Genomic DNA, 72,089 nt, shown 5'->3' with positions numbered 1-72,089 from the left:
AAAGAAATTGTTAGAAAGTGCTAGGGTGTAAAATATGTGTAATAATACCATCAAAATAAAGAACTTGAAATTCGGCCAGGATGGATTAAATGCAGCTTCATGCTTTTCGAATATCAAATCGTTATCTATTGGGGGCTTTATTAAAATAGGGAAAAATATTTGGTCATCGGTCTAAATTAATACAAGGAGCGTTAAGCAGCATATATGCATCGTCCGTTTTTTTACAACGTCAAAGTACCAAATATTACCAATTACCGTTACTATCATTATCCCAAATGATTCCATGCATATAACCCAAACTAAATAAGTACCATTTATTATTATCGTTTTTTTTAATCGCCGTTTTCCAACTCAACAACATTGAAAATTTATTGGAAATTTAGCCACATACGCTTTTACTCCGATTTGATACGATTTGTAGCCACAAGCCATAAAATCGTTTATTTAAAAAAATTCCTAAGCAAAGAATTATAATGGAATTTTCCCAAATGCATTGGTTGCAACAATGAAAAAGGGGGTTGGTGGTTGGGAAACAAAAATGCACCGCCAACATCGAGAGACATTTGTCAAAGCAAAGAAGAACTCATAATCATCAACATGGTGTTGGCGTGGGGGTGGTGTAGGCGAGTATACAGATTGCTACGACAGCAGCAATATCACTTCAACACCGCTATCATGATGACATACAATAGTTTTTTTTTTTTTAGAAATAAAATATATTAGGATTTTATGGGAATATTCTGCAACATAGAAGGAAAGAATGTTGGCCATACAGGGTTGCCAAATACATTATAACTTATTTCACAACGATTTATTTTGTCTAAATTGATTTTAATAAGCTTTTACTCCTGTGCTAAAATATTTTATTTATTTATTTTTTGTTATAATATATTCTAAGACGACAATAGAATTTTCGACATCTGGTATACTGTACTCTCTTTCGATCCCTCGTGACATATGCAGTGTGTATGGAGAAGTTGTCTTGTATGTGTATTGTACAAAAATTGTTCGCGAAGTACAAAAATGGCGACTTTGATTTTGAAGACACAACCCAAAAACTGAAAAAAATTTTCCCAATTCCAAATACATTTTGCCTTGATTCCGAGCCAAAGAAGCGAAGAAAATCAAACTTTAAATTTATGAAATAATAAGAAATTTTGGTTTACGCCAACAATGAAAAGTTTATCGAATTTCACTGAAGTAAAAATATCTGAAAAACGATACTAGAAGTTCTACTTTGTATAGATGAATCATGTCAATGAGCCCAAGTTATTTTAACCCATGCCACAGCAGGACCCATGTGGCCCAAGTTGTCAAAACGGCTTTATATGGAGACTCAATATGTGTATGAAGGCAAGCTAGACTAAATCATCCATCCCATGAAGTGTTGTCAGAATTTTTGTAACCTTGTTGCCAAATTAAATTTCCTAACACAATTCCCCAAACCGGCTGTAGAAAATCAATAATAACAAGTATATACGGCCGTAAGTTCGGCCAGGCCGAATCTTATGTACCCTCCACCATGGATTGCGTAGAAACTTCTACGAAAGAATGTCATCCACAATCGAAATACTTGGGTTGTGGTATCTTAAAACTTCTTAACATCGTTTTCTAAATTGTGAGTTAGTACATACGTGGCATATATTAGACAAAAAAGTTATGTATAGTCAAGTCTACAAATAATTACGAATCGATATGGACTTTTTGCACGGTACGTAGAGAGCCAGAATTGAAATATGGGGGTCGCTTATATGGGGGTTATATACAATTATGAACTTGATATGGACCAATTTTTGTGTGATTGGAAATCGAATTATCTGAGGGATATATATAACTATAGACCGATATGGACCTAGTTAGGCATGGTTGTTAACGACCATATACTAGCACAATGTACCAAATTTCAACTCACTCGGATGAAATTTGCTCCTCCAACAGGCTCCAAAACCAAATCTCGGGATCGGTTTATATGGGGCTATATATGATTATGGACTGATATGGACCACTTTTGGCATGGTTGTTAAATATCATATACTTGCACCACGTACCAATTTTCAACCAGATCGGATGAATTTTGCTTCTCCAAAAGGCACCGGAGGTCAAATCTGGGGTCGGTTTATATGGGAGCTGTATATAATTATGGGCTGATAGGAACCAATTCCTGCATGGTTGTTGGATACCATATACTAACATCACGTACCAAATTTCAACCGAATGGGAAGAATTTTGCTCTTCCAAGGGGCTCTGGAAGAGCAATGAGGACCAATTTTTGCATGGTTGTTAGAGACCATATGTTAACACCATGTACCAAATTTCAGCCGGATCGGATAAAATTTGCTTCTCTTAGAGGCCTCGCAAGCCAAATCGGGGGATCGGTTTATATGGGGGCTATATATAATTATGGACCGATATGGACCAATTTTTGCATGGTTATTATAGACCATATACTAACACCATGTACCAAATTTCAGCTGGATCGGATGAAATTTGCTTCTTTTAGAGGCCTCGCAAGCCAAATTTGGGGGTACGTTTATATGGGGGCTATACGTAAAAGTGGACCGATATGGCCCATTTGCAATACCATCCGACCTACATCAATAACAACTACTTGTGCCAAGTTTCAAGTCGATAGCTTGTTTCGTTCGGAAGTTAGCGTGATTTCAACAGACGGACGGACGGACGGACGGACATGCTCAGATCGACTCAGAATTTCACCACGACCCAGAATATATATACTTTATGGGGTCTTAGAGCGATATTTCGATGTGTTACAAACGGAATGACAAAGTTAATATACCCGCCATCCTATGGTGGAGAGTATAAAAATAGAATTGAAAAATGTCTAAAAATGTTTGTTATATCAGCTTGCGGGTCGGTATCAGATCAAGATTTTGAAACGCAAAAGCCTTTTCCAAACGATTGAGAAATACAAATGGGAGCAGTGTTTCCAGAATTAGGGAAATTCTATACATGTAGATTTGTTGTACTATTTAGCGTCTTGTAGGGACGTAGGGACTTTTTCACCCAACACAATTTCTAATAAGTTTTACATTTTGGTGGCTCTAATGAGGAAATTAGAAGCCGGCAAGGCTTGATCTTTAACAATGTATTGTAACAGTTACCAGTCGTGCCACAAAATAGTCTATCAAAATTTGAAGAAAATTTTACCACAAATGTATCAAAAATTTTAGTTCTATAGAAAATTTTGTCAAAATTGTATTTTTCAAAATTTTGTCTACATTTTATTTTTATAGAAAAAATTGTCTAAATTTTACTTCTATAGAAAATTTTGTCAAAATTGTATTTCTATAGGAAATTTTGTCAAAATTGTATATTTCAAAATTTTGTCTACATGTTATTTCTATAAAAAAAATTGTCTAAATTTTACTTCTGTAGAAAATTTTGTCAAAATTGTATTTCTATAGAAAAATTTATCGAAAGTTTATTTCTATAGAAAATTTTATCCACATATTATTTCAATAGAAACGTTTGTCAATATATTATTTCTGTAGAAAATTTTGTTTTGTTTTGTTTTGTATTTCTATTGAAAATGTTGTCAAAATTTTATATCTATAGAAAATTTTGCCAAAATTTTATTCCTATAGAAAATTTTGTCAATATATTATTTCTATAGAAAATTTTGTCACAATTTTATTTCTATAGAAAATTTTGTCAAAAATTTATTTCTATAGAAAATTTTGTCAAAATATTATTTATACAAAAAATTTCGTCAAAATATTACTTATATAGAAAATGTTGTCAACATTTTATTTATTTAGAAAATTTTGTCAAAATTTTATTTCTATAGAAAATTTTGTCAAAATTGTATTTCTATAGGAAATGTTGTCAAAATTTTATTTCTATAGAAAAACTTATCAAAAGTTTATTTCTATAGAAAATTTTGTCACAATTTTATATCTATAGAAAATTTTGTCAAAATTTTATTTCTATAGAAAATTTTGTTAAAATATTATTTCTAAAGAAAAACTTATCAAAAGTTTATTTCTATAGAAAATTTTATCACAATTTTATTTCTACAGAAAATTGTGTCAATATTTTATTTCTATAGACAATTTTATCACAATTTGATATATTAGAAAATTTTGTCAAAATTTTATTTCTATAGAAATTTTGTCAAAATTTTATTTCCATAGAAAATTTTGTCAAAATGTTATTCATATAGAAAATTTTGTCAACATGTTATTTCTTTAGAAAATTTTGTCAAAATTGTATTTCTATATGAAATGTTGTCAAAATTTTATTTCTATAGAAAAACTTATCAAAAGTTTATTTCTATAGAACATTTTGTCAACATATTATTTCTATAGAAAATTTTTTCACAATTTTATTTCTATAGAAAATTTTGTCAAAATTTTATTTCTATAGAAAATTTTGTCAAAATATTATTTCTATGGAACATTTTGTCAAAATTTTATTTCTATAGAAAATTTTGTCAAAATTTTATTTCTATAGAAACTTTTGTCAAAATTTTATTTCTATAGAAAATTTTGTCAAAATTTTATTTCTATAGAAAATTTTGTCAAAATTTTATTACTATAGAAAATTTTGTCAAAATATTATTTCTATAGAACATTTTGTCAAAATTTTAGTTTTATAGAAAATTTTGTCAAAATTTTAGTTTTATAGAAAATTTTGTCAAAATTTTATTTCTTTAGAAAAATTTATCAAAATTTTATTTCTATAGAAAATTTTGTCAAAATTTTAGTTCTATAGAAAATTTTGTCAAAAATTTTATTTCTATAGAAAATTTTTCAAAATTTTATTTCTATAGAAAATTTTGTCAAAATTTTATTTCTATAGAAATTTTTCTTAATATTATATTTCTATAGAAAATTTTGTCAAAATTTTATTTCGTTTTGTTTGTTATTGTTGGCTTCTCTTCAATCGTTATTGTTGTTTTTGATCTCAGCTTAAAGACATGCATTGACTAAACTACAAGTGTAGCTTAACCAACAGAGGAAAAGTATGCTTGTCAAATTTATTTGGGCAAAGCCCTATAGACTGCAAGATGGTTGGATGTACAGCTGTTTCGGAATTACCACATTCCTCATCAGCATCCTCTACTTGCAAAAAAACTATCAACCAATTATCAGAATAAATTCGGGTAATTCACTCAACCCAAAGTGAAATACACATGAACCTTCCGAAAAAGGGTTTAATAGTCGGCTACTGTCTAAACAAATTTGCAAGCATATCTCTTTTCCTTTGCCAAACTCAAATCATCGATTTGTATTTAGTTGGTTGAAGGACATAAAATGTTTGTAAATATAATATGCTTAGATGCAAACATATATTAATTTGGAAATAGCCTATAAACATATATGTGTTTAGAAAGAGAGACCTAGAGAGTATGCTGCAAGTAAAATAATGGAAGTAATCAATTGGAGCCTTAAAAATATATCCACACACATTTCATTAAAATTTTTTACTACCAGTGTATGCCTTAAGGTGAAACATAATATGTTTGTATAATACAAACAATATTTTGTTTGGACCACTCCTGAAAATATATATGCTTGAAGCAAAATGTGTTTGGGGTATATGTTACAGAAGCGATTTTTTTTTTTTGAGGGTGCAGTGAATAAGACAATATTAAGTTTGAAAAATTGTCAATATACACACAAAAAATATTTTTCTGATTCAATCACGAAATTAATTGATCCAATTAATTTTTTATGAAATGTCTTCAATCACAGAAATGATAGTATCAATTAAAAAATTAATTGACAGTCAATTAAAAAATTAATTGATCCAATTAAAAAATTAATTGATACTATTAATTTGTGTGATTGATTTTTATTTCAATTAAAAAGTTTGTGTATTCAATTAAATTTTTAATTGAATATTTTTTAAAACTCAATTAAGATTTTAATTGGAAAAATTTTCGTGAAAGTTTTTTCTGTGTAAACTAAAGCTTTGATTTCGGCTTTGTTCCTACATATGTGTTAACTTGATATTTTAATGCGAAAATTATAAAAAAGAAGTTCATCAACATTTTCACATCATTTTGTGCATATATATGACCAAAACAAAAGAAACAAAAACAAATTAGTGAAAATCACTGAGAGATAAACTCGTCATAACAGTCGTGAGAAACGAGTGAAATTGTATAAAATATGTATTCTAACCTTTTAGATCTCCTTATTGAATTTGCAAACCACTATTTACCATATTCACAATTGTAGAACAAGTATATACGGCCGTAAGTTCGGCCAGGCCGAATCTTATGTACCCTCCTCCATGGATTGCATAGAAACTTCTGCGAAAGACTGTCATCTACAATCGAATTACTTGCGTTGTGGTAACACTTACCGATGGCAAGGTATCTTAAAATTTCTCAACATCGTTTCCTAAATTGTGAGTTAGTCCATACGTGGTATATATTAGACAAAAAAGTTATGTATAGGTAAGTCTACAAATAATTACGAATCGATATGGACTTTTGCACGGTACGTGGAGAGCCAGAATTGAAATAAGGGGGTCGCTAATATGGGGGGTCGCTTATATGGGGGCTACTATTATGAACTTGATATGGACCAATTTTTGTGTGATTGGGGATCGATTTATCTTAGGGCTATATATAACTATAGACCGATATGGACCTAGTTAGGTATGGTTGTTAACGGCCATATGTACAAAATTCCAACTGACTCGGATGAAATTTGCTCCTCCAAGAGGCTACACAACCAAATCTCGGGCTCGGTTTATATGGGGGCTATATATGATTATACTAACACTACGTACCAAATTTCAACCCGATCGGATTAATTTTGCTTCTTCAAATGGCTCTAAAGCCAAATCTCGGGATGGGTTTATATGGGGCTATATATAATTATGGACTGATATGAACCAATTCCTTCATGGTTGTTGGATACCATATACTAACATCACGTACCAAATTTCAACCGAATCGGATGAATTTTGCTCTACCAAGGGGCTCCGGATGTCAAATCTGGGGATCGGTTTATATGGGGGCTATATATAATTATGGACCGATTTCGACCAATTTTTGCATGGGTGTTTGAGGCCATATATTACCACCACGTATCAAATTTCAACTGAATCAGATGAATTTTGGTCTTCCAAGAGGCTCCGAAAGCCAAATCGGGGGATCGGTTTATATGGGGGCTATATATAATTATGGACCGATGTGGACCAATTTTTGCATGGTTGTTAGAGACCATATACTAACACCATGTACCAAATTTCAGCCGGATCGGATGAAATTTGCTTCTCTTAGAAGGTCTGAATGCCAAATTTTGGGGGTCCGTTTATATGGGAGCTATACGTAAATGTGGACCGATATGACCCATTTGCAATACCATCCGACCTACATCAATAACAACTACTTGTGCTAAGTTTCAAGTCGATAGCTTGTTTCGTTCGGAAGTTAGCGTCATTTCAACAGACGGACGGACGGACATACTCAGATCGACTCAGAATTTCACCACGACCCAGAATATATATACTTTATGGGGTCTTAGAGCAATATTTCGATGTGTTACAAACGGAAATGTATAAAAATGTCTTAGCTATAGGTTAGGTTAGGTTAGGTTAGGTGGCAGCCCGATGTATCAGGCTCACTTAGACTATTCAGTCCATTTTGATATCACATTGGTGAACTTCTCTCTTATCACTGAGTGCTGCCCGATTCTATGTTGAGCTCAATGACAAGGGACCTCCTTTTTAAAGCCGAGTCCGAACGGCGTTCCACATTGCAGCATTAACATACTGAGGTGGGATAATCCACCGCTGAAAAACTTTTTTGGTGTTGGGTCTAAGCAGGAATCGAACCCACGACCTTGTATATGCAAGGGGGGCATGCTAACCATTGCACCACGGTGGCTCAGTGGTGTCTTAGCCATGCTGGGCCCCCCAAAATAAAATTCTGTGTCCGCGTCTATGCCAAATGCAGTCTTCAGCAACGTTTTAGCTCTCGACTCGGCCAACAAGAATGCGGAATATATTAAGTCGGAACGATTTCATCTTCACTTACAATTCTTTCCATCAAGAGAAGAAATGGTTTTATAGGCTACATTTCTTCCCTTGATGGTTTGGTAAAATGTCCAATAGCTCAAGATCTGTGATCCAAAAAAGGAAAAAATCGGTGAAACAAGTGATCATTTTGCGAGATTTTTTTAGCATGAAGTTGAAATTTTTCCGGCTTAATATCTTCAGCATTTTTGTTGGCCGAGTCAAGTTCACCAACATTGCTAAAGAAAGCGAAAAATCATAGCATTTTTCGAGCTGTGGCTAGATTGCTTGTAAATTCTACAAATTACTTTTCTCCTCTCATTGAGTACGGAATAAGCGTTATTTGTTTGGAGTCAAATAGTTGGATATTGTGTCACAGTGCTTGAATAACAAATCACTTTGCACTAACAAACTACCACACTGTGACTTTACTTGTAATATTCATCAAACTATTACCACACATCAAGAATTGGCAACCCTAAATACACAAAGCAATAAATTCATGATAAAATTACCCTCTTCTTAGCTCTCTCTGTCTCCCACTCATCATTCACTCCCTTGAGAGTGTAAGTGCTACACTTTTCTATCTAACGACATGGTTGTCATAATGTTTTTGTTGCTGTTGTTGTTGTTGTTTGAACTTTAATGAGATCCCTCCATTTTCAAAGAAGCCGTGACTTTAATTAAACACTTACTAATCCTTAGATTAAAAATTGACAACCTATTTTTCTTTATGTGTCAGTAGAGTTATAAAAGTGGAAAATATCCTAGATTTACTACATAACAAGTGAATATATGGGTGGAGAGAAGGCGTGTGTCTTACCATCAATAGATAATTTTTCTAAATACAAAGTTGTAGTTATTCACAAAATGTTGACAACTTTAGTGTTTTCACTTTGAGATGTCGTTTGTAAAATACAACAACAGGAACAAAACATCGTCTTGAGTAATTGCTTGAGAGTTTTGTTTAAGTGTTGTAAACTTTTCGAAAAGTGATTTATCGCGTATCACCATGTCATTCGTATAGCTCATCCATCATTTTCTCAACAAGCCAAAATCTATTGTTTGTTATTTGGCTTCTTGTCAGAATTGGATTAATGGAGATACATTTAAAGTAAACAGACGATGAAGCAAAAACAACTTTTTTATTTTTTTGTTGTCAATTGAAAGTTGCAAGAGATGTAATGAGATTGATAAAATATCAATAATTTACAAAGGCTTTTGCACAATTTTTTGTGATATAGAAAAACTAATTTATAAAGATAAATATTTATTTTTCTTATTTTTTTTTTTTTTTTGTTTTTTGTTATCAAAGATGATACACATAAAAATTGTGCTGACTTTGGTCTCTTATTTAAATATGAACATGAATACAGCTGATTACAAAATCCAACATACCTTCCAATATCCCCGTCAATTGCACTTCATATGTCATACACATGTTACCAAATAAATATATTATCATAATTTAACCACAATAATTAATAATGCAACCCATACACCCTCAAAAAAAATCGCTTCTTTAACATATGTTCCAAACATATTTTGCAGGAAGCACATATATTATTGCATACTGCCGAAACATTAATATGTTTGTTTTATGTGAACATATTATATGTTTGGAAGCATTTTGAGCCAAAAATGTTATATGCTTGGAAGAATTTTTCCCAAACACGATTGTGCTCATTCCCTAACATACTCGTAATTTTCACTTCCACGAAATTTTTTAGTTATTGGAACCTTTCTCTGTAATACAAATAATGTTGAAGAAAATATTCACTTTTATAAATTTTTTTAAATTTTACCTTTCGCCTGCACGGAGAATCGAACCGAGGACCATACAGTTTGTAAGCCAACACACTATCCACTGGGCTACGTAGCTGTTATAGTCACCAGTAGATAATTATCGTTTTAAGTTACATTTATATAGCATAGTTTGCAGCGCCCACGAGCCCATGCAAACATAACATTATTTAACAGAAACATACATTTGTTTGCCACGTGGAGCAGTGGTTAGCATGTCTGCCTTGCATGCAAAGGGTCGTGGGTTCAATCCCTGCTCCAACCGAACATTTTTTTTTGTTTTTTGTTTTTTTTTTTTTTTAATTTACATATTTATATTTATACTATATTAATTTTTTTTAAATGAAACTTCGAAATGTGTGTTATTAAAGATTTATAGTCAGTAACAGTGCTTGATATAAACGAAATTGACTGATTTTTGGATAAAATATTATTTTTTATTGCAAAAATAACAATCTTGTAATAAAAAACTGTTTTTGTACAAAACTTTAAAATTTGGAAGGAATTCAAAAACTAACAAAAGAAGAACGTGGAGTCGAGTATAAACATACATACATAATTTTATAATATAAACATAAATTTATTTAGGAGTGAACAGTTTTTTACTAGCATTTAACACCATCGCTCTAAAATTCCTTTTATTTTTCTTTAATAATTCATTTTAAAGAAAATAAACTTTTTAAATTGTTTTAGCTGTAAAAGTCGAACTTAATGCCCGCTTTTATATTTGATGGTGTCCGTCAACTCCTCGTGGACTACTTTTTAATAAAGTGAAACTAAACTTTGTTTTTTTACATTTTACTGTGTAATTTTTCACTATTTCCTCCTTATTTCATTTTACCGTCCCAACTCTAAAAAGAGTATAGTGCCCTTTCGTTATTTTTATGAAGACCCCTGATTTCTTTTAACGAACCAAGAAAAAAATAATGCCAAAATGATAAACAAAACACATGTCCACACATACATAAAATGCTGCTCTCAAGGCGAAAACATAAGCTGTTTGTTTTTCAAATGTCTATGCTCTTGGTTCAGAATGTATATTCTCTTTATTCAAATTAAATAATATTTAGACTTAAACATATCAAATTTTTGGCCTTATCATAAAACAGTTTTCCGAAACAACATACAAGCGGTTTCACAGAAATTGTTCTCTTTTGACTCTTTTGCTGTGTTATATTGATATCTTTCGTCAACTCTCCCGGTTTCCATCTCTATTTCTCTCTATACTCTCTCTGTCGCTTTGAATAAAATATCACAACATATGTATGTTTAGTTGAAATTTGTAAATTTATATATGTTTGTATTCACACATATGATTTTTATGAAACATTCATGCCCCAAACATAATATATTCTAACATATTAACATAGATGTCCCAAACATTTAGTGTTAGTTTAGGAAAATTACATGTTCGCACTTAAATATATTGTGGTTTAAAATCGTGCCCGAAACACATTTTGTTTATATAGGAACATATGAAAAACATATTTTTCTAACAGTGCAATATCCCCGTCAATTACACTTCATATGTCATACACATGTTACCAAATAAATATATTATCATAATTTAACCACAATAATTAATAATGCAACCCATAGTCATATCATCAGAGATTATTCACTTTAAACCAAAATTGTGTTATTATCCAACTCAACGGCATAATTATTTTATAATTTGTTTATGTTTGCATTAATTTTCAATGCATTTTATTGAAAACTTGATTTAATTTTGTAATTTGTATTAACATAAGTATACAAAAGCATATTAAACCACAGATAGACAAATGAACAAAAGAGGATAAGAATTTTTAAATTATGGGCCTCCATTCATTCAGGCCTTGACAATTAAATGTCGAAAAAAAGAATAAAATATTATTAAAGAAGAAAAAGTGTAATAAAGAACATCTCGAGGAGTAGTTGGAAAATATGCTGTCATATTACGATCATATCACAAACATTTTAATAGACTTTTCGATGCATCGTGTTCAATGGCTATTTTGGCTGAATGTGCTAAGGCATTCTGTTATGGTGCCAACAAATGCTCTAAAATATAGATCGGTTCACATGATGTGTTTCCCGGATACTACATCAGATTTTGGATTTATAAGAAAATTTTTGTTTGAATTTTAGAGCAGTCTTAAAAATCTCGTGTAGGCGACCAAAAAATTATGAAATAATGCCTTGATTTAAAATTTAAATTCTGCAGATTTTTATCTGAAATCTGAAAATTTAACGTCAAGTTTCGAGCAATTTGAATGATCGGTGAGACTTCTAACCCCTCAAGAAGTGAAATGGGGAAATCGGTCTATATGGAGGTTTTATCAACCCAGGAAAAAAACATGGAAGTTGTTCTAAAGGCACAACTTATGTTACTCTTGCAAAAATGTAATCCCAAAGATGCTAAAGGGTGATTCTTTTGAGGTTAGGATTTTCATGCATTAGTATTTGACAGATCACGTGGGATTTCAGACGTGGTGTCAAAGAGAAAGATGCTCAGTATGCTTTGACATTTCATCATGAATAGACTTACAACGTCGAATTTTCAGTGAATGGGCCCTAGAAAAGTTGGCAGAAAATCCGCTTTTTTATCGACAAATTTTGTTCAGCGATGAGGCTCATTTCTGGTTGAATGGCTACGTAAATAAGCAAAATTGCCGCATTTGGAGTGAAGAGCAACCAGAAGCCGTTCAAGAACTGCCCATGCATCCCGAAAAATGCACTGTTTGGTGTGGTTTGTACGCTGGTGGAATCATTGGACCGTATTTTTTCAAAGATGCTGTTGGACGCAACGTTACGGTGAATGGCGATCGCTATCGTTCGATGCTAAAAAACTTTTTGTTGCCAAAAATGGAAGAACTGAACTTGGTTGACATGTGGTTTCAACAAGATGGCGCTACATGCCACACAGCTCGCGATTCTATGGCCATTTTGAGGGAAAACTTCGGAGAACAATTCATCTCAAGAAATGGACCGGTAAGTTGGCCACCAAGATCATGCGATTTGACGCCTTTAGACTATTTTTTGTGGGGCTACGTCAAGTCTAAAGTCTACAGAAATAAGCCAGCAACTATTCCAGCTTTGGAAGACAACATTTCCGAAGAAATTCGGGCTATTCCGGCCGAAATGCTCGAAAAAGTTGCCCAAAATTGGACTTTCCGAATGGACCACCTAAGACGCAGCCGCGGTCAACATTTAAATGAAATTATCTTCAAAAAGTAAATGTCATGGACCAATCTAACGTTTCAAATAAAGAACCGATGAGATTTTGCAAATTTTATGCGTTTTTTTTTTTTTTTTAAATTATCAAGCTCTTAACAAATCACCCTTTATTTATACCCTTCACCACTACTGTGGTACAGGGTATAATAAGTTTGTGCATTTGTATGTAACGCCAAGAAGGAAAAGTGAGACCCATCGTTTAGTATACCGATCGTCTTAGAATTAAATTCTGAGTCGATTTAGCGATGTCCGTCTGTCTGTCTGTCTGTCAGTCCGTCTGTCTGTATATGTAATTTTGTGCACAAAGTACAGCTCGCAATTTAAGTCCGATCGTCCTCAAATTTGGCATCGGGCCGTTTCTTGGGACAGAGACAATCGCTATTGGTTTTGGGAAAAATCGGTTCAGATTTAGATATAGCTGCCATATATATTTATCACCGATCTGGTCATAATTGGCGAGTTTATCAACCGATGTTCTTCAAATTCAGTAGATCCGAATATTTTATGAGTCTCGAAAAACTTGCAAAATATCAGCCAAATCGGTTCAGATTTAGATATAGCTCCCATATATATATTTCGTCCGATTTAGACTCATATGACAACAGAGGCCAAAGTTTACTACCGATTTACGTGAAATTTTGCATAAAGAGTAGAATTGACATTCTACCAATTCTTGGTAAATTATATTGAAATCGATTCAGATTTAGATATAGCTCCCATATATATCTTTCGTCCGATTTGCACTTATATGGCCTCAAAAGCCAGAGTTTTGCCGTGATTTAGTTCAAATTTTGCACAAGGGGTACGTTTAGTAGTATCGTTAAGTGTGTCAAATTTTGTTAAAATCGGTTCAGATTTAGATATAGCTCACATATATATCTTTCGCCTGATTTGGACTTATATGGCCTCAAAAGCCAGAGTTTTGCCCTGACTTACTTCAAATTTTGCACAAGCGGTACTTTTAACGATACTATTGCATGTGCCAAATATGGTCAAAATCGATTCAGATTTAGATATAGCTCCCATATATATATTTCGTCCGATTTGAACTTATATGGCCTCAAAATCCAGGGTTTTGCCGTGATTTGCTTCAAATTTCGCACAAGGAGTACGTTTAGTAGTATAGGTAATTGTGGCAAATTTGGTTGAAATCGGTTCAGATTTAAATATGGCTCCCATATATATCTCCCGTCCGATGTGCACTCATGTGACTAGGGGAGCCAAAGTTATATTCCCATTTATGTGAAATTTCGCATAGATAGCAGAATTATTATTCTAACTATGCATGTCAAATTTAGTCTAAATTGGTTCAGATTGTATATAACTCCCATATATACGTACACCAGAGTTGGGGAAATATGGTAGACTGTTTCATATTTTAGACCCATTTTAAATGGGATTTTCCTCCAATTGACTGGATAGTTTCCTCAGAGAATACAAATATGGCCAAAATCTCACACTTTACACAAAATTCTGTGACGATTTCCCCATATCTTAGCCATATCCTACACACTGCCAAAATTTCCACAGAACGGATGAGCTTTAAATAAGGCTCCAAGTCGGCCGACTAGACCAAATAATATATCACAACCCACACTTGACCACATATCTTGGCGAGATCTAATCAATATCCTTGTAAAATCGCCACTGCTGAGTAGCAAAAATTGTAAATATTACTCTTAATGTCCTATATTTCGAATACATATGTATCGCCTGAAAAATCATAAATCTCTTTTGTACAATTGCATTAAAATTTCTCTCGCTTCATATTTCCCATATTTTTTACTAACATTGTGTTTCATCCCAGGGCGTTAGCCGATTTGAATTTTAATTCTAGAGTTTTTGTAGAAGTACAAAAAATTGTTTCCATTAAAAGTATTTGTATCTGGAAATGCAAACTTTTATATAGCTCCCAGCAAATTTTAAATAGTTGAGATGGTAACACAAATGTTTGTCTACATAGTGGTGAAGGGTATAATATAGTCGGCTCCGCCCGACTTTAGACTTTACTTACTTGTTTTATTTTTAACAATTTTTATAATTAGTTTTTTTCACATTTTTAATGTTAATATTTAAGTTAAGTATTAATAAAATGGTCTAAAACTATTCTAGATTAATATCTTAAAGAAAATCGGATAAAAATTTGGGTTTCTAGAAGCCCAAGGAGTCAAATCGACAGAACCATATCCGAAACAACTATTTTTATACCCTCCACCATAGGATGGGGGGTATAATAACTTTGTCATTCCGTTTGTAACACATCGAAATATTGCTCTAAGACCCTACAAAGTATATATATTTTGGGTCGTGGTGAAATTCTGAGTCGATCTGAGCATGTCCGTCCGTCCGTCCGTCTGTTGAAATCACGCAAACTTCCGAACGAAACAAGCTATCCACTTGAAACTTGGCACAAGTAGTTGTTATTGATGTAGGTCGGATGGTATTGCAAATGGGCCATATCGGTCCACTTTTACGTATAGCCCCCATATAAACGTACCCCCAAATTTGGCTTGCGAGGCCTCTAAAAGAAGCAAATTTCATCCGATCCAGCTGAAATTTGGTACATGGTGTTAGTATATGGTCTATAATAACCATGCAAAAATTGGTCCATATCGGTCCATAATTATATATAGCCCCCATATAAACCGATCCCCCGATTTGGCTTGCGAGGCCTCTAAGAGAAGCAAATTTTATCCGATCCGGCTGAAATTTGGTACATGGTGTTAACACATGGTCTCTAACAACCATGCAAAAATTGGTCCTCATTGCTCTTCCAGAGCCCCTTGGAAGAGCAAAATTCTTCCCATTCAGTTGAAATTTGGTACGTGATGTTAGTATATGGTATCCAACAACCATGCAGGAATTGGTTCCTATCAGCCCATAATTATATACAGCTCCCATATAAACCGACCCCAGATTTGACCTCCGGTGCCTTTTGGAGAAGCAAAATTCATCCGATCTGGTTGAAATTTGGTACGTGGTGCCAGTATATGATATTTAACAACCATGCCAAAAGTGGTCCATATCAGTCCATAATCATATATAGCCCCATATAAACCGATTCCGAGATTTGGTTTTGGAGCCTCTTGGAGGGGCAAATTTCATCCGAGTGAGTTGAAATTTGGTACATTGTGCTAGTATATGGTCATTAACAACCATGCCTAACTAGGTCCATATCGGTCTATAGTTATATATATCCCTCAGATAAATCGATTTCCAATCACACAAAAATTGGTCCATATCAAGTTCATAATTGTATATAACCCCCATATAAGCGACCCCCATATTTCAATTCTGGCTCTCTACGTACCGTGCAAAAAGTCCATATCGATTCGTAATTATTTGTAGACTTGACTATACATAACTTTTTTGTCTAATATATGCCACGTATGTACTAACTCACAATTTAGAAAACGATGTTAAGAAGTTTTAAGATACCACAACCCAAGTATTTCGATTGTGGATGACATTCTTTCGTAGAAGTTTCTACGCAATCCATGGTGGAGGGTACATAAGATTCGGCCTGGCCGAACTTACGGCCGTATATACTTGTTGATCCTAAAATACCACTAGATTTAAAATTTCAGGCAAATCTCTTAGAAACTATGGTTTCTAGGAGCCCTAAAACGTAAAATGGGAAATCGGCCTATATGGGGGCTATGCCAAAACATAGACCGACACGTAGCATATTCAGCACACATATTTGTGGTCCAAAAATTCTCCTACATTTCCAATTTCATGAAAATCGAAATATAGAAATTACGGTTTTTCGAATCCAAAGAACCCAAGTCGTGGAATCGGTTTATATGGGGGCTATATCAAAACCTGGAACGATAAAGTCCATTTTCGAACCAGACCTGCACGCCAACAAACCACGAATCTGTGCCAAATTTCAAGACAATAGTGTAATTATTAAAGGCTTTAGCTTGATTACAATACTGACAGACATGACATGATTATTTCGTTACAGAGATGCTCCCTGATCAAAATTATTTGTGGATTTTATATATTCAAAATCGATATTTCAACTGAACAACTTATGATACCCCACGCACCATTGTCTGTTAGTGGGTATACAAATAAAATGGGAAATTGGCGATTTTTTTTTTTTGGCACAACATCTAATCCTATGCCAAGGAGTAATTCCGACCTATGAAAAGCAAATGAAAATTCACTGGAGATGATCCAAATTTCCTGATGATAAGTTATAGATTTAAACTATTTTTTTGCTGGGGATTGATTGAAAAATGAGCCACAGGTTTGGCAATTTTATAACCTAAAAACCAGCCACCCTGTATGGTGGACCTATAACAACCCAGCAAAAAAGCGTAGCCAAAAACAGTAGTGAAAATGTTCTGTTTAGTTCCGAAAGTTGTGCAAAATTGGCGCGGAAGCGAATAATTTAACACTGGCTTGTCATAGCACGGATGTCCAACATTTCAACAGCCCCTTTTCGCCCCCTTTTTAGGTGTCATCCGAATTCAGTATTTTCGATGTGTATTAAAAACAAGTATATACAGTAGTAAGTTCGGCCGAGCCGAATCTTACATACCCACCACCATGAATCAAATATAATAGTTTCCGTTGAAAATTTCAGGGGGGTTTGATGACAGATATTTTCCCAGGCAGATCAGTTCAACCAGTACGCTTCCCACAGATAAATGTAAAGATTTTACCTATAAAGACTAGATCAGATTCTGAATTTATTAGAACCATTTTTTTGTTTGAGTTTTGGAGGAATCATAACCATTTCTTGTAAGTGTGCAAGAAAATGTTGAAATAACGCCTTGATTTGAAATCTAAAATCTGTGAATTTTCATCCCGGTACTCACCATTTTCGACACACGTCTTTATGGTCCTAGAATACCTCTAGATTTCAAACTTCAGGTAAATTGGATAAAAACTACAGATTCTAGAAGCCCAAGAAGTAAAATCATGAGATCGGTATATATAGGGGCTATATCAAAACATGGACCGATACTCACCATTTTCGGCACACCTCCTTAAGGTCCTAGAATATCTATAGAATTCCGATTTGAGGCAAATTGGGTAAAAATTACGGGTTCTATCGCTGTGGTCGGAAAAAATGTACGGTCATAGTTCGGTCCTCAAAGTAATGCCAGATGTGCCTAACGTAGTGGATTACACCCTGGCAAAACCACTTTTCGACAAAAAGTTTGAAACTCTAATTCCCAACAGTGAGGCGTGGTGTACACAGACCCCGGGGAATAAAAGATATATAGATTTCTATACTGATGGCTCCAAATTGAATGGACAAGTGGGGTTCGGAGTATATTCTAAAGATCTGGAAATTCGAATAGCGAAAAGATTACCTAATCACTGTAGTGTTTTTCAGGCTGAAATATTGGCAATAAGAGAGGTGGTGAATTGGCTGAGAAGTAATGTTCCAACAAATATTGGCATTAATATATACTCAGACAGTTAACCTGCAATAAAATCCTTGGACTCTGTGTTCCTTAACTCAAAAACGGCCATAGACTGCCGCAAATCTCTCAACGAGATGGCTGAGCAGTACAATATTCACCTAATATGGGTGCCTGGCCATAGGAACATACCGGGGAACTGTGAAGCAGATGTGTTAGCAAGGCTAGGAACTACCTTACATATTCCAGGGGAACTAGAATCTTTTGGTATGCCTCTGGCCACCTGCAAGCTCTTACTACGTGAGAAGGCTGTTATGATGGCCAATATTCGATGGGAAAATTGCAAGGGTTGTAACGACACCAAGCAATTATGGCCCCATTTAAACTTAAACCGCACACTAGATATGCTAGTGTTCTCAAGGCGTCAGATAGCACTCCTAATATCTGCTATAACGGGTCGCTGCCTGATAGGCGAATTTGCAAAAACTATAGGTGCGAAGTATAATGACTATTGTATAAGCTGTCATGAAGTGGAGAAAAAGGAATCAATTAAACACCTCTTGTGTGAGTGTCCTGCTTTTTGTGTAAGGCGTAAACGAATTTTAGGAGCATATAACTTTAGATTACTGGCTGACCTGGAAAACGTTAACTTAAGCAGTTTGTTAATGTTTTTGGAGCAATCTGGTTGGTTCCACAAAAGTAAATAATAGAGAAGGTTCAGTGGTTAAGACTAGAAGTGCCCATATGTAATAGGTACTTTTAGTTAAATGTGGTATCACAATGGACTGAATAGTCTAAGTGACCCTGAAATTTAATTGGGCTGCCACTTTAACCTAACCTAACCTACGGGTTCTAGAAGACCAAGAAGTAAAATCGGGAATTGGGAGCCACCGTGGTGCAATGGTTAGCATGCCCGCCTTGCATACACAAGGTCGTGGGTTCGATTCCTGCTACGACCGAACACCAAGAAATTTTTCAGCGGTGGATTATCCCACCTCAGTAATGCTGGTGACATTTCTGAGGGTTTCAAAGCTTATCTAAATGATTTCACTGGAATGTGGAACGCCGTTCGGACTCGGCTATAAAAAGGAGGTCCCTTGTCATTGAGCTTAACATGGAATCGGGCAGCACTCAGTGATAAGAGAGAAGTTCACCACTGTGGTATCACAATGGACTGAATAGTCTAAGTGAGCCTGATACATCGGGCTGCCACATAACCTAACCTAACCTAACCTAAAATCGGGAAATCGGTCTATATGGTGGCTATATCTAAACATGGACCGGTACTCACCATTTTCGGCACACGTCTTTAGGGTCCTAGAGTACCTCTATATTTCAAATTTCAGGTAAATTGGATTAAAACTACGGATTCTAGAAGCCCAAGAAGTAAAATCGGGAGATCGGTCTATATGGGGGCTTTTGAAAAACATAGACCGATACACCCCGATTTGGGCACACCTCTTTATGGTCGTAGAATACCTCTAGATTTCCAATTTCAGGCAAATCGGACAAAAAATACATAGTCTAGACGCCCAAGAAGCAAAATCGGGAAATCGGTCCATATGGGGGCTATACCAAAGATGGTCCTAAAATACCTCTACATTTCCAATTTCAGGTAAATTCGATAAAAACTACAGTTTTCATAAGCCCAAGACCCCAAATCGGGAGGTCGGTTTATATGGGGACTATATCAAAACTTGGACCGATATAGACCATCTTCAAACTTGACCTGCCTATTAACAAAAAACAAATCTGTGCCAATTTTCAGGACGATAGCGCCATTATTGAAGGCTGTAGCGTGATTACAACAGACAGACGGACATGCTTATATCATCTTAGAATTTCTCCCTGATCCAGAATATATACTTTATATAATCGGAAATCGATATTTCGATGTTGTAACACATCGGAATGAGAAACCGTCACCATTCTATGGTGGTGGGTATAAAAATTTGTGATATTTTGCCAAATAAAAACTTTTTATATTTTTTATGATTTTTAATGCATTCTAACGCTTGTCTGAAAATCAATTCTTCTAGAATGGATTGATAATTTTTTGACCAAATTAAAATAATTTCTACTATTTTATTACTTCTTACCCTGTTTACAACAAATTTAAAACAAAACAAAAAATTGCCCATTAAAAATATGAAAAAAGCGAGTTATAAAAATTGATTTAAAATAACTTCCAATTTGTTTTGCTGGGTTTCGGATAACAATCTAGGACAACTTCAACTTCTAAAAAAATAAAATTTCTAAATTTCTTATATACGGCCGTAAGTTCGGCCAGGCCGAATCTTATGTACCCTCCACCATGGATTGCGTAGAAACTTCTATGAAAGACTAACATCCACAATCGAATTACTTGGGTTGTGGTATCTTAAAACTTCTTAACATCGTTTTCTAAATTGTGAGTTATGCGCTTTACAGACTATCTGTTATTCCGGATAACAATGCTCGTGTCGAACATATCCCATATATTGTGCACATGATAAGTTAAGTCCGAAGGCATAATCGATACTGCTGCATGTTTATGGGATCGATAACACATTTACCGAGTATTTAGTCATCTCCGACAAGTCGTATCGTTGTAAAAATTGAATTAAAAGAACATCCAAATTTTGTTTGCTGGCTTTCGGATAACAATCAATGACAACTTCAACTTCCAAAAAAAGAAAATCTCTAAATCTCCAAAAAAAAAATCATGTAAAAAAATACCAAACCAGTTGTTCGCTCAATTTATTTTCAGTACCTACCTTCACTGCTTATTATCTCTGGGTCATCCTGTTGCTCATCAAATTAAAGTCATTGCCTTATATGTATATTTTTTTCTTGTATTGTATGTATCTTTAGAGGCCTCACTATATCTTAATCACTCTCATTTTACAACCACATCCAACAACTCCCTGTGAATTATAATTGTGTTGTTGAAATCCATTGCAGTTGTTAGCATAAAAATGCTTATGCGAATTTTGAAACGCTGAATAATTTGATGGTTGCAATCACATTTTAACTTCATTCGTATAATACACTTGAACGCTCCGTGGCAGCTCACTTATAAATATGTGTGTGAACATAGCCATATGCACTAAATTACAATTGCGAATTTTCAGATGACATTCACAAATTGCAAATGCTTTCATAAACATTTTCACAATTTGCAAAATGCAAAATATATACAATATTTGTTATTTTTGTACAACCATAATAATTTTGCGTGGGATTATAAAACCATATTTTAAAATTAACCTAGCAACGCGAACATATGAATAATGCATAAGCGTGTGTGTGTACGTGTGAGTGGCCTCTATATGCTAGAGTATCCATGCAAACAATTTGAGAGTGCAGTTTTATTATCTTTCGCATTTGATGTAATGACATTTTAGTTAAACTACAAAAAGTACTTGTTTGGTAGGCAAATGATTTTATGGACGGGGAATTTTACATGCCCGCAAAGAAAAACAGTCACCACATAAGTAGTTAAAATCTTGTTTTTGGATCAAGAGGTAGTGCAAAATAGGCCCAGAAGCGATGAATTTACTTATGACAAGCATAAAACATATGTCCACCATTTCAGATGTTATCCGAGTTCAGTGTTTAGGATGTGAATTAAAAAAAGTTTGTGATATTTTGCAAAATAAATAATTTTTTAATTATTTTATGATTTTTAATGCATTCTAATGCTTCTCTTAAACGTTTGACGTAAAATATTTTTAAAAATTCCCATTTATTTTAGATTGGCTTTATTATTTTTTCGAAAAAAATGTGCTTTTAAAGTTATGCCTTTGGAACAATTTCCAATTTTTTTTTTTTTGCTGGGATGATATAATACAAATTATTCAAACGTTATTCAATATTAATTTATTAGAAAAATATTACAAAAATTTTTTAAAACTCAATACTAATATTGGAGATTAAAATTGGAGACCGATGGTCAACAGAAGTTTTTGTTTCATCACTTGAAATAATCGAAAATATTTGCTGGGCTATTACATTCATATAGAATTGTTAACTTCGAACAAAGCATTTATTTCCACTATATGTGCTTTTGTATTTATGGTAGCATTTTACTTTGATATTATTTTAAAAATATGATTTGAATTTTTATTCGATTTTTTTTATTGCGGATGAAGGGTTTGTTTAGTTATGTTATGAAAACAGCCTGGTACATAAACAATCAGTTCACTGTGATACCACTTATCGGTCAGGTAAGTTAAGTTGTAAAGGGTGACATCAATTCTTGAATTTAAGTCCATTGTGATTCCTCGATGTAATTTTCTTTGGTAGTCTCCCCTAAAGTCGCTCGAGAACTTACATTTGAACGTCTTCTTTAATAGCTTAAAACATCCAACCCGAGGACGTGATGAAGGCGAGTATGTTCTTCAAGCTACTCTCCCACAGATTAGTGAGAGCCTGAAAGAAACAGAAGCCCAGTGTCTTTTTATATCCTCCACCATAGGATGGGCTATATTAAATTTGCCATTCCGTTTGTAACACATCGAAATATTGCTCTAAGACCCCATAAAGTATATATATTCTGGGTCGTGGTGAAATTCTGGGTCGATCTAAGCATGTCCGTCCGTCCGTCCGTCTGTTGAAATCACGCTAAGTTCCGAACGAAACAAGCTATCTCACTTGAAACTCGGCACAAGTAGTTGTTATTGATGTAGGTCGGATGGTATTGCAAATGGGCCACATCGGTTCACTTTTACGTATAGCCCCCATATAAACGGATCCCCAAATTTGGCTTGCGATTGCTCTAAGAGAAGCAAATTTCATCCGATCCGGCTGAAATTTGGTACATGGTGTTAGTATATGGTCTCTAACAACCGTGCAAAAATTGGCCCACGTCGGTCCATAATTCCATATAGCCGCCATATAAACCGATCACCAGATTTGACCTCCGGAGCCTCTTTGAAGACCAAAATTTATCTGATTCAGTTGAAATATGGTACGTGGTGTTAATATATGGCCTCAAACACCCATGCAAAAATTGGTCGAAATCGGTCAATAATTATATATAGGCCCCATATAAACCGATCCCCAGATTTGACCTCCGGAGCCCCTTGAAAGAGCAAAATTCGTTCGATTCGATTGAAATTTGGTACGTGGTCTCTAATAATCATGCAAAAATTAGTCCACATCGGTCCATAATTATATATAGCCCCATATAAACCGATCCCCAGATTTTACCTCCAGTGCCTTTTGGAGAAGCAAAATTTATCCGATCTGGTTGAAATTTGGTACGTGGTGGTAGTATATGATATTTAACAACCATGCCAAAAGTGGTCCATATCAGTCCATAATCATATATAGCCCCCATATAAACCGATCCCGAGATTTGGTTTTGGAGCCTCTTGGAGGAGCGAATTTCATCCGAGTCAGTTGAAATTTGGTACATTGTGCTAGTATATGGCCGTTAACAACCATGCCTAAGTAGGTCCATATCGGTCTATAGTTATAAAGGGTGATTCTTTTGAGGTTAGGATTTTCATGCATTAGTAGTTGACAGATCACGTGGGATTTCAGACATGGTGTCAAAGAGAAAGATGCTCAGTATGCTTTGACATTTCATCATGAATAGCCGAACGATCTGCCACAACGTCGAATTTTCAGTGAATGGGCCCTAGAAAAGTTGGCAGAAAATCCGCTTTTTTATCGACAAATTTTGTTCAGCGATGAGGCTCATTTCTGGTTGAATGGCTACGTAAATAAGCAAAATTGCCGCATTTGGAGTGAAGAGCAACCAGAAGCCGTTCAAGAACTGCCCATGCATCCCGAAAAATGCACTGTTTGGTGTGGTTTGTACGCTGGTGGAATCATTGGACCGTATTTTTTCAAAGATGCTGTTGGACGCAACGTTACGGTGAATGGCGATCGCTATCGTTCGATGCTAACAAACTTTTTGTTGCCAAAAATGGAAGAACTGAACTTGGTTGACATGTGGTTTCAACAAGATGGCGCTACATGCCACACAGCTCGCGATTCTATGGCCATTTTGAGGGAAAACTTCGGAGAACAATTCATCTCAAGAAATGGACCGGTAAGTTGGCCACCAAGATCATGCGATTTGACGCCTTTGGACTATTTTTTGTGGGGCTACGTCAAGTCTAAAGTCTACAGAAATAAGCCAGCAACTATTCCAGCTTTGGAAGACAACATTTCCGAAGAAATTCGGGCTATTCCGGCCGAAATGCTCGAAAAAGTTGCCCAAAATTGGACTTTCCGAATGGACCACCTAAGACGCAGCCGCGGTCAACATTTAAATGAAATTATCTTCAAAAAGTAAATGTCATGGACCAATCTAACGTTTCAAATAAAGAACCGATGAGATTTTGCAAATTTTATGCGTTTTTTTTAAAAAAAAAGTTATCAAGCTCTTAACAAATCACCCTTTATATAGACCTCCGATAAATCGATCCCCAATCACACAAAAATTGGTCCATATTAAGTTCATAATTCTATATAGCCCCCATATTTCAATTCTGGCTCCCTACGTACCGTGCAAAAGTCCATGTCGATACGTAATTAATTGTAGACTTACCTATACATAACTTTTTTGTCTAATATATACCACGTATGGACTAACTCACAATTTAGAAAACGATGTTAAGAAGTTTTAAGATACCGCAAGCTAAGTAATTCGATTGTGGATGACAGTCTTTCGTAGAAGTTTCTACGCAATCCATGGTGGAGGGTACATAAGATTCGGCCTGGCCGAACTTACGGCAGTATATACTTGTTTTGTTTTTTTTTTCTTGATTACTAGAGAGCCTAACCTGGCATCACGTTATGAAATTCAACCGAATCTGATAAAATTTGTTCCTCCATGACACTCAAGAGGTCATACATGGGGACTGGCGTCATGGTTGTAGCTTCTTTCGTTCAGAAGTGTGCTCGACTGCAACAGAATTTCACTATGACGTTGTGGGATTCGAGACCAATATTGTAATGCGTTACAAACAGAAAACACCCTATGGTAAAAAGTATAAAAACCAAGACTTTTTATTTAGAACCCTCCGAATCTTTAATGTGCTTTAGTGTGGTCCGTCAGGGTCCCTAGATTTTTCCCCTTCGAAAATTAGGTTGTATCAACAAAGATTTTCTTATAGTCGGATTTGGATACATTTGAGGTTATGTACGTATTAGAGATTGCATATTTCGAAGCACAAGACTGCATTTGCAAACTAAAAGCTATTGTATAAGCCATTATTAACCATTCCCAATAGCTGTCTCCACATCCATTGTAATCGATCAACCCATGGGCACCTTTAAATCTCAACATTTCAAAGTTGCACCATCAACTTATATGGTCATTATAAATCACACATCCATGGATGACTTTTGGTGAATTATCCATCTTTGTCTATGTAAGACTGTTGCATCGATATGTCAACATCACCGTGCATTACTCTTAATTATGGTCTTAATTATGTCATTTTACATTGATATAAGCCCCATTATCCTTATGGATGTGTACATGTTTTTCTGTGTGTGTGTAAAATTTTATTACACTCACTTTCTCTTAGTAGCGTCATTCTTAATTGATGTGGCATACTGATAAATAAACTCAAGATTTTCCTACTCCCACTTATCCTTTCTCAATAGTTACTATGCAATAACAAAAACATTGAAAAAAATATATATTGCACAATAGCTTATTCGCAATAGCTGAGTGATGCTATCGTGCAGTAAATCTCCAATAGAGTGAAGTAGACCATTCCCATCACCATAGTCGTCATCATTATTCAATCTATACATTTGAAAGAGCAAGAATGAGAGAGAGTGCGGAGAGAAAAGGAAGTAGTAAAAGAGGCATATGTAAAATCATTGAAACGTAACGGATTCAAAGTTTTCCATTATGCTTGAATGCTTTGACAAAGGGATCAAGATGTTAATTTATGGATGCCATAGAGAGAAGGGACGTCTGCAGGGGCTTAGAGGTAGTTAGGAAACACACATTGAACCAATTCTCTCATATTGGTGCTTATGCATGGATTCATGTTTGCTGGCATGTTGGCATTGACTGAAATATGTTGCAGTAGATAAAGTTACAATCGTCCACGTGAGTTGATGGCCTAGACTACTACCCCGTACTCACTAGAAAGAATCTCTTGTCAAGATGTGAATAGGACGAGTGCCTCTCTCTCAGTCACTCCCTATCTGTTGGTAATTTATGGAAGTACACTTGACATATGCGTTGCCTATTCTTTGTAACAAGAAATTTCACGTTCTATTTTCTTTGCAAAGATTTACCATATCTTTAAGAAAAATTGACAAGAACCCACCAGTACTTCTAAGGTAAATTTCCGCAATGGTCCATGAAACAGCAAATCTACCATCATCATCATTCAAGGAGAATTAGAAGCATAACAGGAAAGGTTGGTCAGTGAATTGTTAGGAAAATGTTGAAAGAAAGTCTTAATATAATCTGATTGGCTTTGAGTATAGCAGATGGTGGTATATTAGCATTGAAGAAAAAAATCTAGAAACAATACTATCGTAGATAAGAGAAAAGTTGTGTACCGTTAAGAGAAAGGTTGCCCATTTGTAGGGACGTAGGAAAATCCAGGTGAAATGTTAAGACTATCTATCGTTGATCAACTTTTGGAAATGAAGCTATTGAGCTAAAAAATATTCTCCAGATATAAAAGTTGAAGTTCGACCTTTCTACTAATCGACTTTTTGTAATCTTCAAATTCCACTAATCGATGTTTGTGTTTTAGAAAATCAAAGCAAACATTTTTGACTTAAAGAAAACGTCCTTAACTGAAATATTAATTTTTACATTTAAGATAAAATCTCTTCAAATATAGGCTAAGATTTTTTTGAAGATTTTGCATATGAATAACTTTTTTTTTTTTTTAAGTTAAAAGTTTTTTTTTTTTTTTTGAATTAAAAAAAAACATTTTTTATTTTGAAGTATTTATTATAATTTTGTTTTTTTTTTTTTTTTTCTGGCATTTATTTGTACTTAAGAGTTATTAATGAACCGCAAATAAAGAAAGAAAATGCGATAAATGAGATCTGTACCCTAATTTTAATTTTATTAATCCTAGATTTAAAGCTAGATTGGCACCTACAAAATTTCGGAATCAATACCAAAATCCTTAATGGAAGGTCGAAATCCTTATTTCCAAGTAAATATTTTTTTGAGTGTGTGTCACATACCCTGTAGTCTACTCTTACAAACTAATCGCCAGTTTATCAAATGGTTATAAATAGTGGTGGTAAGATAAACGCTTATTATCTAATACAATGTTGACAAAATTTTGCATTGAAATAAAATTTTGACAAAATTTTCTAAAGAAATAAAATTTTGACAAAATTTTCTATAGAAATAAAATTTTGACAAAATTTTCTTTTGAAATACATTTTTGAAAAAATTTTCTATAGAAATAAAATTTTGGCAAAATTTTATATAGAAATAAAATTTTGCAAATAGGCATAAATTTTGACAAAACTTTCTATGGAAATAAAATTTTGACACAATTTTCGGATTCAATAACAAAATCCTTAATGGAAGGTCGAAATCCTTATTTCCAAGTAAACATTTTTTTGAGTGTGTGTCACATACCCTGTAGTCTATTCTTACAAACTAATCGCCAGTTTATCAAATGGTTATAAATAGGGGTAATAAGATACAAGCGTCTTATCTAATACAATTTTGACAAAATTTTCAATAGAAATAAAATTTAGACAAAATTTTGCATAGAAATAAAAGTTTGACAAAATTTCCAATAGAAATAAAATTTTGACAAAATTTTCAATTGAAATAAATTTTTGAAAAAATTTTCTATAGAAACAAAATTTTGGCAAAATTTTCTATAGAAATAAAATTTTGACACAATTTTCTATAGAAATAAAATTTTGACAAAAATTTCTATAGGATTAAATTTTTTACAAAATTTGCTATAGAAATAAAATTTTGACAAAATTTTGTATCGAAATAAAATTTTGACAAAATTTTCTAAAGAAATAAAATTTTGACCAAATTTTCTAAAGAAATAAAATTTTGACAAAATTTTCTATAGAAATAAAATGTTGACAAAATTTTCTATAGAAATAAACTGTTGACAAAATTTTCTATAGAAATAAAATGTTGACAAAATTTTCTATAGAAATAAAATTTTGACAAAATTTTCTATAGAAATAAAATTTTGACAAAATTTTCTATAGAAATAAAATTTTGACAAAATTTTCTATAGAAATAAAATTTTGACAAAAATTTGCTAAAGAAATAAAATTTTGACAAAATTTGCTATATAAATAAAATTTTGACAAAATTTGCTATAGAAATAAAATTTTGATAAAATTTTCTAAAGAAATAAAATTTTGACAAAATTACTATAGAAATAAAATTTTGACAAAATTTGCTATAGAAATAAAATTTTGATAAAATTTTCTAAAGAAATAAAATTTTGACAAAATTTTCTAAAGAAACAAAATGTTGACAAAATTTTCTAAAGAAATAAAATTTTGACAAAATTTTGCATAGAAATAAAATTTTGACAAAATTTTCTAAAGAAATAAAATTTTGAAAAAATTTTCTAAAGAAATAAAATTTTGAAAAAATTTTCTAAAGAAATAAAATTTTGACAAAATTTTCTATAGAAATAAAGTTTTTACAAAATTTTCTATAGAAATAAAATTTTGACAAAAATTTCTATAGGATTGAATTTTTTACAAAATTTGCTAAAGAAATAAAATTTTGACAAAATTTTGTATAGAAATAAAATTTTGACAAAATTTTCTATAGAAATAAAATTTTGACAAAAATTTCTATAGGATTGAATTTTTTACAAAATTTGCTATAGAAATAAAATTTTGACAAAATTTTGTATAGAAATAAAATTTTGACAAAAATTTCTATAGGATTGAATTTTTTACAAAATTTGCTGTAGAAATAAAATTTTGACAAAATTTTGTATAGAATTAAAATTTTGACAAAATTTGCTATAGAAATAAAATTTTGACAAAATTTTCTAAGAAATAAAATTTTGACAAAATTTTCTATAGAAATACAATTTTGACAAAATTTGGCATAGAAATAAAATTTTGACAAAATTTTCTAAAGAAATAAAGTTTTGACAAAATTTTCTAAAGAAATAAAATTTTGACAAAATTTTATAAAGACATACAATTTTTACAAAAATTTCTATAGGATTGAATTTTTTACAAAATTTGCTACAGAAATAAAATTTTGACAAAATTTTCTCAAGAAATAAAATTTTGACAAAATTTTCTATAGAAATAAAATTTTGACAAAATTTTCTATAGAAATAAAATTTTGACAAAACTTTCTATAGAAATAAAATTTTGACAAAAATTTCTATAGAATTGAATTTTTTACAAAATTTGCTATAGAAATAAAATTTTGACAAAAATTTTTATAGGATTGAATTTTTTACAAAATTTTCTACAGAAATAAAATTTTGACAAAATTTTCTAAAGAAATAAAATTTTGCCAAAATTTTCTAAAGAAATAAAATTTCGACAAAATTTTCTAAAGAAATAAAATTTTGACAAAAATTTTTATAGGATTGAATTTTTTACAAAATTTGCTGTAGAAATAAAATTTTGACAAAATTTTTTATAGACATAAAATTTTGACAAAATTTAGCATAGAAACAAAATTTTGACAAAATTTTCTGAAGAAATATAATTTTTACAAAATTTGGCATAGAAATAAAATTTTGACAAAATTTGGCATAGAAATAAAATTTTGACAAAATTTTCTAAAGAAATAAAATTTTGACAAAATTTTCTATAGAAATAAAATTTTGACAAAATTTTCTATAGAAATAAAATTTTGACACAATATTCGGAATCAATACCAAAATCCTGAATGGAAGGTCGAAATCTTTATTTCCAAGTAAACATTTTTTTGAGTGTGTGTCACATACCCTGTAGTCTACTCTTACAAACAAATAATGGTGGTAAGATACACGCGTCTTATCTAATACATGGTTAAGTGGTTAAATATAGTATAAAACCAATTTATTTGGAATTAAATCCTTCCACTCTACTATCAAAAATGGATAATATGAAATTCATACTCCAGCCAATGCAAAAAAAAAAAAAACAAAATAACACTCACTCACAAATCTCTTTATTTTATTTTGTGGGTGTAGTAGCACAATTTAATTTGATTCTTATTTTGTTTGCGTTCCTAGATTTGCATAAATTGAATTGAATTAAGGTTTTTTTTGTTAGATTTTTTTCACATCTCCACTGTTACCTTATACTTCTTGCAAAGCTGTGGAAAAAAGGACTTCAACAGATTATGGAAGTTATGCAAATAATTTGTTTCAGTTTTTTTCTGGGTTTTCTATTCTTTCTTATGTTATTGCTGATATTGTTTTTTGTTTTGAGAAAAAGGATTGCTGTTTTTCTTCATAGATTATATTACCCATATAAAATAAATTAAAGGAAAAATTTCTGATAAAAATTGGAAAGGTTTATTAAGAAGTTTATTGAAATTGTTGCCTTAAAATTGCCAATAGCCAAGTTTTTACAAATACGTTGGAAATTTATTAGAAAAAACTCCAAATATTTAAATTCTTCATAAACAATTTTATAAAGTTGTGAAGCTAACTTAAAAATTAAGATTATTATTAATTTCTTAATCAAATGGTATATAATATAGTTTTTATGAAAGTTGTAAAATATAAACAAATCAAATCAAAAGTAAGGCTAAAGGCTAAATTTGGGGCGGCGACTATCCTACTCTAATATTAACCCTATAAAAACCAATAACTAACCTTATAAATGAAATTTTGATTTTTTTTTCGTCAAATGCAAAAAATCTCGGAAGTGAAATCTCAATGTAAAACATTTGTTAACTGTAAATAAATTCGAAATAATATCAAATTTTAGAAACATTTTCGAATTCGCCACCTATGCCACTAATTAAGACCATCAAACGTTCGACAAAGCCCCAATACGAGCACGAAAGTGGCTTTGCGGTATTTTTGCCAATTCTCAAATGAAGCGCCATCTAGAGATGAACGATACTGCCAACCTTACTCTCCAAAATAGCTCTATCGCAAAAGTCCAACGGATATAGATCAGGAGATTTTGGTGGCCATAATGCAGTAGAAAGGAAGCCCATTTTGGTTGATGGGTAGTGAGAGCGATAGTCCTGTTGGAGTGTCCATGTCTCCGTATGGCCAGGGATTTAAAATTGTCTTGAGCCCTTGAGCACGGCTGCCATAGTTAGTAAAACCCTACCAAATAGGGTAGACTTTTTTACTTTTAGTAGATTGATGGAATTCTTTATGTTTTGGTAGATTTTGCAAAATATTACTCTCCAACTAAGAGGTACCTCATTAATTTTCTATAGAAATAAGATTTTAACAACATGTTCTATAGGAATAAAATGTTGACAAAATTTTCTATAGCAATAAAATTTTGACAAAATTTCCTACAGAAATACAATGTTGACAAAATTTTCTATAGAAGTAAAATTTTGTCAAAATTTTCTACAGAAATACAATTTTGACAAAATTTTCTATAGAAATAAAATTTTGACAAAATTTCCTACAGAAATAGAATGTTGACAAAATTTTCTATAGACGTAAAATTTTGTCAAAATTTTCTACAGAAATACAATTTTGACAAAATTTTCTATAGAAATAAAATTTTGACAAAATTTCCTACAGAAATACAATGTTGACAAAATTTTCTATAAAAGTAAAATTTTGTCAAAATTTTCTACAGAAATACAATTTTGACAAAATTTTCTATAGAAATACAATTTTGACAAAATTTTCTATATAAATAAAATGTAGACAACATTTCCCATAGTAATAACATGTAGACAAAATTTTCTATAGAAATAAAATTTTGACAAAAATTTCTATAGGAATAAAATTTTGACAAAATTTTCTATAGAAATAAAATATTGACAAATTTTCTATAGAAATGAAATTTTAACAAAATTTTCTATAGAAATTAAATGTTGATAAAATTTTCTATAGAAATAAATTTTTAATAAAAAAAAATTCTATAGAACTAAAATTTTGACAAAAATTTCTATAGAAATAAAATATTTACAAATTTTCTATAGAAATAAAATTTTAACAAAATTTTCTATAGAAATTAAATTTTGATAAAATTTTATATAGAAATGAAATTTTGATAAAAAAAAGCTTCTATAGAAATAAAATTTTGACAAAATTTGCAATAGAAATAAAATTTTCACAAAATTTTCTAAAGAAATCAAATATTGACAAATTTTCTATAGAAATAAAATTTTAACAAATTTTTCTATAAAAACAAGTAAGTAAAGTAGAAAGTCGGGCGGGGCCGACTGTATCATACCCTAAACCACCATTACAGAATTAGTAATCATAAGCATTTGTGAGGTAACGTATAGGTCTGGGAGATAAACCGCAGTTGCATATTTAAGAAAATTAAGGGGTACATGTCTATGGGGGGTATGTGTCAATCTGCTTATAGCTCATAGTCAATGTTGCCAGGGAAAATGTTCGGTTTACCCTACAAGAACAAAAAAAGTTCCCTACTTTCCCTTACATTCTCAAACAATTTTCCCTACTATATTATTCATTAAATTTAAAAAATTTTACAAAACAAAAATGGTACTTTATTATCTTAAAACAACATATCTACCAAAATTAGTAATCTTTTTTGTTAAATCTTTATAAAAATAAAATTTTGGAAAAAGTTTCTATAAACAAATTTTTGTGAGAAAATTTTCTATAGAAATAAAATGTTGAGACAAAATTTCACAGAAATAAAATTTTGAGAAAATTTTTTATAGAAATAATATTTTGAAAAAAATTTCTATAGAAATACAATTTTGACAAAATGTTCTATAGAAATAAAATATTGACAAAATTTTCTACAGGAATAAGGTTTACCACACATTGTTAAAGATCAAGCCTTGCCGGCTTCTAATTTCCTCCTCTAGAGCCACCAAAATGTAAAAATTATTACAAATTGTGTTGAGTGAAAATGTCCCTACATTGTTGGCCTACATCCCTACAAGACGCTTAATATTAGAAAAACTCTACATATAGGGAATTTCCCCTACTTCTAGCAACACTGGCTGTTTTGATATTGCACCTACGGAGTTAGTATGCCACTAATATTGAGCCCATTTTTAAAAAAAGAGAAAATCGTTAAATTAGTGTGGGTAATAAATACAAAGAGCTACACGTACGTATAAGTACGATCGGCTAGTACATCAAAATTTGAAATTTGAGTAACATTGGTTAATAAATAAGAGTACTATGGCCAAATTTGGGAAAATCGAACGATGTATATATATGGAAGCTATATCTAAATCTAATATTTTGCTGGTTTAATTAATACCACAAAAGGTTACCTTGTGCAAGATTTCAGTAAGATCAGTTAAGAAATGAGGCCTGTATGGTCAAACATAAGGTTATTAGGGGCGAATTTTTCAAAATCGGGTGATACATATATGGGAGCTATATCTAAATCTGAACCGATTTCGATGAAATTTTGCACATATAGTTAGTACTATAGAGGACTGGATCTAGCCAACTTTTAGTAAGATCGGTTAATAAATAAGGGTTCTATGGCCAAATTTGGGAAAATCGGGCTATACATATATATGGGAGCTATATCTAAATCTGAACCGATTTCAATGATTTTTTGCACATATAGTTAGTGCTATAGAAGACTACATTTAGCTAAATTTGAGTAAGATCGGTTGATAAATAAGGGTTTTATGGCCAAATTTAGAAAAATCGGGCGATACATATATATGAGAGCTATATCTAAATCTGAACCGATTTGGATGAAACTTTGCAGACGATGGGCGATGGAAAAGATTAGCTTTTGGCAAATTTAGTGACGATCCGTTTGAAAAAAAGCGCAACATGACCCCATTTGTCGAAATCGGGCGATACATATATATGGGAGCTATATCTAAATTTGATCCGATTTCTTCCAAATTCAATAGCGTTCGTCCTTGTGCCCAAAAACCTCCCTGTACCAAATTTCATCAAAATCGGTTAATAATTTCGACCGGAATCCTGTGAACAACAAATACATGGACAGACGGACGGACGGACACCAAGCGCTAAATCGACTCAGGTGGTGATTCTAAGTCGATCGGTATATATTTTATGGGGTCTAAAATCAATATTTCTGGTAGGCACATTTTTTGGCCGATCAAACTTATTATACCCTGACCACTATGTGGTTTAGGGTATAATAAAATTTTTATAAAATTTTTATAGAAATAAAATTTGGATCAAATCTTCTGGAGAAATACAATTTTGACAAAATTTTCTACAGGAATAAAATTTTGACAAACTTTTCTATAGAAATAAAATTTTGACAAAATTTTCTACAGAAATAAAATTTTGAGAAAATTTTCGATAGAAATAAAATTTTGACAAAATTTTCTAAAGAAATACAATTTTTACAAAATTTTCTATAGAAATAAAATGTTGACAAAATTGTCTATAGGAATAACATTTTCTATAGAAATAAAATTTTGATAAAAATTGTCAATACAAATAAAATCTTGACAAAATTTTCTATAGAAATACAATTTTGACACAATTTTCTATAGGAATAAAATGTAGAAAAACTTTTCTATGGAAATAAAATGTAGAAAACATTTTCTGTGAAAATACAATTTTGACAAACTTTTCTTTAGATATAAAATGCAGACAAAATTTTTTATATAACTAAAATTTTGCAAAAATTTTTTATATAAATAAAATTTTGACAAAATTTTCTATAGAAATACACATTTGAAAAAATTTTCTATAGAAATAAAATTTTGACAAAATTTTCTATAGAAATATAATTTTGACAACATTCTCTATAGAAATAAAATTTTGACTAAACCTTTTATAGAAATAAAATATTGACAAAATTTTCTATAGAAATAAAATTTTAACAAAATTTTCAATGGAAATAAAATTTTGATAAAATTTATACTCACTCCGAAAAATTTGTGAAAGATTAAACTCACCCTGATCGACCTAGGAACTTGTAGTGAACTTATCTCGTATCAATGAGTGCTGCCTAGTTCTATGTTTCGCATTGAGCTAAACATACAATCGTGTAGTATTGATAAAAAGGAAATTCGCCACTTGTGATATCACAATGAACTGAATAGTCTATTTGAGCTTAAAATAGCGGGCTTCCTCTAACATATATCTAATCTAACCTATTTGAGTAGGTTTGGTTTTTTTCTACCATATAGTAATCTCCACCCAACTGTAGCTCTTTCGTACTTGTTATCCTTTGATTTGTGTATTTATATTCGACAATCCTTCACAAAGTGACTATAATAGTTAAACAAAAATATAACAAATATTAAAAAAAATATGGTAACTGCTAGCCTTTGGCCCAAAACCATATAGTCAGTTTATCCGAATCTGTTGTGTGTTAAACACGAAAAAGTTTTCAATTATTTTCAATTTAAACCCCTATTACGAGAACATGTTTGCACATTTCCTTTTTTTAATTAAAATTTTAAAACAATAAAATTAGAATAAACCACATGAATATTTATTCAGTTGTACATTTGTGTGCGAATTGATATCAAATAAGGAAAAAAATAGAAAACTGCTTCACATTCATGGAAAAATACAGCAAACGAATAATATTAAAATGCTTAAAATATTGGAAGTTAAAAAATGTAGAGATTTTGAAGGCAATGACACACGGCTAGAATTATTTCATAATTAAAATGAAAATTGATAATGTTTGTGTTAGGTTAGGTATAGTGGCAGCTTGGTATTTTATAGTCGGTTGGAAGATATCTGGATTACATTCCTTTAGTCTGTTTAAGGAAGGTTTGCAGATATCCATGCATGTGCTCTAGGTTTAGCTAGATCCTTTTCTCGACTAACTCCATAGCGACAAACTTTACCAATTAGTATCAAAGCAATTTTAAAGCAATCCATAGACGTCTGGTCTGCAAATGCGATTACCATCCAGCATCTTGGCATCGAGGACTTGGTACGAAAAACCTCATGGGTGAACTTTTCTCTTATCACCGCGTCCGAACGACGTTCCACATTGCAGTTAAACCACTTAGAGAAGCTTTCAAACACTCAGCCATATCACCAGCATTACTGAGAGCGGATAATCTACCGCTATTCAAGACTTTTCTATATTCACTCTTTCACGCCTCCTCTTCTGAAAAAATTATACTACGAATGCTCGCCGCATACAATTTTGAAAAATAGACACTCCTTTTTGGGTACCTCTTATTGTTCCCATTATACTCCCGAGTCATATTATTCTGGTCTTCAAAAGATCTGAGAACATCATACACTTAAAATTCAAATACATGGTGAATGCAACAGGAACTTCAGCTCAATCAAACTCATCATCATTTTGATTTTGTTACATATTCAACAGAACTTCCTATGCCACAGGCCAATGAGAATTGTCTCTTGAAAATTATCACATGAACAAATTTCGTGTAAATGCATATACGAGTTCACCGACATTTGTATCTTTTACACAATCTCTACCAGAATACAGAATACCATACCAACAATTACAATTGCAACAACAAAAATTGTATTATTTACTGTGTTGTCTCTTAAAGTTTTTGTGAAACTTTTAATTTTCGGGAGTGAAGAGGATTTCATCCCATTCAAAACTTACTACAAATAGAGAACAGACAGAGAGAGAGTGAGACACACAGACAGAGACCAGAGGAAATGGTAACTTTATGTTGTTAAACAAATATCAAGTGTTAAAGTTTATTCACATCATCACATCATATGCTGGTTGTAGTGTAGGCCTTTACAAATACAGTGTCTTCCAAGAGACAAGAGAAAGAGAGAATATAGAATAAATTAAACCACAAATTTCAAATTGGTATTCAGGTACAAAATTGAAAACAATCTATGTCGAATTGAAATTAAATAATCAATTATTTCTTGAATTAAATAAAAAAAAATCGATTTTTCTTATTATTGATTCACTGTATATATTATATCGCCTATTGTTCATACCTTAATCCTATAGACAAATGGCAAATCTTATTGCTGATATACAAATAAATCACACCTGAAATACCATAATCTGTACATGTGGGAACGTTCTTGAGATATCTTGTCATGCTAAAATGATTATCATTATAAATCATTTCTCTCAAATAGTTAAAAAAAAAAAACAAGTATATACGACCGTAAGTTCGGCCATGCCGAAGCTTATGTACCCTCCACCATGGGTAGAAACTTCTACTGAAGACTTTCATCCACAATCGAATTACTTGGGTTGCGGTATCACTTGCCGAAGACAAGGTATCTTAAAACTTCCCAACACCGTCTTCTAAATTGCAAGGTAGTCCATATGTGGTATATAGGCCGACTAAATATGTATATTTAAGTTTGACAAAATTTTCTATAGAAATAAAAATTTGAAAAAATTTTTATTTCTTTTTTTATTCCTATAGAAAGAAATAAAATTTTGACAAAATAAAATTTTGACAACATTTTCTACAGAAGTAAAATTTGGACAAAATTTTGTACAGGAATGAAATTTTTACAAAATTTTCTATAGAAATAAAATTTTATGTTTTTTGTTGATATTGTTGACCTTTTATTTTAATTTTTATGATTTTTATCTCATAATCTCGGCTGTAGGTCTATAAATTAAACTCGAAATTGTTGGTTTCTAGTTTTTTATTTTCCGATATTTCGGTTGACTTCGTCAGACCGTTTTCAAGGCTACAATTTACAAAATTAAACAAAAGTTAATTACAAAATTCACAAATTAAAGTTAAACTATTGTCATTTACATTTTATCCGATGTCTTGTTACTTCGCTGTCTGGTTTTCTACTGGTGATCAATTTCTCCTGTGTTTTTGTATCGTATGTCGATATATTCTCGCGCAGTTCTCAATATCTTTTTTATAGTTTATTCTCTCGTTAGTGGGAGTGTTAATTATGTGTAACATTTCCAGAGTAAATCTTCGTCTGTAGTTGTTTTCCTTGCATAGGATTTCTACGTTATTAAAGTTAGGTTTGTGACCAGTCAATGTACAGTGGGTCGCAAGTGCTGTTTTTTGTTCCATTGGTTTGTCTGTTGTTTTTATATCCGATTTATGTGAAGACAATCTTGTTTTTAATTTTGTCATTGTCGTACCAATATATGTCTTTTGGCATAAGTTGGATTTGTCACCGTTGCATTTTATCTTATATACTACGTTGTGTTGGTCTTCATTCTTAATTTTTGTTTTTGTTTTACTAAATAATCCGTTGACAGTGTTTGTAGTTTTTAACGCGAGTTGATATTTTTCTTTATTGTATATGTCAGACTTGGACAGTCTCTCGGAGAAGTTTGGTATATATGTCACTGGTTTGTATATTTTTGAATCCTTTTTCTTGGTCAATTCTCGGTTGTTGTGTAGGTTGGCTTTCACTTTCGATAAGAGTTGATATATCGTTCGTTGTGGGAAATTGTTGTCTTGGAGAATTCGTTTAATTTTATTTTCATTTTCAGAATGAAATTCTGGATCACTAATATTAAATATCCTTCGTATGAAATTTGTCGCTGTATTGATTATTATACGTTTACTGTGCTTAGAGTAAAAATTGAGCAGTCTCCCAGAAGCCGTTGGTTTTTGGTACCAATTTAGTCTCAGTTGGTTTCCTTGTCTATGTATTATTACGTCAAGATATGGTAGTTTATTGTCCTGTTCTAATTCCTTTGTAAATTGAATTTGTCTATTAAATGAGTTTAAGGCCTTTAGTGTTTCGTCGACTTCTGATGCCTTTATGATTGCGAAGATGTCATCTACGTATTTTGTTAATATCGGTGGTTTAGTAATATTTTTAAATACTTCGTCTAAAAGTTCCTCCATAATAATGTCTGCTACAATTGGTGAAGCAGGGGAACCCATTGGCATACCTTTTAATTGCTCATAAATCTTGTCCTCAAATTTAAAATATCTGGTGTCCTTGATACAAAATGTAATTAAATCTATGAATAAATCCTTCGTCATGTTCGTATACTGCTCAATTATGGTCCATTTTCTTTCAATCGTCTGAATTGCTAGCTTTACCGGAATGCTTGGAAATAATGACACCACGTCAAAGGATATTAAAACTTCATCATCTTCAATCGTCATATTTTCCAATCTTGTCTTAAAATCCGCAGAGTCCTTAACATTATATTTAGAGTCAAGTGTTATATTTCTTAATATACCTACTATGTATTTACATAAATTGTACGATGGCGAGAACAAAATTGACAACATTGATAAACGATCATTTACGAAGATCACAAATGAGCTTAAGAGATAAATACATATCAAGCACAGTGGTACAGACACGACAATATTTAAAGGAAAATGATGACATTCTAATTCTTAGTGCTGACAAAGGGGGAAAAACGGTTGCAATGAATAAAATTGACTATGATCAAAAGATGAAAGAAATATTACACGATATGTGTACGTACAAACGAATAAAAATAGATCCCACCTCTAGACTCCAAACGAAGAACAACAAATTAGTGGAAAAACTTTACAATCTCAATATTATTACCGAACAAGAGAAAAACAAGTTGACAAGCAGGACCGCAGTAGCTCCAAGGATTTACGGACTTCCAAAAATACATAAGGAGAGCACACCATTAAGACCTATTTGTTCTTCGATAGACTCGCCATCGTACAATTTATGTAAATACATAGTAGGTATATTAAGAAATATAACACTTGACTCTAAATATAATGTTAAGGACTCTGCGGATTTTAAGACAAGATTGGAAAATATGACGATTGAAGATGATGAAGTTTTAATATCCTTTGACGTGGTGTCATTATTTCCAAGCATTCCGGTAAAGCTAGCAATTCAGACGATTGAAAGAAAATGGACCATAATTGAGCAGTATACGAACATGACGAAGGATTTATTCATAGATTTAATTACATTTTGTATCAAGGACACCAGATATTTTAAATTTGAGGACAAGATTTATGAGCAATTAAAAGGTATGCCAATGGGTTCCCCTGCTTCACCAATTGTAGCAGACATTATTATGGAGGAACTTTTAGACGAAGTATTTAAAAATATTACTAAACCACCGATATTAACAAAATACGTAGATGACATCTTCGCAATCATAAAGGCATCAGAAGTCGACGAAACACTAAAGGCCTTAAACTCATTTAATAGACAAATTCAATTTACAAAGGAATTAGAACAGGACAATAAACTACCATATCTTGACGTAATAATACATAGACAAGGAAACCAACTGAGACTAAATTGGTACCAAAAACCAACGGCTTCTGGGAGACTGCTCAATTTTTACTCTAAGCACAGTAAACGTATAATAATCAATACAGCGACAAATTTCATACGAAGGATATTTAATATTAGTGATCCAGAATTTCATTCTGAAAATGAAAATAAAATTAAACGAATTCTCCAAGACAACAATTTCCCACAACGAACGATATATCAACTCTTATCGAAAGTGAAAGCCAACCTACACAACAACCGAGAATTGACCAAGAAAAAGGATTCAAAAATATACAAACCAGTGACATATATACCAAACTTCTCCGAGAGACTGTCCAAGTCTGACATATACAATAAAGAAAAATATCAACTCGCGTTAAAAACTACAAACACTGTCAACGGATTATTTAGTAAAACAAAAACAAAAATTAAGAATGAAGACCAACACAACGTAGTATATAAGATAAAATGCAACGGTGACAAATCCAACTTATGCCAAAAGACATATATTGGTACGACAATGACAAAATTAAAAACAAGATTGTCTTCACATAAATCGGATATAAAAACAACAGACAAACCAATGGAACAAAAAACAGCACTTGCGACCCACTGTACATTGACTGGTCACAAACCTAACTTTAATAACGTAGAAATCCTATGCAAGGAAAACAACTACAGACGAAGATTTACTCTGGAAATGTTACACATAATTAACACTCCCACTAACGAGAGAATAAACTATAAAAAAGATATTGAGAACTGCGCGAGAATATATCGACATACGATACAAAAACACAGGAGAAATTGATCACCAGTAGAAAACCAGACAGCGAAGTAACAAGACATCGGATAAAATGTAAATGACAATAGTTTAACTTTAATTTGTGAATTTTGTAATTAACTTTTGTTTAATTTTGTAAATTGTAGCCTTGAAAACGGTCTGACGAAGTCAACCGAAATATCGGAAAATAAAAAACTAGAAACCAACAATTTCGAGTTTAATTTATAGACCTTCAGCTGAGATTATGAGATAAAAATCATAAATAAAATTTTGACAAAATTTTCTACAGAAATAACATTTTGACAAAATTTTCGATAGAAATAAAATTTTTACAAAATGTTCAATAGAATTAAAATTTTGACAACATTCTCTATAGAATTAAAATTTTTACAACATTTTCTATAGAAATAAAATTTTGCGAAAATTTTCTATAGAAATAAAATTATGTGCGTGAAGATAAATTGTAAATTGTAAATAGCTAAGACACAAACCAGACAGATTTAGCGGCGCACCGAATGGGTTAATTGAGTTATGCTAAAGCGACCAAAAAATGGTTATATTTATTTTGACTAATTTTAACCAATAATAAATTAACTAACCGACAAATTTGATACCATAATAAAGGTCTCTGAGTGCACTTTCAGAATATAAGGTCACATGGATAAAAGACACAATAACGATTGAGATATTGCAGAAATAAAACCGCACTAATAGATCATTATTTTTTATAAATTCAGGCCACTGTGCAAAACTGCCCATGATATTTTGGTACCAGGAGAAAGGGCGTGACGTGTACTTTCTGGCTATATGGTCGCTATATTCGAAACCAATCCAGAAATTTGTGTTTTATGCAATTTAAAGGAAAAATACTAACTTGGATGTATTAATATAAGGAAAAATGTCCCACTGTGCAAAACTGCCCAGGATATTTTGGTATCGGGAGAGAGGGCGTGAGATGTACTTTATGGATAAAAGATTTCTATATTCGAAATCAATCCAGAAAATTGTGTGTTTATCCAAGTTAATAGGAAATTACGAACTATGATAGAAATATAAAGAAAACTGGCCCACTGTGCCAAACTGCCCAGGATATTTTGGTATCAGGAGAAAGGGCGTGACATGTACTTTACGGCTAAGTGGTTTTTATATCCAATACCAATCCAGAAATGTGTGCTTTGTCCAATTTTATGCAAAAATGCAAACTACGTTCGAAATATAAAGAAAAATATCCCACTGTGCAAAACTGCCCAGGATATTTTGGTATCAGAAGAAAGGGCATGACGTGTACTTTCTGGCTATATGGTCGCTATATTCGAAACCAATCCAGAAATTTGTGTTTTATGCAATTTAAAGGAAAAATACCAACTTGGATGTATTAATATAAGGAAAAATGTCCCACTGTGCAAAACTGCCCAGGATATTTTGGTATCGGGAGAAAGGGCGTGACATGTACTTTATGGATAAAAGATTTCTATATTCGAAATCAATCCAGAAAATTGTGTTTTATCCAAGTTAATAGGAAATTACGAACTATGATAGAAATATAAAGAAAAATATCCCACTGTGCAAAACTGCCCAGGATATTTTGGTATCAGAAGAAAGGACGTGACGTGTACTTTCTGGCTATATGGTCGCTATATTCGAAACCAATCCAGAAATTTGTGCCTTATGCAAATTAAAGGAAAAATACTAACTTGGATGTATTAATATAAGGAAAAATGTCCCACTGTGCAAAACTGCCCAGGATATTTTGGTATCAGGAGAAAGGGCATGACATGTACTTTACGGCTAACTGGTTTTTATATCCAATACCAATCCAGAAATGTGTGCTTAATACATCCAATTTAGTATTTTTCCTTTAAATTGCATAAAACACAAATTTCTAGATTGGTTTCGAATATAGCGACCATATAGCCAGAAAGTACACGTCACGCCCTTTCTTCTGATACCAAAATATCCTGGGCAGTTTTGCACAGTGGGATATTTTTCTTTATATTTCGAACGTAGTTTGCATTTTTGCATAAAATTGGACAAAGCACACATTTCTGGATTGGTATTGGATATAAAAACCATTTAGCCGTAAAGTACATGTCACGCCCTTTCTCCTGATACCAAAATATCCTGGGCAGTTTGGCACAGTGGGACAGTTTTCTTTATATTTCTATCATAGTTCGTAATTTCCTATTAACTTGGATAAAACACAATTTTCTGGATTGATTTCGAATATAGAAATCTTTTATCCATAAAGTACATGTCACGCCCTTTCTCCCGATACTAAAATATCCTGGGCAGTTTTGCACAGTGGGACATTTTTCCTTATATTAATACATCCAAGTTAGTATTTTTCCTTTAAATTGCATAAAACACAAATTTCTGGATTGGTTTCGAATATAGCGACCATATAGCCAGAAAGTACACGTCACGCCCTTTCTTCTGATACCAAAATATCCTGGGCAGTTTTGCACAGTGGGACATTTTTCCTTATATTAATACATCCAAGTTAGTATTTTTCCTTTAATTTGCATAAAGCACAAATTTCTGGATTGGTTTCGAATATAGCGACCATATAGCCAGAAAGTACACGTCACGCCCTTTCTTCTGATACCAAAATATCCTGGGCAGTTTTGCACAGTGGGATATTTTTCTTTATATTTCGAACGTAGTTTGCATTTTTGCATAAAATTGGACAAAGCACACATTTCTGGATTGGTATTGGATATAAAAACCATTTAGCCGTAAAGTACATGTCACGCCCTTTCTCCTGATACCAAAATATCCTGGGCAGTTTTGCACAGTGGGCCAGTTTTCTTTATATTTCTATCATAGTTCGTAATTTCCTATTAACTCGGATAAAACACAATTTTCTGGATTGATTTCGAATATAGAAATCTTTTATCCATAAAGTACACGTCACGCCCTTTCTTCTGATACCAAAATATCCTGGGCAGTTTTGCACAGTGGGACATTTTTCCTTATATTAATACATCCAAGTTAGTATTTTTCCTTCAAATTGCATAAAACACAAATTTCTGGATTGGTTTCGAATATAGCGACCATATAGCCAGAAAGTACACGTCACGCCCTTTCTTCTGATACCAAAATATCCTGGGCAGTTTTGCACAGTGGGATATTTTTCTTTATATTTCGAACGTAGTTTGCATTTTTGCATAAAATTGGACAAAGCACACATTTCTGGATTGGTATTGGATATAAAAACCATTTAGCCGTAAAGTACATGTCACGCCCTTTCTCCTGATACCAAAATATCCTGGGCAGTTTGGCACAGTGGGACATTTTTCCTTATATTAATACATCCAAGTTAGTATTTTTCCTTTAAATTGCATAAAACACAAATTTCTGGATTGGTTTCGAATATAGCGACTATATAGCCAGAAAGTACACGTCACGCTCTTTCTTCTGATACCAAAATATCCTGGGCAGTTTGGCACAGTGGGCCAGTTTTCTTTATATTTCTATCATAGTTCGTAATTTCCTATTAACTTGGATAAAACACAATTTTCTGGATTGATTTCGAATATAGAAATCTTTTATCCATAAAGTACATGTCACGCCCTTTCTCCCGATACCAAAATATCCTGGGCAGTTTTGCACAGTGGGACATTTTTCCTTATATTAATACATCCAAGTTAGTATTTTTCCTTTAAATTGCATAAAACACAAATTTCTGGATTGGTTTCGAATATAGCGGCCATATAGCCAGAAAGTACACGTCACGCCCTTTCTTCTGATACCAAAATATCCTGGGCAGTTTTGCACAGTGGGATATTTTTCTTTATATTTCGAACGTAGTTTGCATTTTTGCATAAAATTGGACAAAGTGCACATTTCTGGATTGGTATTGGATATAAAAGCCATTTAGCCGTAAAGTACATGTCACGCCCTTTCTCCTGATACCAAAATATCCTGGGCAGTTTGGCACAGTGGGCCAGTTTTCTTTATATTTCTATCATAGTTCGTAATTTCCTATTAACTTGGATAAAACACAATTTTCTGGATTGATTTCGAATATAGAAATATTTTATCTATAATGTACATGTCACGCCCTTTCTCTCGATACCAAAATATCCTGGCCAGTTTTGCACAGTGGGACATTTTTCCTTATATTAATACATCCAAGTTAGTATTTTTCCTTTAAATTGCATAAAACACAAATTTCTGGATTGGTTTCGAATATAGCGACCATATAGCCAGAAAGTACACGTCACGCCCTTTCTCCTGGTACCAAAATATCATGGGCAGTTTTGCACAGTGGCCTGAATTTATAAAAAATAATGATCTATTAGTGCGGTTTTATTTCTGCAATATCTCAATCGTTATTGTATCTTTTATCCATGTGACCTTATATTCTGAAAGTGCACTCCGAGACCTTTATTATGGTATCAAATTTGTCGGTTAGTTAATTTATTATTGGTTAAAATTAGTCAAAATAAATATAACCATTTTTTGGTCGCTTTAGCATAACTCAATTAACCCATTCGGTGCGCCGCTAAATCTGTCTGGTTTGTGTCTTAGCTATTTACAATTTACAATTTATCTTCACGCACATAATAAAATTTGATAAAATTTTCTATAGGATTACAATTTTGACAAAACTTTCCATAAAAATAAAATTTTGACAAAATTTTCTTTAGAAATAAAATTTTGGTAGATTATTTTTGGCTCGAGTGGCAACCATGAATATGAACCGATATGGACCAATTTTTGTGTGATTGGGGATCGGCTATATATAACTATAGACCGATATGGACCAACTTTGGCATGGATATTAGCGGACTTATACTAACACCACGTTGCAAATTTCAACCCGATCGGATGAATTTTGCTCCTCCAAGAGGCTCCGGACATCAAATCTGGGGAACGGAGTATATGGGGGCTATATATAATTATGGACCGATATGGACCAATTCTTGCGTGTTTGTTAGGGAGCATATACCAACACCATGTACCAAATTTCAGCCGGATCGGATGAAATTTTCGTTTCTTAGAGGCTCCGGACATCAAATCTGGGGAACGGTTTATATGGGGGCTATATATAATTAAGGACCGATGTGGACCAATTTTGGCATGGTTGTTAGAGACCATATACTAACACCATGTACCAAATTTCAGCCGTATCGGATGAAATTTTCGTTTCTTAGAGGCTCCGGACATCAAATCTGGGGAACGGTTTATATGGGGGCTATATATAATTATGGACCGATATGGACCAATTCTTGCGTGTTTGTTAGAAACCACATTCTAACACCATGTTCCAAATTTCAACCGGATCGGATGAATTTTGCTCCTCCAAGAGGCTCCGGAGGACAAATCTGGGAATCGATTTATATGGGGGCTATATATAATTATGGACAAATATGGACCAATTTTTGCATGGTCATTAGGGAACATATACCAACACCATGTACCAAATTTCAGCCGGATCGGATGACCGGATTATGGACCGATGTGGACCAATTTTTGCATGGTTGTTAGAGACCATATACTAACATCATGTACCAAATTTAAGCCGGATCGGATGAAATTTTCGTTTCTTAGAGGTTCCGCAAACCAAATCGGGGGATCGGTTTATATAGGGGCTATATATAATTATGGACCGATGTGGAGCAATTTTGGCATGGTTGTTAGAGACCATGTACCAAATTTCAGCCGGATCGGATGAAATTTGGTTCTCTTAGAGGCTCCTCAAGCCAAATCGGGGGATCGGTTTATATGGGGGCTATATGTAATTATGGACCGATGTGGACCAATTTTTGCATGGTTGTTAGAGACCATATACCAACACCATGTACCAAATTTCAGCCGGATCGAATGAAATTTGCTTCTCTTTGAGGCTCCGCAAGCCAAATCTGGAGATCGGTTTATATGGGGGCTATATATAATTATGAACCTATTTAGACCAATTTGTGCATGGTTGTTAGAGACCATATACCAACACCATGTACCAAATTTCAGCCGGATCGGATGAAATTTGCTTCTCTTTGAGGCTCCGCAAGCCAAATTTGGGGATCGGTTTATATGGGGGCTATGTATAAATATGGACCGATGTGGGCAATTTTTGCATGGTTGTTAGAGACCATATACCAAATATCAGCCGGATCGGATGAAATTTGCGTCCCTTTGAGGCTTTGCAAGCCAAATCTGGGGATCGGTTTATATGGGGGCTATAGTTATATAGTTATGGACCGATGTGGACCTGTTGGTCCAGACCATGTACCAAATTTCAGCCGGATCGGATAAAATTGGCTTCTCTTTGAGGCTCCGCAAACCAAATCTGGGGATCGGTTTATATGGGGGCTATATATAATTATGGACCGATGTGGACCAATTTGTTCATGGTTGTTAGAGACCATATACTAACATCATGTACCAAATTTCAGCCGGATCGGATGAAATTTGCATCTCTTAGAGGGTCTGCAAGCCAAATTTGGGGGTCCGTTTATATGGGGGCTATATGTAAAAATGGACCGATATGGTATATTTGCAATACCATCTGACCTACATCAATAACAACTACTTGTGCCAAGTTTCAAGTCGATAGCTTGTTTCGTTCGTAAGTTAGCGTGATTTCAACAGACGGACGGACGGACATGCTCAGATCGACTCGGAATTTCACCACGACCCAAAATATATATACTTTATGGGGTCTAAGAGCAATATTTCGATGTGTTATAAACGGTATGACAAAATTAATATACTCCCATCCTATGGTGGAGGGTATAAAAAGCATGAGAAAATTTTGCAACAAATGCCTTACGAAAAACAAATAAATGGATGGACGGACCCACTAGCAGCCAGTTCTAGATATGATATTATTTTTGTGTTTTTTTTTTTTGCTCATGTTTTCTTAATTCACTTTAAATTCGTCTCTCATATTCTTCTCAGTTTTCGTCGAAATGTAACATAATCGGACAGCTTTAACCCTACTCGTATTTGTTGATTGATGTCTTCTTAATCTGGAATATAAATGTTCCCTTAGTCTTTGATATTTAAGTTCCATAATAAAACTTTAATTCGATTTATTTATCCACTAGATTCAGGCATGTGACATTGTAAACTTATTGAAATATTACCCAGACATTAGGTTAAGCCGATGGCAAATAGAAATTTTCAAATTAATGAAATACTAACTTCATAGACAATTATTAAGGTACTTCAAAAAAAATGAATACACATCAAAAAGGCAATTAACATATTTAGGAAGAAACTTCATTACCAACAAAAAAAATTAAAGTTTTTCTAAGTACTTCCAAAAATGTCTTCTTAAAGATATTTTTAATTTGACAGAAAGTTCTTTTAATTCAATTTTGTATAACTAGCTTCTTTCATATTTTTATTGGGTAATTTTAACTTTTTTATACCCACCACCATAGAATGGTGACGGGGGTATAATAAGTTTGTTATTCCGTTTGTAACATATCGAAACATCGATTTCCGACCATAAGCGTAGGAAGGCCTCTGGGGAGGGGGCTTAGACCCCCCAGAAAAATTTTAGCCCCCCCCCCCCAGAATTTAAAAACCTATTTACAATTTTTCATTGCTTTTATATAATATTAAACAAGTAAATACAACCGCACAAACTTCCGCTAAAGACTTCCATGGTAGCAGTTGGCAATATATAGTTTTATTCTTATGTAAGTGAATGTTTGAAGTCTGATATTTATGAAATAAAACTGTGTTTGAACATATGATTTAAGTTCGTAAATTTATGTTTAGTTTAATAACTAAAGCATCGTTAAAAAAGTAAATAAACTGTTCATTTTGTGTCCGGAAGTGGTGCAAAATTGGCGCAGAAGGGATGAACTTAAGATGGGCATGTCATAGGACTGATGCCCACCATTTCAACAACCGTTGCACTGAATTTGCATCACGTCTTAATGTGTGATCCGAATTCAGTGTTTTGAATGTGAATTAAAAAATTTTTGTTATATTTTCCCAAATAAATAATGGGAAATGGGAACGTTTGACTAAAAATATTTTCAAAAATTCGCAATTTTTCTAGAATGGAATTAGCATTTTTTCGACATAATTTAAGTAATTTGTATCATTTTATTATAACTTGCTTTTTTATGATATTTTAAACAAAAAAAATACCCATTCAAAATATAAAAAAACGAGTTATAAAAAATGAATTAAAACACTTACTGTGAAGTTAAAGTAATTATTTTCTTTGTGAGGACATTTTTGGGAGTGCTTTTAAAGTTGTGCCTTTATAACAATTTCCATTTTTTTTGCTGGGAACTACTTTTAGTTGCTTTATTATAAATTAATTGTCTAGTTATGCTGGAGTCTGAATTTTTATTTATTTTTATAAAATAAAACATAAATTGAACCTATAACTTCAGGCATCAATTTTTAGCTAGGGGGGTTATAGTCCCCCCCCCTATATATATTGTATATATATTCTTGATCAGGAAGAAATTGTAAGACGATATAAGCATGTCCGTCTGTCTGTTGTCATTACGCTGCAGCCTTCAATAATGGCGCTATCGTCATGAAATTTGGTACAGATTCGTCTTTTGTTTGCAGGCAGGTCAAGTTCGAAGATGGGCTATATCGGTCCAAGTTTTGATATAGTCCCCATATTTGGGGTCTTGGGCTTATAAAAACCGTAGTTTTTATCTAATTTGCCTGAAATTGGAAATCTAGTGGTATTTTAGGACCATCAAATGCTGTACCGAAAATGGTGCCTATCGGTCCATGTTTTGGTATAGCCCCCATATGGAGCGATTCCCGATTTTGCTTCTTGGGCGTCTAGAAAGTGTATTTTCTATCCGATTTGCCTTATATTGGAAATCTAGAGGTATTATTGGACCATAAATAGGTGTGCCGAAAATTGTGTGCATCGGTCCATATTTTGATATAGCCCCCATATAGACCGATCTCCCGATTTTATTCTTGGGCTTCTCGAATCCGTAGTTTTTATCCAATTTGCTGAAATTGGAAATGTAGAGGTATTCTAGGAAAATAAAGAGATGTGCGGAAAATGGTGATTATCGGACCATGTTTCGATATAGTCCCCATATAGACCGATCTCCCTATTTTACTTCTTGGGCCTCTAGAATCCGTAGTTTTTATCCAATTTGCCTGAAATTGGAAATGTAGAGGTATTCTAGGAAAATAAAGAGATGTGCGGAAAATGGTGATTATCGGACCATGTTTCGATATAGTCCCCATATAGACTGATCTCCCTATTTTACTTCTTGGGCCTCTAGAATCCGTAGTTTTTATCCAATTTGCCTGAAATTGGAAATCTGGAGGTATTTTAGGAAAATAAAGAAATGTGTCGAAAATGTTGATTATCGGACCATGTTTCGATATAACCCTCATATGACCCGATTTCCCGATTTTGCATCTTGGGCGTCCAGAAAGTGTATTTTCTATTCGATTTGCCTGAAATTGGAAATCTAGAGGTATTCTAGGACCATAAAGAGGTGTGCCGAAAATGGGGAGTATCGGTCCATGTATTGATATATCCCCCATATAGACCGATCTCCCGAGTTTACTTCTTGGGCTTCTAGAATCCGTAGTTTTTATCCAATTTGCCTGAAATTGGAAATCTGGAGGTATTTTAGGAAAATAAAGAAATGTGTCGAAAATGTTGATTATCGGACCATGTTTTGATATAGCCCCCATATAGACCGATCTCCCGATTTTACTTCTTGGGCTTCTAGAATCCGTAGTTTTTATCCAATTTTCCTGAAATTGGAAATGTAGAGGTATTCTGGGAAAATAAAGAGATGTGCGGGAAATGGTGATTATCGGACCATGTTTCGATATAGTCCCCATATAGACCGATCTCCCGAGTTTACTTCTTGGGCCTCTAGAATCCGTAGTTTTTACCCAATTTGCCTGAAATTGGAAATCTGGAGGTATTTTAGGAAAATAATGAAATGTGTCGAAAATGTTGAATATCGGACCATGTTTTGATATAGCCCCCATATAGACCGATCTCCCGATTTTACTTCTTGGGCTTCTAGAATCCGTAGTTTTTATCCATTTTGCCTAATATTGGAAATGTAGAGGTATTCTAGGAAAATAAAGAGATGTGCGGAAAATGGTGATTATCGGACCATGTTTCGATATAGTCCCCATATAGACCGATTTCCCGATTTTGCTTCTTGGGCTTCTAGAATCCGTAGTTTTTACCCAATTTGCCTGAAATTGGAAATCTGGAGGTATTTTAGGAAAATAATGAAATGTGTCGAAAATGTTGATTATCGGACCATGTTTTGATATAGCCCCCATATAGACCGATCTCCCGATTTTACTTCTTGGGTTTTTAGAAACCATAGTTTTTATCCGATTTACCTGAAATTGTAAATATATTGGTTTTTTTTAGACCCACAAAAATGTGTATCGGATTTATAGACCGATTTCACTTATTGAGGGTATAGAAGGCGCATTGATCATGAAAATTGCTTGAAACTGAATGCAAAATTTCCAGATTTTACTTCTCGTAATCATTTAAATATTTGGAATGAAAATCTTCAGATTTTAGATTTCAAATCAAAGCGTTATTTCATCATTTTCTTGCACACTTACAAGCGATGTTTACGATTCCTCTAAAACTCAAACAAAAAAATGGTTCTTATAAATTCAGAATCTGATCTAGTCTTCATAGGTAAAATCTTTAAATTTATCTTCGGGAAGTGTACTGGTTGAACAGATCTGCTTGGGAAAATATCTCTCATCAAACCCCCCTGAAATTTTCAAAGGAAACTATTATATTTCATTCATGGTGGTGGGTATTTAAAATTCGGCCCGGCCGACATTACTACTATATATACTTGTTTTGTTTCAAATAGATTAAAAACAGAGTAAGAATTGATAAAATGTTAACAATTAATTTAAATTTACTCGAAAAAGTGCTAACTCCATAATAGAAAAAAGCGAATGTTTGAAAATATTTGACGCCAAATGTTTCAGGCTATGCATTAAAAATCATAAAAAAAAATACAAATTATATATTTGGCAAAATATCACAAAATTTTTTAATTCACATTCAAATCACTGAATTCGGATCATACCTTAAAATGCGATGCTAATTCAGTGCAACAGCTGTTGAAATAGTGGCTATCCGTTCTATGACAAGCCCATGTTAAATTCATCGCTTTTGCGACAATTTTACACCACTTCCGGATCCAAAAAGAATATGTTTATTACTTTTTTGGCGACTCGTTTTTTTTTTGCTGGGTTATTAATCAATTCTAATTAATATAATTGGCCAATCCTCACATATTTTTATTCTGCTTTCCCATGATGACTTATGAAATTCAAAGTAAAATTTCTATTTCTATTTCACTTTGGAATTTCACTCGTTATAATCCACAATCAAAAATTCTCCATCGCATTTATATTACACTTCTATATATGTAAAAGGATAACATCATAAATATATAAGTCCATATTATAAGTAACATCCTTGCCTTTATGTATCTACACATCCATGCATCTGTTATTATATAAATAAATTTTTGTCTTCATTGTCCAATGTGTGAGCCCTTAAAGTAACATAAAAAAAGATAATTTTCCAAGAATATAAAGAACTCTTCTCCATGAAAAAGGAAATAAGAAATGTCATATAAAAATCAATAAATGTGAACATATATATGAGATGTAGGGAAATTGGGAAATCTAAAGGTCAATAAGCATAAATTCAATGAAAAGTGAGTGATACAAAAAGGAATGAAAAAGATTTTTTCGAACTATAAATAAAGCATCATATAACGCAATTTTTGTGGATAAAAAACCCCTTTTTAGCAGCCAAAATGGAAAAAGAAAACATTAAATATAAATATAATAAATTTCATTTTTAGTGCTAAGAATAAAACAAAAATTATCTTCAAGGGTTTCGTGTCATAACAAATTTTCAACCATATTGACCGAAAATCAAATTTATAGACGGTATTTCATTGTAAATTTACCTTATATAATATACTGCTATTGCAAAACACATAAAGCTATATACAATATTTCAAAAAAAAAAAAAAAAAAACTTTGTATAAATATGTATTAAATAAACAACGAAAACGTGATATTAATAGAATGGAAAACTATGTTTCTTCGTGTTTAGTTCAAGACCTTTCGCGTATGATTTTTTGGCGATAAGCACAATTTTTCAAACGTACCAATAAACTATCAAGAACAGGCAGAAAAAAGGTTGATTTTTTAAAATAAATTTCCAATCGTTCTTTTTTGCCAAAAACAAAATATACTATATATTTAATAAAATATATTTTCTTTCTTCTTCTTTCAATCGGTGACGCTGGTGTTTTGACCAGTTGATAGGAAAACGAGACGTACATTTTTGTTCTTTCTTAATCTTACGAAACGTATGCATTTTGGGGTAATCGTTTGAACGGGCTGTCGTCATGGTTGCCACAGTTGGTAGAATACTTCCAAAAAATGGTGGATGTTTTAATGTTTGGTAGATTGATAGAATTCTTAATGTTTTGGTAGATTTTGCATAACATTCCTTTCCAAAAATTTCTATAGAAATAACATTTTGACAAAATTTACTATAGAAATAAAATTTTGACAGAATTTTCTATACAAATAAAAATTTGCGAAAATTTTCTATAGAAATAAAATTTTGACAAAATTTTCTATAGAAATAAAATGCTGACAAAATTTTCTATAGAAATAAAATTTTGAGAAAATTATATATAGAAATTAAATTTCATTTGTTGTTTTGATGTCGGCTTTAAAACAATTGCGTTGACTAAACTACAAGAGTAGCTTAACCAACTGAGGAAAATAATGTTTGTAAAATTTATTTGGCCACAGCCCTATAGATTGCAAGATGGTAGGATGGACGCACGTTTCGGAATTACCACATTCCTCATCAGCATCCTCTCCTTGCAGCAAAACTATCAACCAATTATCATCAATTATCAATTTTTACAAAATTTTCTATAGATATAAAATTTTGAGAATATTTTCTTTAGATATATAATTTTGAGAAAAGTTTCTTTAGAAATATAATTTTGAGAAAATTTTCTTTAGAAATTAAATTTTGAAAAAAATTTTTAAGAAATAAAATTGTCTATAGAAATAAATTTTTGAGAAAATTTTCTTTAGAAATAAACTTTTGAGAAAATTTTCTATAGAAATAAAGTTTTGACAAAAAGATTCTATAGAAATAAAATTTTGATAAAGTTTTCTATAGAAATAAAGTTTTGACAAAAAAATTCTATAGAAATAAAATTTTAATAGAAATAAAACTTTGATAAAAACTTCTATAGAAATAAAGTTTTGACAAAATTTTCTAATGAAATAAAATTTAGACAAAATTTTCTATAGAAATAAAATTTTAAGAAAATTTTCTATTGCAATAAAATTTAGAAAAATTTTAATATAGAATTAAAGTTTTGACAAAAATTTTCTATAGAAATAAAATTTTGAGAAAATTTTCTATTGAAATAAAATTTTGACAAATTTTAATATAGAAATAAAATTTTCACAAAACTTCTACAGAAAAAAATTTTGATAAAACTTTCTATAGAAAAAACATTTTGAAAAAATTTTCTATAGAAATAAAATTTACAGAAAATTTTGTATAGAAATAAAATTTTGACAAAATTTTCTATAGAAATAAAATTTTTAATTTTCTATAGAAATAAAATTTTGACAAAATTTTCTATTGAAATAAAATTTAGACAAAATTTTCTATAGAAATAAACTTTTGAGAAAATTTTCTATTGAAATAAAATTTTGACAAAATTTTCTATAGAAATAAAATTTAGACAAAATTTTCTATAGAAATAAAATTTTGACAAATTTTAATATAGAAATAAAATTTTGACAAATTTTAATACAGAAATAAAATTTTGACAAAATTTTCTATAGAAATAAAATTTAGACAAAATTTTCTATAGAAATAAAATTTTGAGAAAATTTTCTATTGAAATAAAATTTTGACAAATTTTAATATAGAAATAAAATTTTGACAAAATTTTCTATAGAAATAAAATTTAGACAAAATTTTCTATAGAAATAAAATTTTGACAAATTTTAATATAGAAATAAAATTTTGACAAAATTTTCTATAGAAATAACATTTTGACAAAATTTTCTATAGAAATAAAATTTTGACAAAATTTTCTATAGAAATAAACTTTTGAGAAAATTTTCTATTGAAATAAAATTTTGACAAATTTTAATACAGAAATAAAATTTTGACAAAATTTTCTATAGAAATAATATTTAGACAAAATTTTCTATAGAAATAAAATTTTGAGAAAATTTTCTATTGAAATAAAATTTTGACAAATTTTAATATAGAAATAAAATTTTGAGAAAATTTTGTTTAGAAATAAAGTTTTGAAAAATTTTCTATAGAAATAAAATTTTGACAAAATTTTCTGTAGAAATTACATTTAAAAAAAAAATCTTTAGAAATAAAATGTTGAGAAAATTTTCAATAGAAATAAAATTTTGAGAAAATTTTCTTTAGAAATTAAATTTTGAGAAAATTTTCTATAAAAATAAAATTTTGATAAACTTTTCTATAGAAATAAAATTTTGATAAAAATTTCTATAGAAATAAAATTTTGACAAAATTTTCTATAGAAATAAAATTTAGACAAAATTTTCTATAGAAATAAAATTTTGAGAAAATTTTCTATTGAAATAAAATTTTAATATAGAAATAAAATTTTGACAAAAATAATCTATAGAAATAAAATTTTGAGAAAATTTTCTATTGAAATAAAATTTTGAAAAAAAATTCTTTAGAAACAAAATTTTGAGAAAATTTTCTATAGAAATAAAATTTTGACAAACTTTTCTATAGAAATAAAATTTTGATAAAAAAAATTCTATAGAAAAAAAATTTTGACAAATTTTAATATAGAACAAGTATATACGGCCGTAAGTTCGGCCAGGCCGAAGCTTATGTACCCTCCACCATGGATTGCGTAGAAACTTCTACTGAAGACTGTCATCCAAAATCGAATTACTTGGGTTGCGGTAACACTTGTCGATGGCAAGTTATCTTAAAACTTCCTAACATCGTCTTCTAAATTACAAGGTAGTCCATACGTAGTATATATTAAACTAAAAAAGGCAGATTACATACGTATATAATTAAGTTTAAAGTTTCTATAGAAATAAAATTTTGACAAAATAAAATTTTGACAACATTTTCTATAGAAGTAAAATTTGGAAAAAATTTTCTATAGAAAAAAAATAGTTGACAAAATTTTCTATAGAAATAAAATTTCGACAAAATTTTCTATAGAAATAAAATTTTGACAAAATTTTCTATAGAAATAAAATTTTGACAAAATTTTCTATAGAAAAAAAATTTTGACAAAATTTTCTATAGAAATAAAATTTTGGCGAAATTTTCTATAGAAATAAAAAAATTTCACCCGGATCGGATGAAATTTGCTTCTCTTAGAGGCTCCGCAAGCCAAATTGGGGGATCGGTTTATATGGGGGCTATATATAATTATGGACTGATGTGGAATAATTTTTGCATGGTTGTTAGAGACCACATACTAACACCATGTACCAAATTTCAGCCGGATCGGATGAAATTTGCTTCTCTTAGAGCGATCGCAAGCCAAATTTGGAGGTCCGTTTATATGGGGGCTATACGTAAAAGTGGACCGATATGGACCAATTTTTGCATGGTTGTTACAGACCATATACTCACACCATGTACCAAATTTCAGCCGGATCGGATGAAATTTGCTTCTCTTAGAGCGATCGCAAGCCAAATTTGGAGGTCCGTTTATATGGGGGCTATACGTAAAAGTGGACCGATATGGACCAATTTTTGCATGGTTGTTAGAGACCCTACACTAACACCATGTACCAAATTTCAGCCGGATCGGATGAAATTTGCTTCTCTTAGAGCAATCGCAAGCCAAATTTGGGGGTCCGTTTATATGGGGGCTATACGTAAAAGTGGACCGATATGGCCCATTTGCAATACCATCCGACCTACATCAATAACAACTACTTGTGCCAAGTTTCAAGTCGATAGCTTGTTTCGTTCGGAAGTTAGCGTGATTTCAACAGACGGACGGATGGACGGACATGCTCAGATCGACTCAGAATTTCACCACGACCAAGAATATATATACTTTATGGGGTCTTAGATCAATATTTCGATGTGTTACAAACGGAATGACAAAGTTAATATACCCCCATCCTATGGTGGAGGGTATAAAAAAAATTGATAAAAATTTCTATCGAAATAAAATTTTGACAAAATTTTCTATAGAAATAAAATATAGACAAAATTTTCTATATAAATAAAATTTAGACAAAATTTCCTATAGAAATAAAGTTTTGACAACATTTTGACAAAAATTTTCTATTGAAATAAAATTTTGACAAATTTTAATATAGAAAAAAAAAATTTTGACAAAACTTGTATAAAAAAAATGTTGACAAATTTTAATATATACAATTTTGACAAAACTTCTATAGAAAAAAAAATTTTTAGAAAATTTTCTATAGAAATAAAATTTTGAATTTTCTATAGAAATAAAATTTTGACAAAATTTTCTATAGAAATAAAATTTTGACTAAATTTTCTATAGAAATAAAATGTTGACAAAATTTCCTATAGAAATAAAATTTTGACAAAATTTCTCATAGAAATAAAATTTTGACAAAAGTTCCTATAGAAAGAAAATTTTGAGAAAATTTTCCATATACAAAAATTTCTCTAGAAATAAAATTTTTACAAAATTTTCTATAGAAGAATTTTTTAATTCCTTAATTTTTTGTTTGGTAGTTGTTTGTTAGATTTTTCTCCAAATTTTGGTAGATTTGTTTTTGGCTCCAGTGGCAACCGTGGCTGTCGTATATCAAAAACAAACTGCTAACACCCAACGATTCGCTTACAAGCCGGGCGTTTACACTTGATATTCGTAATAAATAATGAAGAGTTATGATTTTCGGAAGGTTAGATTAGGTTAAAGTGGCAGCCCGATTAAGATTCAGGCTAACTAACTTAGACTATTCAGTCCATTGTGATACCACATAACCAAAAGTACGTATTACATATGGGCACTTCTAGATTTAACCTGAACCCTGAACCTTCTCGATTATTTCCTTCTGTTGAACCAACCAGATTGTTCCAAAAACATTATCAGACTGCTTAAGTTAACGTTTTCCAGGTCCGCCAGCAATCTGAAGCTATATGCCCCTAAAATTTGCTTACGCATTAAACAAAATGCAGGACACTCACACAAGAGGTGTTTTATTGATTCCTTTTCCTCCGCATCATGACAGCTCATACAATAGTCATTATACTTAGCACCAATAGTTTTTGCAAACTCGCCTATCAGGCAGCGACCCGTTATAGCAGATATCAGGAGTGATATCTGGCGTCTCGAGAACACTAGCATATCTAGTATGCGGTTTAAGTTTAAATGGGGCCATATTTGCTTGGTGTCGTTACAACCCTTGCAATTCTGTCATGATTTTCGGAAAATAAAATTAAATTTCCTCTGACTTTCGGTTATATTCGAAAATTTCTAAATATCAATTTTTAAATTTAATTTTATTTTGATGAAAAACTTATGAATTGCTTTTTAATATGGGATTACGGCTTTGTTTAAGTCTGTATATAGATTTGCATTATATGGCTCAGGCCAGGAGACACGCGATATAGTCGATCAGGGATTTTAAACTTTCGTCGATGTGTCGAAGAATTATGCCCATATATAAAAATAAAATTCCCGATGTTGTACACAATTTTACAAATTCAGCATTTTTCTGATATACTTAACTCTCTATATAACTGTCAAAAACGAGTAAATATATTTGGAAAAAATCTTTTAATAATAAAATTGGAAATTTTATTTCTATAAAAAATTTTCTCAAAATATTATTTATTAAAAATTTTTTTCAAATTTTTACTTCCATAGAAAATTTTTTTAAAGAAAAATGTCTCCATTTTTTAAGAGAAGATTTTTTCAATTTTTTTCTATACAATATGTTCTCAAAATTGTATTTATATATAAAATTTTTATTTCAAAAAAAAATTCTCAAAATTTTATTCCTATAGAAAATTTTCTTAAACTTTTATATCAATAGAAAATTTTTTCATAATAATTTTTTTTAATGTGTTAAATTGCATTTTTTTATAGAAAATTTGGTTTTTACAGAAAATTTTGTCAACATTTTATTTCGGTAGAAAATTATCTGAAATTTTGTATTTCTATAGAAAAATCTCTGAAATTTTTATTTCTATAGAAAATGTTCCCACAATTTTATTTCTATAAAAACTTTTCTCAAAATTTTATTTAAATAGAAAATTTTGTCAAAATTTTATTTCTATAGAAAATTTTCCCACAATTTTATTTCTACCGAAAATTTTCGTAAAATTTTATTTTTATAAAAAAAATTCTCAAAATTTTATTTCCATAGAAAATTTTTTCAAAATTTTATTTCTATGGTAAATGTTTTAAAAATTTTATTTCTATAGATTTTTTTTTAATATTATTTTTTTAATATTATTTTTTTAATACTTTCTCAAAATTTTATTTATAAAGAAAATTTTGTTTTTACAGAAAATTCTGTCAACATTTTATTTCTATAGAAAATTTGATCAAAATTTTAATTCTATAGATAATTTTCCCATAACTTTATATCTATAGCAAATTTTCCTAAAATTTTATTTTTATAAAAAATTATCTCAAAATTTTATTTCCATAAAAAATGTTCTCCAAATTTTATTTATATAGAAAATTTTGTCAAAATTTTATTTCTGTAGAAAATTTTGTTAAAATTGTATTTCTATAGAAAATGTCACCACAATTTTATTTCTGTACAAAATTTTCCTAAAATTGTATTTTTATAAAAAATTATCTAAAAATTTTATTTCCATAGAAAATTTGCTCAAAATTTTATTTCTATAGAAAATTTTCTTAAAATTTTATATCAATAGAAAATTTTTTCATAATATATTTTTTTAATAGGTTAAATTGCATTTTTTATAGAAAATTTTGTTTTTACAGACAATTTTGTCAACATTTATTTATATAGAAAATTATCTGAAATTTTTTATTTCTATAGAAAATGTTTGAAATTTTTATTCCTATAGAAAATTTTCCCACAATTTTATTTCTATAAAAACTTTTCTCAAAATTTTATTTCTGTAGAAAATTTTGTTAAAATTGTATTTCTATAGAAAATGTCACCACAATTTTATTTCTATACAAAATTTTCCTAAAATTGTATTTTTATAAAAAATTATCTAAAAATTTTATTTCCATAGAAAATTTGCTCAAAATTTTATTTCTATAGAAAATGTTTTCAACATTTTATTCCTATGGAATTTTTTTTTCGAAATATTATTATACCCTCCACCATAGGATGGGGGGTATATTAACTTTGTCATTCCGTTTGTAACACATCGAAATATTGCTCTAAGACCCCGTAAAGTATATATATTCTGGGTCGTGGTGAAATTCTGAGTGGATCTGAGCATGTCCGTCCGTCCGTCCGTCCGTCTGTTGAAATCACGCTAACTTCCGAACGAAACAAGCTATCGACTTGAAAGTTGGCACAAGTAGTTGTTATTGATGTAGGTCGGATGGTATTGAAAATGGGCCATATCGGTCCACTTTTACGTATAGCCCCCATATAAACGGACCCCCAAATTTGGCTTGCGAGGCCTCTAAGAGAAGCAAATTTCATCCGATCCCGCTGAAATGTGGTACATGGTGTTAGTATATGGTCTCTAACAACCATGCAAAAATTGGTCCACATCAGTCCATAATTATATATAGCCCCCATATAAACCGATCCCCCGATTTGGCTTGCGAGGCCTCTAAGAGAAGCACATTTCCTCCGATCCGGCTGAAATTTGGTATATGGTGTTAGTATATGGTCTCTAACAACCATGCAAAAATTGGTCCACATCGGTCTATAATTATATATAGCCCCTATATAAACCGATCCCCCCGATTTGGCTTGCGAGGCCTCTAAGAGAAGCAAATTTCATCCGATCCGGCTGAAATTTGGTACATGGTGTTAGTATATGGTCTCTAACAACCATGGAAAAATTGGTCCACATCGGTCTATAATTATATATAGCCCCCATATAAACCGATCCCCAGATTTGGCTTGCAAGGCCTCTAAGAGAAGCAAATTTCATCCGATCCCACTGAAATTTGGTACATGGTGTTAGTATATGGTCTCTAACAACCATGCAAAAATTGGTCCGCATCGATCCATAATTATATATAGCCCCCATATAAACCGATCCCCGATTTGGCTTCCAAGGCCTCTAAGAGAAGCAAATTTCATCCGATCCGGCTGAAATTTGGTACATGGTGTTAGTATATGGTCTCTAACAACCATGCAATTGGTCCGCATCGGTCAATAATTATATATAGCCCCCATATAAACCGATCACCAGATTTGACCTGCGGAGCCTCTTGTAAGACCAAAATTCATCTGATTCAGTTGAAATTTGGTACGTGGTGTTAATATATGGCCTGAAACTCCCATGCAAAAATTGGTCGAAATCGGTCCATAATTATATATAGGACCCATATAAACCGATCCCCAGATTTGACCTCCAGAGCCCCTAGGAAGGGCAAAATTCTTCCCATTCGGTTGAAATTTGGTACGTGATGGTATCCAACAACCATGCAGGAATTGGTTCCTATCAGCCCATAATTATATATAACTCCCATATAAACCGATCCCCAGATTTGACCTCCGGTGCCTTTAGGAGAAGCAAAATTCATCCGATCTGCTTGAAATTTGGTACGTGGTGATCGTATATGAAATTTAACAACCATGCCAAAAGTGGTCCATATCAGTCCATAATCATATATAGCCTCATATAAACCGATCCCAAGATTTGGTTTTGGAGCCTCTTGGAGGAGCAGATTTCATCGGAGTGAGTTGAAATTTGGTATATTGTGCTAGTATATGGTCGTTAACAACCATGCCTAACTAGGTCCATATCGGTCTATAGTTATATATATCCCTCAGATAAATCGATTTCCAATCGCACAAAAATTGGTCCATATCAAGTTCATTAGAAAACGATGTTAAGAAGTTTTAAGATACCACAACCCAAGTATTTCGATTGTGGATGACAGTCTATCGTAGAAGTTTCTACGCAATCCATGGTGGAGGGTACATAAGATTCGGCCTGACCGAACTTACGGCCGTATATACTTGTTTTTTTTAAAATATTTTCTCCAAACTGTATTTTTATAGAAAATTTTGTTAAAATGTTAGAAAAGTTGTTCAAAATTTTATTTCTATAGAAAATTGAGGTACCTCTAAGTGTTAGAGGAATGTTTTGCACAATCTACCAAAATACCAAGAATTCTACCAATCTACCAAACAGTAAAAAATCTACCATATATGGTAAAATTCAACCAATTGTGGCAACCGTTAAACCGATTCGACTAGGGATTTTAAAAGGACATTATGATATTTGATATTTGGTGGGTATACAAGTATATTATGCCGTATACACTTGTTCTTTATAAGTAAAAGTTCATTACTGATTGTGCCATCTTTTAATTTTTATAGGACATTTCAATGTCAATTTTGTTTTATTTATTTATTTATTGATAGAGTTTTTGTTTTGTGATACTGCTTTAAACCATAGAACTATATTGTGTTTGCTCTCTTGGTTATTTCTACGTAATTATGGGGTCCTATATGGCGTATGATTATTTCCCCATACAGTAAGAATTGATTATACGCATCATGGTCCACCACAATTTTTTAGCTAACATTAGCTTGTAGCTACCCATAAAACACAAGCATTGGGGAAAATTTTACACATTCAACACATTCAACAGCTGTTAAATATTTACCCAACATTTAGACATAAATAAAAAAACATTATCAAAAAAAGAAAAAAAAAAAAAACAAAAACAATTGACCTCAGCTGTAGAATTCAATATTTTAATAAGAACTTTGAAATAGATCAGCAGCATCTGTTCAAATTTTGTTTAAAATTAGTTGAATTTAGTTATTGAATTTATTATTTAGTTGAATTTATGTTTAGAGTGGGGAGTACGCTGTCATTTATATGCTGTTTTTTTTTTTTTTTTTTTTTTTTTTAAAAAATACTCATCTTCTGTATGTTGGGTTGGGAGTTCCTAAAATAGGATTCGTCTGAGATATAGAGCAAGTGCAAAATTTCTTTGTAATTTCAAATTTTTCTTATATAAAAATATCTATATAAAAACACGTAAGTAAAATCTAAAGTCGGGCGGGGCCGACTATATTGTACCCTTTACCATTATGTAGACCAAAATTTGTGGTACCATCTCAACTCCTTCAAATTTGTTGGGAGTTATTATAAAGGTTTATATTCCCATATACAAATATTTATATCTGAAACGATTTGCAGAACATTTTTGGTACTTCTACAAATCGCTAGAATTAAAAATTAAATCGGCTAACACCCTGGGATGAAACAAAAAGTTAGTAAAAAATATATGGAAAATATAAAGCTAGAGCAATTTTGATGCAATTATACAAAAGAGCATTTATGATTTATCGGGCGATACATATGTATTCGAGATATAGGATAATTTGAGTAATATTTACAACTTTTGCTACACAGCAGTGTCGATTTTACAAGGATATTGGTTAAATCTCGCTAAGATATATGGTCAATTGTGGGTTGTGATATATTATTTGGCCAATTCGGACGATATTTCCACAAGTCGGAGTTTTATTTAAAATTCGACCATTCTGTGGAAAGTTTGTTGAATTATGGAAATCATCACATAACTTTGTGTAAAATGTGGGTATTTTGGCCTTATTATATCAAGATGACGCACTTAAATAGCATATTAAATGTAACTGTGGAAACTATCGTTTCAATTGGAGGAAACTTCCATTGAAAATGGGTCTAAAATATTTATGAAACATTCTACCATATTTCCCCTACTCTGGCGTACATATATATGGGAGCTATATCTAAATATGAACCGATTTTGACCAAATTTGACATGCATAGTTAGAATTAAAATCGTGCTATCTCAGCAAAAAACGTAAATGGGAGAAAAAATTTGGCCTCCGTGGTCATATGGGTGTAAATCGGGCGAAAGATATATATGGGAGCTATATCTAAATCTGAACTGATTTCAACCAAATTAAGCACACTGAATGATACTCTTAAACGTACTCCTTGTGCAAAATTTGAAGCAAATCAGGGCAAAACTATGTCTTTTGAGGCCATATTAGTCGAAATCGGACGAAAGATATATATGGGAGTTATATCAAAATCTGAACCGATTTCAACCAAATTTAGAACAATTAACAATACTATTATACGTACTCCTTGTGCAAAATTTAAAGCAAATCAGGACAAACCTCTGGCTTTTTTGGCCATATAAGTGCAAATCAGACAAAAAAAATATATGGGAGCTATATCTAAATCTGAAGCGATTTCAACGAAATTAGGTACACTTAATGATATTATTAACCGTACTCCTTGTGCAAAATTTGAAGCAAATCAGGGCGAAACTCTGGCTTTTGAGACCATATAAGTTCAAATCGGACGAAAGATATATATGGGAGCCAAGGCCGTATTCAGGGGGGGGGATGGGGGGATCAAATAAAATATATAAAATATATAAAAATAAAATTTTGCAAAAATTCTATATAGAAATAAAATTTTGACAATATTTTCTACCGAAATAAAAAATCGATAATATAGAATCGCATTCTTTTTTCGACTAAAACATTCTTGAAGTTCAATAAAATCCTGTTTTCGACTATGTCTTTTACAAAATCGAGATTTTCTTCCCACATGAACATGTCCGTTTTGCCATATTTGTAAAAGACTATTAGCAAATAAGGTTAATAAAGACTTTCTCAAAATAATAAAATATTTTGTCAAAGCTATTGTACCATAAATCTGATATCGACTCAAAAATGTCTACACAAAAGGTACTAAATCATTCGCGGGGGCACTACGGTACTGACCGGGGTGAAAAAGTATTGAAAAAAGTACTATAGTACTGCATTTTCCATCCCTGCAGTTACTACGTACTCATCCGAACTTTCATTTTCAACAATGAAGAGATTAAAGACGTATCTTAGAAATTGGACTAGCGAGAGTAGACTCAATGGATTGGCATTAATGTCGGTTCATCGCCGAATAAATGTGCCGACTGAAAAAGTCATTGATTTATTTGCTGCCCAAAAAGCCCGTCGGCTCAATTTAATATTATAAAAATATTGTATACATACCTATACATAAATAAAATTTTCTACACATGAGATTATATGAATATTTTTTTTTTTTAATGTGAGGATGATCGGACTTAAACTGCGAGCTGTACTTTGCACACAAAATTACATATACAGACAGACGGACGGATAGACAGACGGACATCGCTAAATCGACTCAGAATTTAATTCTAAGACGATCGGTATACTAAACGATAGGTCCAGACTTTTCCTTCTTGGCGTTACATACAAATGCACAAACTTATTATACCCTGTACCACAGTAGTGGTGAAGGGTATAAATATAGCACATTTATCTTTTATTTAAACTATAGCATATTATTTTACTTCGTTATTTGTTAACCGATAATTTAATATATAACCTTCCATCGAACTCCCCATCATCATTGTGCTTGAATATACTGAAATCCAATATCCTTATATAATCAGAACCAAACCAAAACGACCCAACAACCCTCAAACAAGAGACGATACGAAAACACTTGAAAAACTTGAACAATTTCCATTAAAAGAAAGAAAAAACTTCAATTAAAACATGGGAACCTGACATGTTTATTAAAATCAAATATAAGTTAGGTTGAAAGCAAACTGCAGTTAAACCCACCACCTCGGTCGGTGCATCACCTTTGTAATTCCATCACAAACAGCTACACATCGTTATTGCATGCACCAACAGCAGGAGCAAAATCTAAAACATCCACATTCCAGAGAGACCATCCATAACATAACAAAATGAAGGAATAGAGAATGAGAGGAACAGCAGCACATTGCAAACTTTTTCTTTTACATACAACAATGCAATGCACTCTCTAATGAAACTAAAATGAAAAATAAGAACAAGAGCCATACTAAATTCAACTTTGCAAAGACCATTTTCATATAAGATGCATTGTATGGGTCAATTCTAGGAATGCATGAATTCAAGATTTAACTGCATAGCTATACCTTAATGAAGGTCATAGAGAGTAGCATAAGGAAAATATTTTCTTGTAAAAATTTGAAAAATTGCAAAACTAGATTGTTTAAATTTTTTATTTAAAAATTGGAGAAAGTCGACTTTCGGGTTTTGCGATTATAGAGAACTCAAAGCGTCGCAACCTCAAATTCCCGACGAGCTGATCCGAAGAAAGCGAAAACTTTTCAATTGGCCGGAGGGTTAGTCGGTAAAAGCCTTCGGGGATTCACAAAGGGTTTATGTATATCGACTATTTCAGATCAGCGTTTGGCGCTTTTTAAGTGCAATCAAAAAGAATTTCTGTTCGTTTGTTTTGAGACAGCCGATGGAACATCGCACAACAAAGATCGAGGAACAACCGGAACCGTGGATAGCACCTAGCGAAAATACTCTTTCCCGCCTCGATATAGAGAAGTTGGCTGAATTGTGTGGCAAAGCCAATTCACCGCATTCTCCTGAATACGAATAATTCTTATTGTTTTCAAGCATTAAAAAGTTACTCCTTGGGTACAAACATCAGTCAACTATTATAAAACTTGGAGCATTGTACTTTACCTACTGTGGACACTAAAGGATTTTGTGGATGGTCCATTATGGACGGACAGACGAAGCGTCAAAATAATTCTTTTTGTTTTGAAACCTCCTACAACGGAGGCCTATTCTTACCGACCTCAAGAAAATTAATGTTTAAGATAACTTACCTACCTACGGACAATAAACGAATTTATGGGCAGACCCTTATTGAGAGACTATCCGTCTGTCTGTCAATAAGGGTATGTACCATTAGATAATTTTGTTGTCTAACTTTAAAAATCGCTCGCTGGACACAAACACCAGTCGACTGTGAAGGTTATTGCCTCCTTGCCTGCCTTATTTTGCAGGCTTCGAGCAACAGACGGCCTCCACTTGTTTTTTTTTTTTCTATTGAAAATATTGTCGAAAATGTATCTCTATAGAAAATTTTGTCAAAAAATTTACATCTATATAAAATTTTGTCAAAATTTTACATCTATAGAAAATTTTGTATAAATTTCAATTGTATAGAAAATGTTGTCATTATTTTGTTTCAAATTTTTCAAAATTTTATTTCTATAGCTATTTTATCTATTTCTATAGAAAAATTGGTCAAAATTTTATTTCTATAGAAAATTGGGTCAAAAATTTATTCCTATAAAAATTTTGTCAAAGCTTTATTTCTACAACAATTTTTGTTAAAACTTTATTTCTATAGAAAATTTTGTCAAAATTTTATTTCTATTGAACATTTTTTCAAGATTCTATTTTTATAGAAAATTTTGTCAAAACTTTATTTCTATGGAAAAATTTTTCAAAATTTTATTTTTATTGAAAATTGTATTTTTATAGAAAATTTTCTTAAAATTTTATTTCTATCGAAAAATTTGTAAAATTTTATTTCTACAGAAAATTTTGTCAAAATTTTATTTCTATAGAAAATTTTGTCAAAATTTTATTTCTACAGAAAATTTTGTCAAAATTTTATTTCTATAAAAAATTTTGTCAAAATTTTATTTCTACAGAAATGTTTGTCAAAATTGTATTTCTATAGAAAATTTTTATTTTTATAGAAAATTTTGGCAAAATTTTATTTTTAAAATTTTGACAAAATTTATTTTTATAAAAAGTTTTGTCATAATTTTATTTCCATAGAAAAAATTTTCAAAACTTTATTTCTATAGAAAATTTCGCCAAAATTGTATTTCTATAATAAATATTCTCAAAATTTTAATTTTAAAGAAAATTTTATTAAAATTTTATTTCTATAGAAAAATTTGGGGACAAAAAACTAATTTGTGGACGATTCATTATTGAATGACAAACAAACAGTCCCTCTAACATAGTTGTGTTTGGGACATTTTCCGTTCCACATTGAATGCATCCATCTTCCATGAATCGCTTTAAAAAAATCGCTCGCAGGACACAAACACCACTCAATTGTGAAGGTTACTGCCTCAACGCAGGCTTATTTTGCAGGATTCGAGCAACAGACGGATAGTCAAAACGCCTCCACTTGTTTTTATTTCTATTGAAAATATTGTCGAAAATGTATCTCTATAGAAAATTTTGTCAAAATTTTACTTCTATAGAAAATGTTGTCAAAATTGTATTTCTATGGAAAATTTTTATCAAAATTTTATTTCTAAAAAAAATTTTATCAAAACTTTATTTCTATAGAAAATTTCGTCTAAATTTTAATTGTATAGAAAATTTTGCCAATAATTTATTTCAAATTTTTCGAAATTTTATTTCTATAGCTAACTGTGTCTAAATTTTATTTCTATAGAAAATTGGATCACAAATATATTCCTATGCAAATTTTTTTTATTCCTATAAAATTTATATAACAATTTTTGTTAAAACTTTATTTCTATAGAAAATTTTGTAAAAAATTTATTTCTATTTCTATTATTTGTAAAAATTTTATTTTTCAAGATTTTATTTTTATAGAAAATTTTGTCAAAATTTTATTTTTATAGAAAATTTTCTTAAAATTTTATTTCTATCGAAAATTTTCTTAAAATTTTATTTCTATCGAAAAATTTGTCAAAATTTTATTTCTATCAAAAAATTTGTCAAAATTTTATTTCTACAGAAAATTTTGTCAAAATTTTATTTCTACAGAAAATTTTGTCAAAATTTTATTTCTATAGAAAATTTTGTCAAAATTTTATTTCTATAGAAAGTTTTGTCAAAATTTTATTTCTATAGAAAATTTATATTTTATTTTTATAGATAATTTTGACAAAATTTTGTTTCCATAGAAAATTTTTCTCAAAATGTTATGTCTATAGTAAATTTCGTAAAAGTTTTATTTCTGTAGAAAATTTTGTCAAAATTTTATTTCTATAAAAATTTTTCTCAAAATTTTATTTCCATAGAAAATTTTCTCAAAATTTGGGGACAAAAAACTAATTTGTGGACGATTCATTATTGAATGACAAACAAACAGTCCCTCTAACATAATTGTGTTTGGCACATTTTCCATTCCACATTGAATGCTTCCATCTTCCATGAATCACTTTTAAAAAAAAAATTAATTTCTTTAAAAAGTGTTAGTGCCACAAAATGCTTCATCGCCATCACCATCACCTCGTACAAGTCAGTTTGTCCATAGCCATTTAGCATTCCCAGTGTTAACCAAATAGAACTTCATTCACACAATTCACCACACCAGACCACCAGCCTCTGCCACAGATTTGGCTTATTTTAAACTCAATTAAGCATCAATTGCCAACAGTTGATGTTGCGAATGTTGCAAACTAGCAACTGCTGTGTGAATGTGTGAGTGTGTGTGTGTGTACAGTGAAGGCATTCAGGTGTACAAGCAGGGCAGGTTTCCACCATTACAACGTCGTCTAACCACAAAACGTTGAAATTCTATTAAAATTATGCTGGTTTCCCATGTTGCTGATAAAGTGAGTTCATGTTTGGTTTTTTTTGTGCAACTTCACCAGTAAAGGCGAAGAGAGGTCTTATTGATGAAGTTGTTTTGGAACCCCCCTAACTTTCATTGTTCTTTGTTGTTGCGATTCCGTCGTTTTGTGTGTTTGGGGGGAGGGGGATCCACTAAAAGCTACCCCATTGGATTACGCACTACACTCTGTTTACTCCTTTCCATAAAAGTTGGAGAACATTACTCCTGTTGTTGTTTTTGTTAGTCATGATCCTTCTTGTTACAGTTGTTGCAATTTTTATCCTAAATTGTAGGGATGTTTTATCGCTGCATACTGTTTGCAATCCAGTAGAGGGTCATGTTTAGTTGTTGGCCAACAACTTTGTTTGTTTCATACTCCGAAGTAGATGATAGTTGGCTTTAACGCAAGGTGTTGCAATTGCACTGTGGGGTATATGCACAGAGATGATGTTGGTTTGTTGGTATAAAACAAATATTTGTAATTTCTCACCGTGCCAACGAAAAAAATTTAAATGATAAATAGATGATGGCAACACTAGGTATAGGTGTTGCCGGATTATATTTTGAGGTGGACAGACAGTAAAAATGCTAAAACAAATGCCAATGATGAGGTATTGTCTGAGTGCCATATGTGAAAAGGCAGAGGGTTGGAACCAACTACAGAGAAAAGGATTCATCAGTCGATTATATGAAATCAGTCCATAACATTTAACAGAATATATAGGATGACTTATACGTAATACTACAAATCACATAGATAAATCTGAGTCGATGCCCATGTTTCTGTCTATATAAATATAATTTTGAAAAAATTTTCTATAGAAATAAAATTTTTACAAAATGTTCTATAGAACTAAAATTTTGTCAAAATTTTCTATAGAAATAAAATTTTGTCAAAATTTTCTATAGAAATAAAATTTGTCAAAATTTTCTATAGGAATAAAATTTTGTCAAAATTTGCTATAGAAATAAAATTTTGACAAAATTTTCTATAGAAATAAAATTGTGGCAAAATGTTCTATAGAAATAGAAAACTGAAAAAATTTTCTATAAAAATTAAATTTCCTACTGAAATAAATTTAGAAATAAAATTTTGAAAAACATTTTTTACACAAATAAAACTTTGACAATATTTTCTATAGAAATAGAAATTTGACAAAATTTTCAAATAGAAATACCTCAAATGTGGACAAAATTTTCTCTGAAAATGTTGACAAAATTTTTTATAGAACTAAAATTTGGACAAACTTTTCTATAGAAATAAATTTTTGACAAACTTTTTTATAGAACTAAAATTTGGACAAACTTTTCTATAGAAATAAATTTTTGACAAAATTTTCTATAGAAATAAAATGTTGTCAAAATTTGCTATAATTTTGACAAAATTTTCTATAGATATAAAATTTTTACAAAATTTTCTATAGATATAAAATTTTGACAAAATTTTCTATAGATATAAAATTTTAACAAAATTTTCTATAGAAATAAAATTTTGACAAAGTTTTCTATAGAAATAGAAAAATGAAAAAAATTTGCTATAGAAATAAAATTTTTATAAATTTTTTAAAGAAATAGAAAACTGAAAAAGTTTTCTATAAAAATGAAATTTCCTACTAAAGTAAATTTTTGACAAAATTTTTTACAAAAATAAAATTTTGACAAAATTTTCTACAGAAATAGAATTTTGACAAAATTTTCTATAGAAATAGAAATTTGACAAAAATTTCTTTGAACATATTGACAAAATTTTCTAAAGAAATAAAATTTTACAAACTTTTCTATAGAAATAAATTTTTGACAAAATTTTCTAAAGAAATAAAATTTTACAAACTTTTCTATAGAAATAAATTTTTGACAAAATTTTCTATAGAAAAAAATTTTTGACAAAATTTTCTACGGAAATAAAATTTTGACAAAATTTTCTATCGAAATAAAATTTTGTCAAAATTTGCTTTAGAAAAAAAAATTGACAAAATTTTCTATCGAAATAAAATGTTTACAAAATTTTCTATAGAAATAGAAAAATTAAAAAATTTTCTATAGAAATAAAATTTCTATAAATT

General features: G+C 31.4%; 2 protein-coding genes across 2 annotated transcripts; one reads left to right on the top strand and one right to left on the bottom strand.

Annotated features, from left to right (window-relative positions):
• Positions 1 to 35,650: 35,650 nt before the first annotated feature.
• LOC142222497 (uncharacterized) lies at positions 35,651 to 39,507 on the bottom strand. The gene is made up of 2 exons (XM_075292665.1): positions 39,049 to 39,507; positions 35,651 to 35,698 (listed from the first exon to the last, which is right to left on the bottom strand). Exons 1-2 carry the CDS (start codon positions 39,505 to 39,507, stop codon positions 35,651 to 35,653), a joined length of 507 nt encoding a protein of 168 aa, XP_075148780.1.
• Positions 39,508 to 39,611: 104 nt separating this feature from the next.
• LOC142222487 (uncharacterized) lies at positions 39,612 to 67,062 on the top strand. Its single transcript, XM_075292653.1, has 2 exons — positions 39,612 to 40,610; positions 66,853 to 67,062. The coding sequence occupies exons 1-2, from the start codon at positions 39,612 to 39,614 to the stop codon at positions 67,060 to 67,062; spliced, it is 1,209 nt and encodes a 402-aa protein (XP_075148768.1).
• The last annotated feature ends 5,027 nt before the right edge of the window (positions 67,063 to 72,089 follow it).

Source organism: Haematobia irritans, chromosome 1, assembly GCF_050003625.1.
Source record: "Haematobia irritans isolate KBUSLIRL chromosome 1, ASM5000362v1, whole genome shotgun sequence".
In the NCBI taxonomy this organism is placed as follows: Eukaryota; Metazoa; Arthropoda; class Insecta; order Diptera; family Muscidae; genus Haematobia; species Haematobia irritans.
This window is presented reverse-complemented; position numbering and strand designations above follow the sequence as displayed.

What these genes read in the sequence shown, in the direction of transcription:
- LOC142222497 (XM_075292665.1), bottom strand. Translation starts at nt 39,507, where the DNA reads ATGACGATTGAAGATGATGAAGTTTTAATATCCTTTGACGTGGTGTCA. An exon ending in ATAAACTACCATATCTTGAC is followed by an intron (nt 35,699 to 39,048) that starts GTAATAATACAT and finishes TAACTATTATAG; the next exon opens with TCACTTTGTGAAGGATTGTC.
- LOC142222487 (XM_075292653.1), top strand. Translation starts at nt 39,612, where the DNA reads ATGGCGAGAACAAAATTGACAACATTGATAAACGATCATTTACGAAGA. An exon ending in ATAAACTACCATATCTTGAC is followed by an intron (nt 40,611 to 66,852) that starts GTAATAATACAT and finishes CGACTATTTCAG; the next exon opens with ATCAGCGTTTGGCGCTTTTT.